At 38.1% G+C, this 72089-nt stretch overlaps 3 protein-coding genes across 3 annotated transcripts in view; all 3 read left to right on the top strand.

The window, feature by feature from the left end:
* LOC139714971 (alpha-N-acetylgalactosaminide alpha-2,6-sialyltransferase 1-like) overlaps nucleotides 1-3190 on the top strand; it is a 13686-nt gene extending 10496 nt beyond the window's left edge. Inside the window, exons 4-7 of the mRNA XM_071626617.1 lie at nucleotides 138-246; nucleotides 1971-2077; nucleotides 2370-2482; nucleotides 2848-3190. Coding sequence (XP_071482718.1) covers nucleotides 138-246; nucleotides 1971-2077; nucleotides 2370-2482; nucleotides 2848-3059 — 541 coding nt within the window. The 3' untranslated portion in view covers nucleotides 3060-3190. The remainder of the gene's footprint in view (nucleotides 1-137; nucleotides 247-1970; nucleotides 2078-2369; nucleotides 2483-2847) is intronic.
* A 9032-nt stretch (nucleotides 3191-12222) lies between these two features.
* LOC139714968 (protein Skeletor, isoforms B/C-like) lies at nucleotides 12223-43539 on the top strand. Its single transcript, XM_071626615.1, has 16 exons — nucleotides 12223-12315; nucleotides 19553-19699; nucleotides 20806-20878; nucleotides 21479-21587; nucleotides 22143-22314; nucleotides 26469-26544; nucleotides 27510-27705; nucleotides 28073-28390; nucleotides 28960-29104; nucleotides 30175-30288; nucleotides 30961-31146; nucleotides 31622-31815; nucleotides 32817-32847; nucleotides 33566-33732; nucleotides 34444-34556; nucleotides 43374-43539. The coding sequence occupies exons 1-16, from the start codon at nucleotides 12255-12257 to the stop codon at nucleotides 43537-43539; spliced, it is 2268 nt and encodes a 755-aa protein (XP_071482716.1). The 5' UTR covers nucleotides 12223-12254.
* LOC139714970 (N-acetyl-D-glucosamine kinase-like) lies at nucleotides 43167-68984 on the top strand. The gene is made up of 10 exons (XM_071626616.1): nucleotides 43167-43906; nucleotides 50077-50161; nucleotides 53549-53647; nucleotides 55931-56072; nucleotides 58350-58460; nucleotides 60766-60878; nucleotides 61536-61623; nucleotides 66714-66814; nucleotides 67867-67949; nucleotides 68782-68984. Exons 1-10 carry the CDS (start codon nucleotides 43866-43868, stop codon nucleotides 68960-68962), a joined length of 1044 nt encoding a protein of 347 aa, XP_071482717.1. The 5' UTR covers nucleotides 43167-43865; the 3' UTR covers nucleotides 68963-68984.
* The last annotated feature ends 3105 nt before the right edge of the window (nucleotides 68985-72089 follow it).

The following is a 72089-nucleotide window of genomic DNA, read 5'->3' as shown; positions in this document are numbered from 1 at the left end:
TCTTGTAAGCTTATGTAATCATTGGCTTAAGAAATTATATTTCTTGAAATTTTTTTTTGTTCATCTCTGCCAGTAAAAAAGATATTATACTCAGTTTCTCTCCTTTTTTACCCCCATTCCCTCTCTCTTCTCTCAAGATTGAACCGAGGCTTAGCCGGCAAGCGTTTTGCAAAAGATGTTGGTGAAAAGACGAGCGTCTACGTATTTTTTCCAGAGTCTTTGTATCCAAGTGCGGTGAAGGACAAGGTTTGCCTTTCTACTCATTGTTCTTGTTGAGGAAATGAAAAATTATAAAAACTACGCATTGATTTATTGACACATCAACAAATGGAACTGATCGTTTAATTCCATTAATTATATATATATATGTATGTATAAAGAGTTTGTTCGCAAAATCCGATAAGTCCATTTTTGTAGATCTTGAAGTATGGTCTCTGTCATAAAGTACAAAATAATACCTTTTAAATGATATATTGGTCACTACATACAAAGGTACATTTTTGAAGTTTTGTTCAAAAGAAGCAAAAATTTTCTTATTATTCTCTTTATCTTTCTCGACCTTTAATCACAAATATCTCCATTTGGCAACTATGGACTTATCGGTTTTTGCGAACAAACTCTTCATCGATATATATATATATATATATATATATATATATATATATATATATCTTGGAACTTTCCACGTGTTGGACTTCGAATGTTGTAATTATAAGAAGAACGAGTCTCAAATACGCCATGGATCCAACAAGAAGGTTTTTTTTATTACAAAATTTTCAGCCTGCCTCAGGCCTTCGTCAGTGTAGTGCACATGCTGAGGCAGGCTGAAAATTTTGTGATAAAAAAAAACAAACCTTCTTGTTGGATCCATGGCGTATTTGAGACTCGTTCTTCTTGTATATTCATATACATATATATATATATATATATATATATATATATATATATATATATATATATATACATATTATTGTAGTTGCTCCGCGTATTGGCAGTACTAGAAATAGCAATAATAATGTCACAACAGTGGAATGCATTAAATGTCAATCTTGATTTTAATGAACAATCCGAATTTTCGATGATCCTTCCTCTTCAGTCATCCCTGATGAAGAGGAAGGATCCTCGAAAATTCGGATTATTTATTAAAATCAAGATTATGTCATATATTATTTTATATATATATATATATATATATATATATATATATCACAGACCAACGAAAAAACAATTTCTTAAAGGGGAATGAAACCCAAATATGTGTACATTAAGTCACAAGTGAATGCAGAAATATCGAGTTATAGATGATATCAAGGAATATGTAGTTTGAGAAAAATCGGACAATTCGTTCAAAAGTTATAAATTACTATATAGGGTCAGTAGCGCCATGGCTGGATAAAAGACTATAATAATTCTTGCTGTCACAAGTGGACAAAGACAAATAGAAATAAAAGGAGAATTCAATATATTTTCATTTTTCTGTAGCATAATGAAAGATCGCCGGGTATTACATGCGCCTCTTTCCGAAGGCAGGGGGAATAATATTACTGTGAACGTCATCAACAAGTGAAGGGAATGCATGAAAAGTGAAAAGTGAAATTTTGTGGAACTTTTGCAGAGGAAAAAATATCTTCGAACGCGTTTCATACTGCACAACTTTTTCTGATAGGTGAACAGTAACGCAGATGATAACTACCAAACTTTGATAGCAAGCAAACACACAGAACAGATACTTATGCTCAGTATTTATACGTCATTATTAGTACTCAAGTCGTTATATCATTTTTATGATACAGGTGTATCTTTCTTTGCAGTAAAGTATATAATAGAATTATTATTGTCTGCCCGGTTAATAACGTGATAAGGAAGAAAGCAAATTTAACAAAAATTCATGATTCGATTGAGTCCATCGAATTTCATCGTCATTATAGCAATGTTTCGTTAAAGTTTTCTTTCTTTTTCGTTTGTTTCAGGACACACTCGCCGTGTTCGCCATGTTTAAGCAATACGATGTGGATTATGCTGAGCACATGGTTAGAGAGATTCCCCCTCCTCTGTTCAAAACATCTTCACGCAATTAGTAAGTTTTGAAAAACATGATGTATTCAAGTTTCCTTTTTTAAAGATTTTATTATCATTTTATGGCACACTGCATACTACTAAGTACTCCTATCAAAAATAAAAGATAAAACCAAAAAAAAAAACCCAACCATTGCTTCTTTTTGTTGTAAATACGAAAAAGAGCTTTTCGTAAGTATGTCACCCAAATATCATGAATGTAATATCATATTCATCCATAACGACTTATCGAGTGCGTATAGAACTACATTACATAGGTTTAAAAAGTCTTTTCATGCTAATTTGCTGCCTAGTACCCTACCCAAACCACCGGTTTCTGCCTCCAGACTCAAGCTCCTCCATCCTGACTTCGCGCGCTACGTCTTCACACGGTTTCTGAACGGTAAATCCTTCAGACCCACAACAGGTGAGGTACATACCCGGGGTATACATTGGTCAGTTGTTTGTTAATCAATAGTGGTTAGTGATCAAGGTTATCTCGGTCAATTGGCATGATACACGTATGCAATATGAGATAAAATGATATGATATGATATGATATGATATGATATGATATGATATGATATGATATGATATATGATATATGATTTGATATGATATATGATATGATATGATATGATATGATGTATTATATGATAATGATATGATTTTATGATATGATATGATATGATATAATATGATATGATATTGATATAGTAAAGGTGTGTACATGACTATAACATCGAAAAAAGTTACATTTCTATAAATCTGCTTTTCATACTCTTTTAATAGGTGCCTTAGTGACATTGTTAGCCATTCATATTTGTGACGAAGTCACTCTCTACGGCTTTGGCTACGACCCTCGTTTCACGCTACATTTCTACGACCATGCATTCGTCAAGCACACGAAGGCTTCGACAGGCGCGCATGATGTCGACAACGAGCGCGAATTGTGGAAGAAAATGCACGAAGAGGGCATCATCAGACTCTACAGGAGAGACTGATGACGTCATCTAACGCGTGACATCACAATGCGATGCTTACTGAGGCGTTGCCCGTGATTGTTCATCGCGGGGGAGGGATGAATTGAGTCCATTTAATTAATTATACGTTGTGGTGATCGTTTTCGTCACCGCTGCCCCTCTCATATCTCTAAATATTATTCTCTCTCCCTCATAGTCTTTTTATCTAAACTTCTCACTTCTAGTCCAGGCTAGAAGGCACCCAACCTTGTTTTTTGATATATACAATGTTTTTTGATGGTTTCTTGTCAATTCGAGGGTGCTGATTCCAAATCCGATTGATGCCACTCGCGTAACCTTGAGCATTTTCGACAAAATGCAAAAATCCAAAATGGCCGCCAGATATGCTAATTCGGCCGTGATAAACACAATAATGTGCATTATATGACCAATTATTCCACCAAACTTTGTACATTTCTGTTCCTAGAGTTACTCCATCTGCATTTGCAAGCGAATTTTCATTTCATATAGGTTCATTTAGCATTTAAAGCTCATTTTGTTATTCAAAATGGCCGCCATTCCTATGCTTATGTACTATATGAATGGCAAAACATATGCATGGAAATATAGAACAAATTTACTGTATTTCCAGTCCCGTACCTACGCTATCATAAAGTGTTGCATGTGCAAAATGTTGGGTGTCACTTACAATATATAGGGGGCCTACATATATGAGCATTTAATATTCATAAACCTTACGATGTTGAACACATTTTCTTATACATTTCATTTTGTCTCAACAAAAGTCTCAACAATATAAGTTCACTAAACGTCTCGCAAGGAATCAATGTACCATCATATTCTACATGCCGGTTGAATATAAAAATGTAATACTAACACAATATATTAAGGAGCCTAGATACATGATATTTATCAAATAATGTTAAAAATGGAGAGGAAGCTAGAAAGCAAAGCTTGTAATATGCATTCCCCTAAAACCATATTAACAAAGTACAAAAAAAAAATCCTATACAGTAAGTGCAGAGATACATGGTTGCGGACAAAAACACATCGGACATTAATGACACAACTAAAAACCCTTTACACTGTAGATTTTTTTTTTCCAGCAAGGAGTTGGGGGGGGGGGGGGGGAGGGAGCAGTCCTGAGGCGAGTTCGAAATGGATCATAACCTCCATCACTTTGATATGACTTAATTTAGGAGTGCCGCCTTGATATTATCGAGCAAACCTGATTTTCTTCTTGAATTAAAACAACAACAAAAACTGTTGAAGGCATAAACGAAACTGTCCTAATGCAATACCGTACAAACTGTTCATTAAACATCACCCAAGGAGCAATGTGAGATACCTCTTTCAGTTCTCTCACAGTTCCTAGGTGTTGATAATATACACTTTGACATCATGATCTCATTCAGTCTTGTCTTAAAACTAAAACTGTCATTTTTATTGTCTTTAAAGAACCCTTTAATTGTATGTTTAGCAGCAGGCGACATCAGCCCCAAATGTGCAGAATTCTCAGGCTAAAGATGCATATTAGTCCTGCAATTGTTTTCATTGCAACCACATCTGGTGATGTTCAGCACTTCCTCAGGGGTTAGAGGGCGATTACTTGCCATAGAAATAGGATGAAGACATGAAGACTTGCTTGATCACCACCCGTTGAAGCCCTGTGGCTTTGTTGCAAGGCCAGAGACAGTGTTGTAGGTAATTTGGGTGGTATCAGAGATGACATCAGACCAGCATCTGCACCAACTTGTTTTGGGGTCAATGTTTTCTAGTTACAGTAGGGAAATCTAGGCTTGTGGGATTTCAGGCGCATTGATGGCAGGTTGTTCAAGGGGGCATTTCATGAAGTGTTTTGTCAGATCTTTTCTTTTTGACAAACTGTTATAAGCTATTAAATCCTTGCATCTGATTGGCTGAGAGCAAATTTGTCAGACAAATTTGTCAGACAAAACGCTTCATGAAATGCCCCCCCCCCCCCATGCTATCGTGTTTGGAATGTCAGGGTATGCGTTGACGGCACTGGTGACACTGGCCATCCTTTCCTTCCAGTGTGAGGGAGAGTGATCGAGTGTCAGTGAAGGAGGGTGGACTTCCTTAGCCTATGCTTGGAAGGCTTGCCACAGAGAGCTACCTTGAACATAGCGTTGGCAAGATGGTTACTAAGATGGAAGGCATGGGTCTGATGATAATCTAACAAAGGTTGGGGCAAAGTCTCCAGAAGATGATGTACTCCACTATTGTCTTGAGATGGGTCAGTACTCGGCTCATGTCATCCAAGGACTTTCTATGAGACGTAAAGGCAAGATCATCTGCAAACTTCCTACGTGAAGTGAATGTAATGTCACCACATAGCCTATGTTCAAAAGACCTCTAGTGGAGTTAGTTTACAGCCACAAGTAAGGAGGCCATCTTTCCGAGTCCCAACACAGCTGGTCTGGTTACCGAGAGCAATCCTGAATCTGCAAATGCTGAAGATTAAAGACAAGCAATGTGAAGTTGTTATAACACTGCTTTCAGAATGAGGCAGCACTGTACAGATCTCAGAGTCTCCCTCGACATCATAGGCCTATACTCAAACACATTCACTCCGAAAAAACGGTGGTAAAATTCATCTACCATATATAATTCATCTGGGTTAACATTAAAAACTTTGGGGCATTGTTTTCATTTCAGAGATTTGACAACAGGAAGTGAGGTGGTCCCTTTTTCCAATTTCCCCTGCCTCATGTTCTTTCTCGGATGAGGGGACTGAAAAGTTTGTATAATATCGCTTTTAGATAATGTAGAACAGGACAGTTAATTGGAAATTTCATTTGTGTCATCATCTAGGATTCAGCCTTTTAATTCAGTAAATCAGAATGAATGATTTAATGTTGAACATCTCAAGGCAAGTACTCTCTAAAAAAATCGAGTGAAAATATTCACTCTTAAAGGAGTGAATAAAAAAAGAGTGGATTTAGAGTGAATTGGAGTGCATTTTGAGTGAAAATGTTCATTTTCACTCGTTTTAGAGTGACCTCAGGGATCACTCCAAAATCTTCGAGTGATCCCTGAGGTCACTCCAAAATGAGTGAAAATGAACATTTTCACTCAAAATTCACTCCAATTTCACTCTAAATTCACTCTTCTTTGTATTCACTCCTTTAAGAGTGAATATTTTCACTCGATTTTTTTTTTTTTAGAGAGTAAGTATCAAATGTTCATATCTAATAATTCCTGATAAACGATCTTGATGTTGGCGTCAATTCAAGTTTTGGTGGATTTTTCCAAATACCTAGGGAAAAATTCAGATTGAGGTAGCAAATTTGGATGTTTGCATCAAAAAAAAAAAATAGCCTTTATTAGTAACAACCTTCTGATTTATAATCAGCACACAAATTGAAAAACAGTGTACCTGAGTGACAGAAAAAAAAAAGATTATTTTTTTTTTCATTTCACACGCTCTGCCGTTCATATTGTGCAGGGGTATATGAGTGGCATCCATTTTGAAGTTTTGTATTAAGAAGAATATAATAAGCCTAAAAACAATAAACTTTCTGTTTTTTTGCTTGTTTGTTTGCTTGTTTTGCTAGTGGCACTCATCAGATTTGCATTGCACAAGCAAAACTTGATAAAAGCGTAGGTATGTGACTGAAAATCTATTTCTATGCATATTTTTTGCCATTCATATAGTACATGAGTATAGGAGTGGCGGCCATTTTGAATTGAAAATAAGCTTAAAATACTAAATGTACCTCTTCAAATGAAAAATTTCTTGCATGTGCAAGTAGAATTACTCAAGGAACAAAAATTTAAAAAACTTTGATGGAATAATTTGTCATAAAATTGACATAAATAGGATTATCATGGCCAAATTAGCATATCTGGCGGCCATTTTGGATTTTTGCGTTTTGCCGAAAATGCTCAAGGTTACGCGAGTGGCATCAATCGGATTTGGAATCAGCACCCTCGAATTGACAAGAAACCATCAAAAAACATTGTATATATCAAAAAACAAGGTTAGGTGCACTTTCTATGGAGCCTAGCCTGGACTATTCTGCCTGTGTGCCAAGTGTTTTTATCGAGTGTCTTTTTTTTTGTAAATATGAATATAAATATATGTGAAAAAATATGACAAGATTAAATTAGTTGGCATTCTACTGTATAATGATATGTATATATAAAAAAGAAAACCGCCAACAACAAGAGTACTTTGGTATCGTGTATGAGTGTAAGCAAAATATCTGTTGCTGACTTCCATCAAAAACACATGGCTTCGGCGCCACGTTTTGGCATTTGATGGCAATAATTCATTTCAGTTTTAAAGATCAAGCCCATATCAGTCGCACAAAACTAAATTTTTACACCTTAAGGAGTATATTGAAAAGTTCCTTTTCAATCGAATTGAACTTTTTGACAGAAACATGCTCATTTTAAGCAGTCCCATACAGTAAACTCTTCGTGTTGAAAGTATTTTGAGAAAATGGAGAAATCAGGTGAGGAAAAATGAGTTCTGTTCCAAAAGTTGCTAAATCCGGCGGGATCCAATTGGAGACCAGTGTGCATGCTTTAATGTACTTTGACCTCTCAGTAATGCTAGGCTGGTTAGTTTTCTAAGTTATGTATAGCTTCCCAGATTACCCATATATAAAATATAACATGATTGTTAGCTGAGAATCTTCTATGCCTATGAATTCTTCGGAAAGATGAAGAAATCAGGAGGAGAATTGTAGAGATATTACATCATCCAAGAAAAATACATGAAGTCACAGAAACTCGAGACACAGAAACTAAAACACCAATTACATGCTGTACATCACCGTGCTAAAAGTTTTGTTCAAAGCTGCTCAGTCCCCAAATTCCCCAAAATATAAATTCTTCAAAATTCAATGTATATGCATGGAGATTTTTTTGGCACATCTTCTTTATCCCATTATGTGATACTCCCCTTGTACGTAAAGTCTTTTGCATGAAAGCACCTCGATGATTGCAAAATAAAAATCCAGGTTTTTCTCCTTTAAGATGTATTTGAGGCTGCGTTTATCTAACTTGAGAGAGAGAATCACGTTTCAAAACGCGTTTGGAACGGTGTTTGCAAACGTGGTTTGAAATGCGATTCTCGGGGAGCCGCGTTTATCTAACCATCATACAATCGCGATTCGAGTGGTGCCACTGCACAGCTGCTTTGCGCCGTTTGACCCGGGAAGTAAAGGTCAACTGCATACCACCAAACATGCCTCCTCAGTCACACACAAATAATGGGTAGAGAGCACAACCGGAAACAGCTGGGATTTGACCATGAGATATAAACGCGTTTCAAAACGGCATTGCATTTATCTACTCACAGAACGGCGATCGTGATCTCACACGCGTTTGAAAACGCCCTTTGAAAGGCGTTTCAAAACGGCGTTTCTAAACGCGTTTGAAAACAGGGTTGCGTTTCATGCCTCAAACGCGTTTAGGATCGTGATTCTGCCTCAGATTTTTTTTTAGATAAACGCAGCCTTAGCCTATTTTGGAAATGAACTCTTCATGTTATAGGAGAGACAATTCTAATCCCACTCGATCACATGGATTGTTGGTAGTTCACGAAGTATCTATGAACATATAATCATTAATCATAATTGTCAAGGATTATATCATATAAGTTGCAAGGTTCTATTTAATCAAATTTACTGACATGTTCTGTTTTCATTCACATGGTCAATAATTGCCTGTGAGTCAAATGTTGTCTGGAGACGCCAATTCAAAAGTAACTGTAAAATTGGTTCTGAATAAATAGCACTGTTGGACTGTCAGAATGCATTACCACTCTACTTCTTCATTTCTTGTATATATATATATATATATATATATATATATACTGTATGTTACCTTGTATTACTTTTCATGGAAATAAAAATCATTCGAATTGAATCAGATTAAATCATGTTCTGTTTAAATGATTACTAATTATATATATATATATATATATATATATATATATATATATATATACATACATATATATATATCTTCAGACTCACAGTAGAACACCCGTAGCAGAAAACTCGGCCATGTGTCAGTGCAGATGGAGGGTTGTTCACATCTGCACTGACACACTTGTAACACTGAACCTAATTCTGTATACTACCCCACTCCGGCCTGACATGCACCACCGCACACAAACCTTCCCCCCCCCCCCAGTATCACATGATCACTCGCATCCCGCCACAAGACAGCCACAAGACACCCAAGTAACTCACACGTCTGCTTAGCAGGTAATTATATTGCTTAGTTTATTTGTGATGTATGTTTTGTATTTATTTTATGATATGTTTGTATGCCACATATACTCACTATATATTCATTTACAGTTATACATTGTTGAACGTGTTGCAAATTGCCAAAAATGTTGCCAAGTATGCTATGAAGCTATTAACTCATGCTGAACTTGTATTTAATATATTGTGTTCATGACTCCAGATTTGCTATGCTCAAAAACATAATATTTCGTTTCATAAACAGATAATAAAGCTGAGGAAGACCAAGGTCGAAAGCTTCGTAACAGCCGGCTTCATGTGACATCTTTTGTCAACTACATTGTCTCGACTACATAAACATTTATATATATATATATATATATATATATATATATATATATATATATACATACATATATAATCGACGTATTATTAGTATATAGGTATACGCAATGTAGCTTGGAAGTAGAAAACACACACACACACACACACACACACACACACACACACACAATCTCTACTGGAAGCTCAATCTTTGTCGTAGTGTAGTTTGTATTGTGCTTATGAAGTGCCAAAATAGTATAATCCAGAAAAAAAGAAAACGATGATTGTATGTATTAAATGTTGGTGATAATGGTTATCGTAATTGCATGTCAGTGACAATAACATCTATTGTCCGTAATCATAACAATTACAATAACTTTGGAGAAAGCGACACTTTCTTCTAATAGTTCGAAGGAAGTGGCATTGCCTCGTATACCCGCACATCAAAAAAAAAACGCTGCCAAAAATAATTTTCCCATTAGTCGTATTATGCATATCTACCTGCCCTTTTTGGCGCTGTTGCCCAGACTTCCTGATGTTGGGTGCCAAAGGCTGGTCTCCCGTAAAATGCAGACTCCCGTCTCAACAAAATGTCTTCGCTGGGAATCCCCAAGACCAGAATTTCTTATGTAGGACCCAGAACACATTCAGAGCTCTTATGTCTTACGATGGGTTTATAACGCTTGTGACAGCTGTATGAGGTAACTCAATACATTTAGTAAAATAAAACTTTGTTGATATGATTTTGTTTATTTTTTTTGGTACGATTTTGTTATTATCTTTTTATTGATATATTGAAGACTGATTATATTATAATGCTGGCCCCAACACAAACACACGTACCTACTGCACACGCATAACACTCACTCACATTTTCTTTTTCCCCCTCTAAAACATACTATTGCAATAAAAAAATAATACTTTTCGTAAGAGGCAAACCTTAGCTACATTCCAAATGAGGCAATCAGCCCAGTCAAGCCATGCTTATGCTGATGGTCTCTTGCTTCCTTGAGCTTGTTGAATCAAATGTACTACCTTTTCTGTATTATATGCAACCATAAATGTTTTACAATTATTTTGTTATGAATGTAGTATAAACTGCACTTATCGATATATTTTGCTCCTTTGTCAATTGGTGATGTTTTGATTGAATTTGTAACATCCATGTAATTCATTTTGATTTGATTTGAGAAGCATAATAAATACGAACGGACGAACGAATGAACGAACTGGAGAATTGCAACGAAAAGGAGATACAGCAATAACGTAATGATATTATAGTGTTATATATACTATAGTATTATATATACTATAGTATAGTATAGTAGTAATTGGCTGAGAGCAAATTTGACATAGAAATGTGGCAGTTGTTACTGATAACAAGTTTTATGAAACGGGACCCCTCGTTCGATCTGGATTTCCAGTGAGAAAAGAATCAATATATGGCATTCCTGTGCCCAAGCTCTCGCAGTGACACGTGATGAGAAAGCTCTTTGCAAGGTCCAACATATTCTTGACAATGACTGCAACTGAACTCAGAATATAAAACAGTTGCGGATGCTTCTCATCTTAGCCATGGAAGGAGTCTCAACTCTTCTTCTTCTTCTTCTTCTTCAAGGTACTCCTCAACGTTCCGTCTGGAATCAAACGAGGAGGAAAGGGGGAGTGCGCGATATTGCTCTGTTAATCCTTGTAGCTTGAGTCTCGGTTACGGAAAAAAAAATGGTTGTTTGAAGTTTAAAAGTGTCGTTGTTGACTGTGCTCTGAATGTCCGGTGGTAATGAGTTCCAGTCCTTGATGGTACGTGGAATATAGTGTTTGAAACAGTTGGTGCAGGTGGAGTATTGGATGAAAGAATTTCCTGCAGTGCGTCTGGCGGCTCGTGTAGCTGGACGATGGTAGTTCGGCACCGGCAGGGCCAAGTGCCCCCGCCCCCAAGGTCTTGTGCAAAACACTGACCCTCGAAGCTGTCCGTCGAATCGAAAGCAATTGTCCCAGCCGAACCCTGCATATGTAACTCTTAAAAGTTGTTATTTGAATACTAAAGAGAGCAGTAGATAAACGTTAGAAATAGAAAGCACATCAATGTCTTAATCACCACTCATGGAAATAATCGCCAGAACACAGTGTACCTCAAAAAATATTAGGTTTTTTTTTAATCTTCATTAATGAGGGACAGAGCTTACATTAAAGCGAAGCTCGCACCCCATATAACATGCACAATTATGATAAAGAGGTCTAAACCTATGCTATATCTACAATTATTCTTTGACCGATGACGAATTTTGAAGAAAAAAATGGCCTGACAAGATATCGACAATATAATGTCAAAGCACTGGCAGAGAATAACATCCTATGAACGGAAAGAACCGACAGTGATCTAGATAAGTTTCCCCTTCTGACGTCATTGTGTCCAAGCGTTAATCTCTCCAAAGAGACGAGTCCAAGCTCTGCGTAATAGGCCTACTATTATAGTGCCTTGGGCGCAGAAATGCCTGCCGTCACCCGGATTTTATTATAAGAGTAGGGAATGTTGAAACGGCTCAATGCACATGATAATCTGCACATAGACGAAGCTTCACAACAATTAGGTTTTACCAACTGCATACACGTACACGTAGTGGCATCCTTGCTTCACTATCGAAAGCGCAGATCACCAAGTAAGATGGCGTGGCTTCAGCGTGTCCCTGTTTGGCTACACTTGTTCCTCTATCTTTATCTACAAGGTGAGTTCCAAAATGGCACTGGCGTGACTGGGGTCATTTCTTAGTAAGGTTTTTTTTTTTTTTTTTCAGTGTAACCATGATCTTGTTCCCTGAGAAATCTGAAGCGTCGTCATGATCGTTGTCGGGATGCTGCAGCTTTCAGTTATCATCGTTGAGTATTTTTCGACTCCAGTAAAACCACTCCGTTTGGAAATTCGTTACTGCACATACGTGAAACAAAATACTGCAATCTATGTGCCGATATTTTCTTGATATAAGAGACATACAAACTTAAACTAGACTGATCTACTCATCAATCACGCATGCTCACATGACATAATATGAGCATGACAGCCTAGAACGTAATCAAAATATGAACTGCCTCTAGTTGTTGTTGTCATATACTGAGCAACGACTGCAGTGACGGTTGGTTCATTATGCCAAGCTGCGTTCTACACGTGTAATCATGCTAATTAGTACTATAATCATTTTAGGATTTCTTGTGTGTATGCATGCATGTGTGTTTGTGGGTGTGTGTGTGTGTGTTAGTTTGTACAGATTTAGATAATACGTGTGCTTAAACGCGCATATTGTAGCCTTTCTACTGTATATAGCAAGCTCTTGGTGCATACAAAGTACTGTCCAACACAACAGTTTCACCAACGTAACATAGAAAAGCAACGGATTAGGTGGCTTTAATCATGTAATTAGGACAGATTTCCAGTGCCACACACTTTGTAGACTTTTTCTGTTGTTTGTTTGATTGTTTTGGTAAACGTGCAATGCAAACGGACCGATCTTTCCGTCAACGCCTGAACAACGCTTTCGGAAAATTGGATGCATGACGTTGTTGTTGTTGTTGGTGCTTAAATGGCGCGTCATTCAATATTGAATATTTACGCCTTTTATCTCATATATAAAAGAAATTCACACTCATTTTTCGACAACGGAAAGAATAATAATTCCATTGTAATATAAGTAAAATAATAATCATGATTATAATTAAGCGCGGGGAGCAATCTGTACGCATAAAGGTTGAGATAGAGAAAAGCACCTCGTAAAAGGCTCGCAAAATCTGGTCAGCCCGGCTCGGTAATGTTGAGCAGGCTTCTCGGCCGATCGCGCATGACCTAGACCACTCATTTGCAACGAGGGCGCTCCACCCAACACATTATTTTGCGATACAGTTTCCCGATTTGTATACACCATGCAATACAAAACATATTACCTAGCTATAATTCTAAACACAAAATACAAACAGACAAGCCCAATAGCGGGTAAGTGCAGTGCTGTGCTGTGCATCAATGATGTTACGTTATATACTATTCCTCCTGATTATCTTCTCATTAGGTAGAAATAAGAAAATAAGAGAAAAGAACACAGAGGAGATGAAATGAGACTTGACACATCAGTCCCCGATAAATATGTTTCTTGAAAGAAAAAAAAAATCATATTCTGGCATATATGCCCGTGGATTTCAAAAATAATAAAACACATTCTTGGCGGAGTTCGTCATTTTGGAGCAAATGTTGTAATGTGAGAGCATCAGATGATATCTTTAGACGTTTGCATAAAAACTTTCGTTCTCTGGAGTATTCTTTACAATACATCAGAACATGAGAGATAGTCTCTTGTTCTTTACAAGTATCACATTGTCCATTATCATGTTTTCCTATTTTACACAAATAATAATTAAGCCTACATTTTCCAAGTCTTAATCGGTGTAATACACATTCATCTTTTCTATTTTTACAGAATGATTTAAATTTCGCATATGGTGTAGGCTGAGTGGTATAAAGATGCCTTCCATGTTGTGAATTTTCCCATCTCGTACACCAGATCCCGGTGTAAAAATTCAGCATATAACCACGTAATTCTGTCACCGTATATGCAAACATGCATTCATAAAGTTAAAACGGAAAACCGCAAGGCAAGGTTTCCCTGTCAAACAATATAATCATCACCCTACAGGTGTAGAACAAAATCTTACCAAAATTGTTTCTTTTGATATGAGACCGGATACCAATACTCAGTAATTGACAGACCAGATGCTAAAAGGATTTACAGTAGGGGTCCTTCCATTCAAACGAATGCCAATATGAAATTTGTCTTCAAATGTACACGCGGATTGACAATATAAATGAAATTTAAAGCAAGAGGACAACCTGTTAAAAGTTATGAACTTTTAAGACATCGCTTGATGAGACAACTGTACTTAAGCTCGTGACGTCAGGTATATAGGCCTACACCGATACAAGGAAAATATACAGAGAGAATTTCACAAAATGTCACTTCTTCTTGTGAAAAGTATGCTTTATATCTATACTTACTACTGACATATTAATGTGTTAAGGTAATTTCTCTGTTTTCTGTAAGAGGTAAGTCAAGTACTCTTTCATTATGCGATAATAGAAAAATGAAAATATTTCCTTTATTGTTGTCCGTATGTGTTGTAGTCTTCTTATCCTGTGATAGCTGCATTATTTGAACTATAAAAAGTCATAACTTTTGAAAATGTTGGTCAGATTTTCCTCGAACTTTGCTAAAGTGTTCTACTAGTATTGCTGTATTTCTTCAATTCACATTTCATGTATAACGGTATCATTCTCCTTTATAAGGGAAGCACTGTATATGAGCATTATAATGGACAATATAGCAGACCTACATGTATGTACACAGTCGTGTTTATTTCCCTCGTTGTATGCATGTTAAGAATGGCTATCTGCACCCTTCGGAGATAATGTCAGTAATACATGTATATAGTTATGTATACATGCTTTCGTCTATGCTCATATTCAGTATCTAAAAATTCTTATTTCTCCTCCTCTCACTTCGTTTCCTTTTAGTATTGAGTTTCAAGTATCACTCACATGCTCTCTCTCTCTCTCTCTCTCACATACAAACACACACACGCACACACACACACACGCACACACACACATAGGCACACACACACACACACATATATATATATATATATATATATATATATATATACACTCAGCAAAAAAAGTAAGTTCCCCCTAACATTTTTTTATATATCCCAAAAAGTATTTTACTGATTTTCATAATTCAAACGGAAATGGATAAGGAATTTTATTACTCATAACATGAGTGGCAAATCATTGCCACCAGATATTATTATTGGTGTGAAAAAATGCATTTTATGTCCATGCATGGAAACAAAAGTTGCACTTTAGTGATTTGCAGTGACTTTTACACAAATAATCAAACAATCAATCATGATTCTGAACATTTAAGCATGGTTTATTGCATATTTTTCTATCTCTTTCTTTTCATGAGCATACAGTCAAGTATTTGATAATTGATATGTCCACCATCCGCTTCAATGACCAGCCGGCATCTCGTCTTCATACTGTTAACTAAAGTTTGTACTTGGCGCTGCTCAATGTTGGCCCATGCTCTCTGCAAGATGCGCTGAAATTATTGCAGTGAAGTGTCATTTTTCACCTTCTTGCTCGCTTTCCGCTTAATGATATCCAAAAGATTCTCTACTGGATTACAGTCAGGGGATCTTGCAGGCCACTCCATACGTTCGATGCCATTTCCTTCAACAAACTGATCTACAACTTGAGCGCATGATGCAAAATGGCCATAGGCACATTAATGTGATCAACCCAAATTGGAATTACAAATCACATGGCTCCTCCAAGCATTTTCATATTGAAAAGGCTATTGTTTAAAAGTATGCATAACATCTGTTTAATAGGAAAGCACATTGTACCTGAAGAAATTCCTGAGAATTACACAATTTAAAAAGGTCATTTGCTAACTTACATAGCAAATGTATACAATATGCTTCATATAGCCTAAAGTGCAACTTTTTTCCCCATGCATTTTGACATAAAATGCCTTTTTTTACACCAATAATGATATCTGGTGGCAATTATATGCCATTCATGTTATGAGTAATGAAATTTTCTATCCATTCCCGTTTGAATTATGAAAATCCGTAAAATGCTTTTTGTGATATATCCAAAAATGTTAGGGGGGAACTTACTTTTTTTTTTGCTGAGTGTATATATATATATATATATATATATATATCACTGTGTTTTAATGCAGCGGAGAGAGACCGCGAGTCCTTTATGCTCATGTTATACATCACCACAATCAAACATTTCTTTGCCATACAGTGATTTGCTTGTCAGGATGTCAAAAGATTTCAGATATATCCATTATTAAACAAAGACATTAAAAAATAGTGCATTGTCAATAGGTCCCTACTTACCAAAGACATATAATATTACTGCCCAAAGCCACATAAAGTCAAAAGTTTATTATACTCTAGCTTGGGTATTTAAAAGAGACCCCCAGATTCATTAATAGTGATCGGGATGATCGAGTAATAGAAATGTTTTCAAATTTCATAACGAATTGCAATGAACAAAGATGATGACATACAGCCTCACCATAAGAATGCCTGAGTTAGGGCTCAAGGAAACAGAACAATTGGAGAAGGCATGCATGATTCTATACAGGCGGTATTGTAATGGAATTACACTACTACATTTCTGAAATATGGGAGCCTCCTATGACATCAAAATTGTTCAGTGTAATTTGTTTAGGCTTATTTCAGAGTATTGGTTTCTCTGCTCAAGGTCAACAATAAATTCTACAAATCTAATACGTGGGTTTGTCGATTCATATGCTATGCCATGTGTCATTATGGAAATCGTCTGGAATGCCAATTTAAGCAATAAGTATACTGAGAGACACTCTCAATTCAACATCTTATTATTATTATTATTATTTAGAGAGAGAGAGAGAGAGTATAGAGCTAACAGCTTGAAAGGATATCCCGGGTGATGTCCGGTACAAGTTTCGTCCTTCAGTTTCGAGAGTGTGATGACGTCGCAGACGCGTTGTTATCATCAAAGAGCCTGACCATGTAGTACTTAGTACCACTGTAAGAGGGTAATCAGATCGCATTATCTGCAATACCAGACTATATTCCTAGTTTGAAAATGTTCACATCACATCGGAAAAAGATATTCCTGTGGCAGTTAATTAATTATCTGACATACAGTCATAATAACTGTCGTCGGTAACCTTCTGCTTTGGATGCACTTTATCTTTGAAACAGTGTTTTGGCCACTTAAAGGGATCGTATAGTTTTGGTTGAGACCTAATTTCAGGTTTCTAACATTTTTTTGGTGAGATAATGAGAAACCTCTTATGAAATATGAAAGAGCATATGATTCCATGAGGAATTCAAAGTTTATATGATGAAAATTGTTTTTGAAATGGCTGAGATATCCAAAACAGGGTGATTCTAATAAGTGTGGGACCCACACTTTATTACGATTGCTTTGTTTTACTTTGTTTTTGGATGTTTCAGTCATTCCAAACCCGATTTTCATCAAATAAACTTTGAATTCCTCTTAAGATGGTATGCTATGTACTATTTCATAAGTGTTTTCTTGGTATCTTGCAAAAAGTTAAAAACCCAATTTTCATCTCCACCAATACTGTACTATCCCTTTAATAAATATCTTCCAAGGTGATATTAATGAAACAAAAAAGCTATTTCTGGGTACAGTATACGAATGTCATTCAAATTCAAGCTACATTGGTACAACCTTTGAAATCTTTATCAAGTTCATGCAGCTGATGATGAAATATAGTCAGCACACAGTTTAATAATGTTTTGGGGGAATTTTGAACTCAGTGTATTAAAAAAAAGCTGACTCACACTTTTTGTGTGTTTCTGTTTTGCTTTTTTGTTTTTGTTTTTGTTTTGTTTTGAGTTTATAGCTGAAATTATATACGCCTACATGTAGTGTATCAAATTCCTATCCACCCACTCAAACCTCGGAGTCATTTGTGTACTGCCGGAAGCTACACATGCTCCTTTTGTTTGAAATGAGAATGTCCTTTGTGTATGGCAGCAACTGAGAATGCAATCTCATCATCTATTCACGTGATCATTCGAGGCGCTTTCATAGTTAGCATTTGAACGTCCAGATTGAAAACGAGCAGGAAATTGAATGCGGCATCATTATTCTTATGGGGGTTTTTCCCACATACACCTGTTTTTTTTTTCCATCATGGCGGACTACCCGAACAATTGAATTGAATTGAACAATACGTGTATGCATGCTTGTGGGTATCTTGATCTTGATCTTGATGGTGTACGTTGATCAGCCCTGGTAGAGCAACACTCAACTTTGGTTCATAGGTCATGGTAGAAGGGACATTACTCAAAATGTTTGAATAATGTATCTTTAAATGAACGTGGATCAGCTGTATTGGTTATTGCTTGTGGTAAGGAATTCCAGTACTCTCTGGTGGTTCTTGGGAAGAATGAGTGTAGATGGAGATCAGTTCTGGAAGTAGGGAGCTTGATTTGAAGAGGCTTCCAACTCCTGGTCCTTCTAAGTGGTTCAGGGTTGAATTCACCATGTCTTTCGAAGGGCAAATCAACCAGGCCATAGATTATTTTATGCATGGATATGATACTGTTCATGTGACGCCTATGTTCCAGGGTAGGTAGTTTGATATTCTGGAGCATGGTTGTTACAGAGCTTCCATAATTGTAATCGTTGGTTATGAAACGGGCAGCTTTCCTTTGTATAGCCTCTACTTTTTGGATAAGCCTCAAAGTGTGCGGGTCCCAAACAGGGCTACAGTACTCCAGGTGAGGGCGGACTAAACTCTTATATGCTTGTACTTTGACATTAAGAGCGGCTCTATGGAGGTTACGCCGTAGAAATCCGAGCATACTGCTTGCTTTGTTGGTGATGTTGTCAATATGTGTATTCCATTTTAGATCCGATGACAGGGTTATTCCCAAGTACTTGTGTTGTGACACCTCTGCAAGGCGATGGCCGTAGAGTGTATATGAAGTTGGGATAATGGTACGCCTTTTTGTGAAGTGGATCATCTGGCATTTTGGCAATTTAAATGACATTAGCCACGTTTTCGCCCACTTTTCTAGGCGCTGGAGGTCATTTTGGAGAACAACACTACCTGACGGTGAGCGGATTTCATGGTATAGAATACAGTCATCGGCATAAAGACATACTTTGGACTCAATTCCAGATGGAAGATCATTGATGTCTATTAGGAATATACATCAATGATCTTCCATCTGGAATTGAGTCCAAGGTATGTGTGTGCAATACACGCACAATCATGTCAACACTTCGTGATGCATTTTCACTCCAAATATCTGATTAACGAAAATGGTTTTCCTCATAAACAATCTCCTCCTTACTTTCTCTGATCGACACAGCTGCTGGACTGGCCAGGGGGCAGTATAATGGGAAGTTGGTCGCGTCATTCGGAACGTCAAACGCGCACGCCGTGACTGGTACCGTCTACGCTATCGACAACAATAGACTGCGCATCATCGGGTTTTCCTATGACGGTACTGCTCCGGGTGAGCGCTCTTCCATCACCAATTACAATCATCATTTATCATTATCATTTTGTAATGTAGTATAGTGTACATGGCAAAGGCAGCGGAGTGTGCTCTTTATCATACATCACGTTTCACTGGTATTGTAGACTGCTCGCGTAGCACACAACTGCTCAGAATGCATGATGAGTTCTCTGAAGGCCGCCGCGGTAAAGTGATACACCACTTGAGATGATGGGGGTAGTCATGTATGAATAATGCTGTATATACAATATACATTAAGGTGTTACTGAGTCAATATGTACAGTATGTATTATAATATATATATCAATCGACAGATGAACAGTACACGTAATTCATCATAAGTGATAAGTGGGTGCATATCATATGGTAAATTTGAATTCCATCTATCTACTCCATTTAGAAGTTGTGTTTCTATATACAGTACGTGTATTTAGAGAGAAGATCATTAATTTCATTTCGCGTAGATTGGCATTATAAAAATGATTTAAATACATGTCATACCCTAATGCTCCGGAAACTGAACATCCAGTAACTCAAGAGTTAGGTTATTTCTTGTAACAAGCCAGTTCGGGGTTAGCTCATGCACAAATTTGTACAAATGACCTTTCTTCTTTCTCAGTTAATTAGGCACTCCACTAGTCTTCAAGCGACAAAATGCATTAGCTTGCCAAACATAACAATATATGGAATTCATCAGTCATGTGCAAACAAAGAATGAATTCGCCGAGACCACGTGACCAGAATGATCCATCAATAGTATTATTAACACTTTGGAAAGCATCCACTTTATTATTTTGGAACGAATGTAATGACAATAATTTTCCTTTGATATTGCCAAATACCACTTTTGCTGTCAGGTGGATGTGATGGCAAGCACCACTTACAAGGATTACTTGAAATAATCATTACATCACAGATGCTTATCTCATTGAATTCAAACACCAACATGCTCTCTGGTACAAATTGCCTTTTTCTTCTCATGCTCAAAGTGGTTCTGATAAAGTTAAGTCGTAACTATTTTCAGGTAGCAAGACGCCATATAGAAGGATACAAAGTCAAACGTCTCTACCTTTGCTTTTGATATCACCTATGTGTCTGTATAGATGCTTTTCTGTGGGGAGGAAGGACCGGGACCCCGTCCGACCAAGGATTCATCATCCCGGACGAAACAGGAAGGTTTGTTTGTTTGTTTGTTTGTTTGTTTGTTTGTTTGTTTGTTTGTTTGTTTGTTTGTTTGTTCATTTCCATCTAAGAAGATTGCTGGATATCCCATGTTCAGCTATGCTAAGCTGGTCTTCCATGGGGTCCAGTTGGATGTGAGGCTTGACCACTTCACCGGGTTGAAATAATTTACATGTCATAATTTGAGAACCTTTTGAACACGAATTAACATTTTTTTTTTCATGCTTGCGAGCCAGAGTTAGAAGGCATTTTTTCGGCAGCATCACCGAAGTAACCTTGTTTGTGTGGTGGAGATGAATACTACTGCTTCTTAATTGGAGGCATAACTTTTTCCAATGCCTTCTAATTCTACGATCGATTTGATGCCACTTTCTAACGGATTCCTTTGATTGATTGTTTTTTTTTTTCTTCACGGATTTTATTTCAGGCCAACTTGATTAACGAAGTGCAGTTTCTTCCATTCTGCTGTGACAATGAGTCAAATGTGTACAAATTTTATATACAAACCTATGTGGACAATTGCTGAATGTTGCACGCAGAGGGATAGGAACGCTTAATTATAATTCATGTTTTTCATGTGTCCATTCAATACAGCCTGGTCAAACTTGGTCGCTATGACAACAGAGATATAGACGTGCAGATGCCGACGGGTCAGACGGTGTCAGACTTGGCGTGGCTTTCGGTTTGGTGTAGGAGATTTGCGGTGGGTAAAATGTGTTGTGGTCAATAGGATCAGGAGGCGCTGTAGTTTTTAGTAAAATAATGTTCTCAGTTGTACACATTGTCATGGAAATGATGATACGCATATACCAAAGAGGAGAAACATCAGAGCACCAAGGTCCATGCACAGATAACGTTCAAGTTTGTGGGGCATCAATAGCGCCATATCGCAGAGACGGAAATCATAGGAACTTATTGTTTTATCGGCCTCATACTGAATATTTCGTCTTTACAAATATTGTACTACTGAAACAAGCAAACACACACACAAACGCCCACATTGCTGTACACACATATAAAATGTAAGATGAAGACCCGGAACTAAGAGAGGCAGAAGTGAGGATCTCGTCAACGGAAGGCCTGAAAATGAGAGCTTGTTAATTTGATCGTGTTGTATACAATGTTCCCATACATTTCGTTTGTGTCATGTTGAAGCACGGACAGTAGCATGTGATTATTCCAGGGGATGTAATCTCGCATTTGTATGTTTTGTTTTGTTTTTATTCTAACTCATGCGTTTCGCATCATTTCGTTACAGGTGGACTTCGCTCACGTGTCCTTCCCAGCCAATTTCGTTCCTCCTTCGGAGTACAACCTAGGCCCCCTTGGATTCTCGCCTCGAGTCCACAATGTGTATGCCTCTAGTGTCACCATTCTCAATCCAAAACAGATCAGATTCCAAAACCTGGACTACGACGGATATGGACCACGTAAGCCGAAAGTGAATGTGTATTTGAAGGAAATGTTATTATGTATCCCTTTCCCGAGTGTGTTGGATTGTGCAGGCGCATATAACTTGTGCCTGATGAGATTGCGTGCATGCGTGTTGACCTTCAGTTTATGTGTGGTGATTGTCATAACAGGAAATGTCATGTTTTACTACAAGTTAAACTATATAATGAAAATGTTTCAGATGTCTGGTTTTCTGAAAACTGCATGGGTCCTATCATTCCTTCTTGCTGCTGTCAAAAGACGGGTATAATTACACTTGCCACTTATCCCACATCGAGGGTTTGTAAAGTGGTGTATCAATCGAGGTTTCGAATCATCGAGGTTGAGAATTATAAAATTCATGCGATATTGATTCCACAGTTAGTTCAAGTAAATTATATCAAAGTCAAATAAATGGGGATTGAAGGGATTCACCATTATGTATTTAGAGATTATAAAGGTTATTTTTACTCATTTCACAAAAATAGTAACACTAGTACGTAGGGACCATATGCCTGCAAATTAGCTGGAATGATGACGTCATGCCGACGCAAGTTTTCCATTTACTTGCCAGTAAATATTCACTAAATGTCTTCATGTTTTGTCTTTTGGGACAAGAAGTAAGAAAAGCAGAGGAAACAAAGTTGCACCTGTTGCAGCATGATCTTGCTGTTTAAACATAATCTATCAATGGAAAAAAAAGACACTTGAGTGAAAATGGATGTGGTTGAAACCATATAATCTATTGTCCGTCAAAAACATAACTTGCATATTTTACGCAGAACTTTTGTCACAAACAATGTGATGACATCGACATCAATGATTACTGTTACGTTATACGGGGAAAGGGATGAAGCGTCACAATGTGGATCATAACACAGTCATCGCAATAATGCCCCCTAAAAAGGAATAAATAACTTGTCTTTCTTACGGGGTATTTTTAGGACCTAAGCAGGCCCGTAGCCAGGATTTTTCAAGGGGGGGGGGGGGGTGCGGTCACTAAAAAAACGGACCTTCGGTACCAATACCAATGATGACACACACACACACACACACACACACACACACACACACACACACACAATTATATATATATATATATATATATATATATATATATATATATATATTCTTTGGACGACCAAACTACAAAAGTTGTAGAAGAATTTGCGCAAATTGTAAATTTTGACTGTTTTAATGACGTTTTAAAGTCTCGAGGAAATTTGTATTTTTGTCTGTTGCATGCAATCGCGTTACGGTATTTCATCTAGGAAATAGTAAAAACTCATTTTGCCAGGAAGTTGCAAAGTTTAATTGTGTTCGAGACTCTGCGCGCGTAGCGCGCCGCAAAATTGAGAATAGTGATTTTCCTGGTGTTGTTTTAACTTTTATTTTTTCTATTGTATACCCGCGTTAGCAGGCCTGAAGCCAGGATTTTTAAAGGAAGGGGGGATTGCGTTAATTAACAAAACGGTCCTTTGATACTGTCCCGGGAGGGGTAGCGACAATTAAAAGGTGGGCACCATGCTCATACATGGACTTTCAAAATGGCCCCTAAACGAGTAATGATCATTTGATTTTTCGGGCCTTAAAAACAAGTATTCCTTAAATGTTTCCTGCACCCTAAAGAAGTACTTCATGATGTTCATCATGATTGAACAATATACCATTTTCCCAAATTTCGGCCTTTTTGATACCCTTTGATTATAGACGCTTGTACATCACACTTTCCATCTAATCCGTGAGAAAAAACGACCCCTATTACGCGTTTTCTTTAGCGAGTATGGTCACGGTGTCCACCTTTCAGTTGGAGTTTTCCATCCCATTGGATGCTGTTTGGAAGATGAAACAGTCACTTTACTATACAGTATATCAGCCGTTGGTATGCGAGTTTGTCAAAAACGAAAATAAATAAGAAAATTTTTAAAACAAAATGAATTGTAAATGTGAACCATTTATATTTTGCCTCCTTGTGGTAGGATATTTCCAGCATTTCCGAACTTTCAAATAATCATTTTAGATTTAATAATATTAAAGGTAGTAGATCCGATTCGCAAACATCTCCAATATCAGTCAAATGTCATATTAACCATCATGCTAAGAAGGTTTTCTTTGTGAAATTTGGAGGTCAGTGAAATTCAAAAATTAAACATCCGTTAGCCATTGGAAGAAGTTGAGTGCAAATTCAGACCTCAGGCTTAGTGCTCAGATGTTTTCCTATTTGATTTGATCTGTCTTACTGTGCACACTAAGATACATACTGGAATGGTTATTTCTTATTTATTAAATTATAGTAGCATATTTGGTTACTAGCTGTCTCTAGGCATTTTCGAATTTGGGCTGCAAAGAGATCCACTACCTTTAAGTTAGAAGAGAGATAAGTAAATAATGATAAAATAAACAAACAAAAAAGAAAGAGTTTCTTTTGTAATACTATCTGACAAACTTTTTACTTTACCATTTTACTTCATAGCTCAGCACTTTCCATTCTCTCTCATACCCTCTTACCCATTACATTTAAATGAAATATAACTAAAATGAGTTTGCGTGCCTGCATAATACTCTTTGGAAATTATAAGTGAAAATGTTCTTAGGTTTTGGCTCACTTTAAAATGAGAACCAATAGAACTGTCACAACATGAGAAAAATGTATAAGTAATAATCAACTCTACATTTCCGAATTTGGCCTGCAAAGAAATCCGCTACCTGTAAGTTAGAAAAGAGAATAGTAAATATGATAAAATAAACAACAAAAAAGAATGAGTTTCTACCGCCGTATCCAGAACAGAGCCTGAAACGGTGCAGGCTCAAGAAATCGTTTGTACTATAAAAAGCATTAGATTATGCACGGAGATCGTACAGTTACTTGATAGATGATCTTTTCTCGAATGTTGGTACTAGCAAAAGGGCTAGAAAAAGCAGCTATTATAATAATTCGTTAGGCATGCATAATGGCCCAATGAGTGTTACAAGAGAACTGGAGTAAGATAGGCCTTTCATTTTGTTTTGTCTCTCCTGATCGTTCGTAAGAAATGCTAATTCATGACCACCTTTTCACAATTTGATTGGAGCATGCATTCATAATGGAAAATAGTTGACATAATAATCTATCCCCAGGGATCATGCCAACATGTACTTATATATACATGTACTATATCTTTGTGAGACGTAGATATAAAATGTCTCAGGTTTTCGATTATAGTAATTTCGAGGAAATTTCTTTAATTTTTATCATATATGTAAACTTGAGGCTATTAGATTTTCATCAACTTACCTCTGTTCCTGTGAAAAAATGCAAGTGTCAACCTCAATGTCATCCACGAATCGCACGTACTCGGTCGGCCAGTGGAAAAAAAAAAAAAAAAAAACCATCGGTCACACGCGCCAAGGGCCATGGCATGCAGTGCCAATATAATAATAGCTCGCACAAATTGATACATAACATTTGTGTTTGTGTGCATGGGGACGATCCGATGGTTCATACAACAAAAGGGTTTCGTACAATTATTTTTAACATTGTTAAACGTACTCTTCCACATTTACGTAGCATATAATGTGTCTTAATATTTATTTGGATTGTTATCTTGAGAATTGCTAAAAACCGTTATTATGAAAAAGTGGACCTTTTAGAATTTTGGGGGGGGGGGGTGCGTACGCACCCGACGCACCCCCCTGGCTACGGGCCTGCTAAGGAAAGGGAGATACTGGACCAGTGATTAGAAACAAAGAAACAAAGCCAACAGTATATGCACTGCTAAATGCACTCTTTGTTATAAATACAATCTTTTTAGGATGAGTCAAATGTGTGTTAAAATTGGCATCCATGCGTTTTTCATAGATTTCATATGAAACATCGAAATCAATCAGTCAAACAAGCTAACAAACAAACAAACAAACAAACAAACAAACAAACAAACAAGCTAGTAATTCCCTATTTTGGTGATACCATCTCAGCACTTGTTTTTGTGATCTCCAAAATAACGATCTCGAGATTTGTGATGTAGTGACTGCGGAGTAATTTGTTTAAAACTTTTTCGGAAAGTTTGGACCTGCGGTATGGGTGCCCGATGAAGATAGAACCTCGGCGACCTAATATTGGCACTACTAAGGATTAATGGTACATTATTTCTTGCGCTTTTTTTTCCCCTTTCAGGTGCGTACTTCTGGGCGGGCCCGGGAGGAACGCCAAGCAACACCAATGGTATCATTGTTCCAGATGAAACAGGAAGGTAATAATTGTTATAGCCGCATTTTGTCATGTCATGTATTTTTCAATCTGCTGTAGAGCTATGAGAATAAACCAGTTGTGACCTACTTGTAACAGACGGTATATCCCCACGACTGGGAAATAGCCGCAGTATAGTTAGAACTTATGTTAAGAATACTTGAAAGAATACACTTGGTAAATAGAATATCTAGAGACCCAGCACAGAGCGACAAAAGTCACAAATTGGCGAAAGCTTTATCAATATTACTTGCGGAGACAGCATAGCGCAAAATTCATCCCAGCAAGAAAACATCACTTTGCTTGTCTTTGTAGTGCTTATACTGCTTATATTGTCATTGCCATTAAAGACTGGTGAAAAGCTCTCAAGTATTCTTGTGATTACAATTAACAACAACGACGACAGCAACAAAATACCCCATAGTCGACATAATTATGATTACAATTGGTTTCAGTTTTGTTTCCTGTTCTTGGCAGAGACATATAAATGAAATCACTACACTGAGAACCTCCTTATAACCAAACATTATTATGTTGTTGCATGTAGGCCTATACGTACATGTAGATAATAAATTATGTTTGCATACATAATAATTAATTGATATGTATGCAAACACCGATGGAGAGAGATATCTATATATTATATAGATCTCTCTCTCCATCGGTATATATATATATATATATATATATATATATATATATATATATACACACACAGAGAGAGAGAGAGAGAGAGAGAGAGAGAGAGTGTGTGTGTGTGTGTGTGTGTGTGTGTGAAGATAGATAAACATTGAACAACATCATCATACCAATACGTTGTTTCATGGATGTACAGTAAGATTATGGGACTACCGTCAGAGTCGAACTTAATGGCGTTCGCCTCCATTGGGTGGATAGGGAGGTCTGTTGATAGGGCCTACATCATAATGATATCCTAAATGTCGATGTTTTCCTCGTCCGATTTCGTAGCAAAGCAGTGCTGGGACGGTACTCCGATGCCACGTTGACCATAACTCTGCCAGACGGGGTGACAGTGTTCGACATCGGTCACATTGGCCTGTGGTGTGTCCTGGCAAACCAAGACTTCGGTCATCTCGACATCCCAGCCCAAAACCAGCTGAATATTCCTCCAGAACCGCTGGCGCAACCCATGCCGAGACCAACGGTATTTCAAACGAAAAAAAAAGATGATCAATAGTTCTTACCAGTTCATTCGCAGTATATCGTATGTCCTTAACGTAGAAGTAGCACAAACCTTTATACAGCTTTTAATAGATAGCTTGTAAATCTTAATGAAAAATGAGGATGAGAAAAAAAATGGAATACTAGTGAATTCCAATAAGAGAGAGCGCACCTTTCTTGTTTTCATCTTCTTTCTTATTTATTTATGTATTAATATTCTATTTCTATCGATTCATTTTATTCATAGACTTATTGAATTATAAATTCATTCTGCATACTTGATGACACTAGTTAGTTGACGAATCAGCAACTTTGGTCATTTCAATTTTTGTCTTTTGTTTTCTTCTCAGACTCCGAGTGTTTCTTCTCAGACTCGGAGTGTTTCTTCTCAGACTCGGAGTGTTTCTCCTCAAACCCAACCCATGGATGAATTCCCCAACTGTGAGACACTTTCTCCGGGTAACTTGCAAGTTAGATGGAAGATCAACGGGACCGACATCACCATCAGACTCAGCAGCCGGAACTCTCCAGGCGAGTACGCTGCGTTCGGCGTCAGCGGTTCGGCCACGGGTACGAGGATGGTTGGCGGAGACGTGGCTGTAGCGTACGTCGAGGGAGCGACGGGACAAGCCCGTGTGGTGGATTACTATCTCTCGGCATACGCACAGGTGACAAGTTTGATTATAATGCACGTTCGCGCACAAATTCGAGGGTGCCCTTCCCTTGTAAAGATATTTTACTCAAAGATCAGGAGTTTCATGCAAAAATACAACGAAACTAAATAGACACACACACGATCATACGTCTGTCTTTCTGCGTGATTTAGTAGTATTGTGTTTGCTTAGCTTTGCTGTATCGAGGAAAGGCCAAGGAACTTTCAAGATTATTTTTATCTATTCATTCAAATAAGAACATTCGGGTACAAATACACGAGATGACTTACAGCGACAAGCATTCTGAATAACATGAATGAGATTCCAACGGATGTGGGGTACAAAACATTCAGCTTTTGTTGGCTTGAAATCATCGATTTTTGTTTTGTTTTTTTGTTGCTTGCATGCTTGTTTTGATAGCAACTCCGAAGAAACTTGACGTATAATATATTTGTAAATATTGACTTCAGGCTTCTTCATGCACTGAATAAATGGGAAATGTGCTAGTCAAATGATGGAATTGTATCAGCATTCTTTTTAAATGCCTTAATCATGATCATTTTACTCCTTGACTCTTTAAACAGTGCACTCCTCAAAATGGCGCCGGAGCGTGCCCCGACGTGATAGCCGCGGGTGCCGGGTCGGCTACTGATGACGTCACGTTATTATCGTCAGTGACCGTTGACGGAATCACGCATATCACGTACACGAGGCCGCTGGCAGCTCAGGGTAAATGGGGTTTTCACGAAAAGTTTTCAGCAGCCATTACGGATTTCGCCCAGTCATTCCACTAATTTCTACAGTAGATAATATCTATTTTTCATAGGCCAATTGCTTGAAACTACCGTGAAGCCATCTTACCACTCACATCGCCCATACATTTGTGTACGGAGCTTACGATATCACAACCCATGCACGGCCCTATTTCATTAAAAAAGTTCATTACGATAACAACTCTTGCTGGAATGGCAATAATTGTCATGCTAACGACAGGAATCCAGCTTCCTGTTTGGCTGTCGCCATGAGAAGTTGCCATTCCTGCAAGAGTTGCTATCATAACATCTTTTGTGAAATGGGACCTTGATCTTGGATTTGGTGGCAGTCTGTCCTGGGAAATGCATGTATCCTCAAAGAGTGTGTCTAGTTTTAGCAAGATGGTGGCACCCCGGCTTCATTTACTTGTACAGCATGAATGGGCCTATGAGGTATCCAGATGTCTTTTTTAAAGATCAGTGGTCAGTTCTCATTGCTCGATTCTCTCAATTCTGAGGTGATATATGATTGGAAAGAAAATAAAATCATTCATCTGTGAAGCTTCATAAGAAAAAGGAAAGTTCTGTATATCAATTGCAAAGGTCCATGAGCTGGGAAATTTGTAAGTCGACTTTATGATTTTACCTTCTTTGTATGAGTTACCAAAAGAGCTACCAAAATTTCTGTATTAACTTCTTTGAAAACACAAGGACTTATATAAATGATTCGACGACTCTTTTTCTTGCCCGATTATAATTTACAGCGTTTTTATTTATTTTTTTTCTTCAAATTAAGGTAGATAGAGACGGAGGTTTCTCTTCGCTGTCTCATATTAGCATGCAGAATTAGTCTGAGGTCATTTTGGTTCGACGTGGAAACTTATCATCTTTCCATACTTTTTACATAATTGAGTGAACTTTCTGCCGATATATGTCAAAGCTATTTTGGGTTGGATTGTTTTGATGTTTGATAAGTTTGCAACTTATCAAACAGTCATATAGTTTTATGATATTCACGATTTTGCTGTCTTTTATTCCTGCCGTCAGACTCTACTTACGACAAGCCCATCTTGACTAATGGTCCAACGTTCGTCATATGGGCCCTGGGACCCATCAACGCAGATGGACGAGTGGCATACCATAATCAAAAACGATCTCCACGTAAGTCTCCTCTATCATTCATTTCATTCCATTTTGTTATAAAAGTGGTCGCTCATGAGGCGCTTCAACATGATCGTTTCCAGGGCGTTAGCTCATAAAACACAGGTTTCGTTTGGTTTCGGTTTCATGTCTCGAAACTACTAAGGTGTAAACCGACGTTTTGACTGGGGCGTGTCCCGATTCTTCCAAAGCAAAGGCGAACGTGATGTGTCAGAATATTGCTCATCATGTAATGCCTTATCACATTCAAATTCTCGCGCCAACTGTTCCCGATTGTAATGATATCGCCTGTTAGATCTGTGCTTCAATTTTCTGCTAAATACGCACCTGTATTACGTCAATTACCGTTTCAGTGCTTGTTTTTTTTTAACTCCAAAGACGCCAAAGACAGGATCTTGAAAGGCAAAACATCTGTCACACCATGCATTTATACCAGATGTTGATCAAAACTCAAGTAGTAAATACGTCTATAGCTGGTAAACCTGATACATTAATTAAACATTTCTTGCTCTGAAGTTTGACAGAATTTCATGATCCCAGACCATCAAACTAAACCATGTATAGACCTACCTGATATTTCAAGTCGTGTGGAGTACGATGGTGAATAGAGCAATAATTCTAGATTGGATTGCATGTGTTTAGTGTGTGTGTCCGTTTCATTTTCTTATTCAGGTGAATCGAATCTCCAAATCGAGTTTGGTCGTGCCAGCTCCACCTGTGAGGACTTGAACGCGGGGAGGACCACACCTCCAATGTCCGGTGGATGGGAAATTGAGAGTCTTGTTGCTCTTGAAGATACCACTTTTACCGTCGACATGGGTCTTTCTGGAGGAGAAAAGGGTTACGAAGCTATTACAGGTATTCTTGTGGTTTATCGAGTCTTTGTCTTGTTTAACAAATAACCTTTGGGATGACTTTTATTCTATCCTATTCATCTCAACCTCTGCTTGTTTCATTATTCTTTCAGGCTTAGAGTGAAGAATAATTTCTTGGGTGGTGCAAATCGCGCCACTGTTTCAGCACATCGTACATGCATAAATGATCCTTTTCTGCCCCGCAATGAATTTCAGAGGCAAGGTTGACACCCTAGAGATGCCTCTTTTTTGAAAAAAGTTTACATACAAACTGAAATAATTATCTGGGCAACCAATCAAATCAATTCACATAGCTACTTGTTTGCTTGTTTATAGTTTGTTTGGGGTTCTTTTTGTCATGGTAACTGCAATTAGTAACTGACATTTATTATCAAACAGGTTTTTAGAACGTTATAAGACTTTTAATTATTCAGGAACAGGATTTTACGTTCCCATATTTGAAAACTGAAAACCCACAGGTCAAGTCGGCTGGGGCATCGCCTGGTTCATCAATGACCTCCTCATCCCGGAACTGACGGTAAAGAGGGGTAGCACCTACACCTTCCTCGTGCGTGGTGGCGATGACCCCTCCGTCAATGCTAACTACCATCCTTTCTACATCACCGACGACCCCAACGGCGGTTTCGAACAGCTCATCAACGATAATACGGGGGTATATAGCCAGGTTTCGTCATTATACATTTTAATGATATTGTGTACAACTACATGCCATTCCTCCTCCCCTCCTCTTGCTACTACTACACAACAACAACAGCAACAACGGAAACAACTATACTACTGCTACCACCACAACTACTACTTCTACTACTACTACTACTACTGCTACTACAACAACAACAACTACTACTACTACTACTACTACTATTACTACTACTACTACTACTACTACTACTACTACTATACTACTACTACTATACTACTACTACTACTACTACTACTACTACTATACTATTACTACAAGGGTTGTACTGCAATATACTGCTTTAACTATACTACTGCTGCTATTACTACTACTACTACTCCCGCTACTACTACTACTGCTCCTACTACACTATACTACTACTATTACGATGACGACTACTTCTACTACTACTACTATACACTACTACTACTACTACTACCATACACTACTGCTACTACTATTACTACTACTACTACTCTTGCTAGTTACTGCTGCTACTAGTGATAATGACGAAGTTTATAGTGGCGATCATGACAATGATGAAAATAAAATTTACCTTGACAGCACCTCCTGTTTAAGCACTATTCTCTCACGACGTCCCAATATTCAACAGCCATGAGTTTAGAGGGACATTACAAAGAGAAAGAGGAGGAGGAGGAAGAAGAAGAAGGAAATGAAGAAGATGAAAATGAAGACAAAGAAGAAGATAAAAATGAAGACGAAGAACAAGAAGGATCGAGAAAGAAAAAACGAGACAATTTGCATTAATCAGCCATGATACAATACGAAGATGAAAAGGAATATAAGGAAGATGAAGATGAAGACGAGAAACTAGAAGAAGAAACGCAAGAAGAGCATTTGCAGTATATTTAGCAAATATCCTTGTGTCAATCTTGCTCCTCATCATACCAAAACATTTGTAGTGACATTTTGTCTTTTTTTGTCTTTGTTTTTTCTTTGTTTACATGCAGGTTGTTTCGACAATCTTTGCAGGTCCAGAAGGTGAGATGTTTATATCACTGTGAATTTGCAATTGTGTTGTCTTTAAACAGACCCTATGTTTAGATGGACCTTGTTAGTGACAGATGTCAGTAAAGATTTTATTGAAATCACAACCACGAAAAATGATAATAACAACAACAACAACAACAACAGCAACAACAACAATAACACATAAACATATTGTTGGGCAAACACTTAAAAATACATGTATTGAGAGAGAACACATACATTATGAGGTATGTGTACATAATGAAGCAGCTGTCGATTTACGTATTTGGTGCATGGTTCACTCACAGAATTATCAAGCATTTTTTTCGTTTTCACGCTTTTCCAGAACACGTGTCTTCTAAGTTTACAAGTTTAATATTATTTTTTCTTTGTCGTGTATGTTGTGTACATATATCTAAGTGTAGAGGCAGGGCGCTCTCTGCAAACCAGACTCTTTTTCCTTGAGTAATGTGCTCACCCGGCTCTCACCTTTACCTGTTTGTTTGTTTGTTTTTAATAGAAGAAATGAATGAAAATACATACCGTGTGCTCAGTAAAACAAGGGAAGATACTCTTTAGATTCTTTGGGAGGGGGGGGGGGGGTTGTTTCGGAGCTATTCGTGCAGTTATCTACTTGACATTTTGATCTTTTCGTGTGTGGACTCATTACCATGTGACAGTAATTAATAAGGCACTTTGTTCTGTTCTTTTTTCATTACACGTACCGTAGAGGGCCCACTCTGCCAGTGGATGAACACACCCAGTACGGGAAACGCCGATGACTACAGTTCATTTGGAGCGTATCGTTCCACGCTCGTGAAGAACTGCCAGCCCGGCGAACCTGGAAAATTGGTTTGGAAAGTGGCCATGGATACGCCGGACCTTGTCTATTACCAAGTAGGTTACATTCTACTGTTGCATCATGATGGTATGAGCAGACTTTTACTGTTTGTACGAAAAATACAATGTTAACATACCCCGCCTTCTTTCCTTCATCACATTGTATAGATGTTTGATAGGATGATGTTTTTTTGATTTTTTTTCTTCATACTGAGTATCTCGGCATTGTATAAACGCATGATGAATAGCAGAATTGAATTACCATAATTCTCCTTTACATTGTGTAAAGGCAATGAAGAAAAGCAGTTGTTAACAACTGATGTTTATGTATGTATATGGCATCAACAATTTATGTGTACATATAGGCCTACATGTATGTGCATGTGTGAACATACAGGAACCAATAAATCAAATCAAACCAAAGTTAAAATCAAGGTATTGAGATTTTGTATTTTCTAACTGAATAGTATGCCTCATTTTCTTGTACAATGAACGGGCTGGAATGAAAGATTTTAAAGCCTAGTCCTGTACGGGGTCCTCTGTAACAAATTTATACTATTGCACATCGTATTCTCTCAGAAATCGATCAGGCTACTTTTGTCAATCCACAACACCTTCAGAACTATCGTCTCCCACTAAAGGACGGTCACTGATAAAATTTCTCTGGAAACGCGATTGATGAAGATGAAAGAAATCGAAGTTTGAACACTGATGAGTCAAAAATTCACTTTTGTCATTTGGTCTTTGTACACTCTTTCTTGATTTCAGTGTTATACCCACCGTTTTCTGGGCTGGAAAATTCACGTGACCGGTAGAGCTTCTCCGGTTTCCGCTTCCATATGCAGCATCGTCATTCTCTCCATCCTGTCTCTAATCAACATGTAAATGGCCTCGTCCAACATACATTTTATATCATTCCACTTACATCTTGGACCATGTGCCTTTTTATGTCTTATTATAATTCATCTGATGTACACCCTTTAACCTGACATTTTCAGGTCCCCGCCTTACTCTTATATGTAAGAATTGTTATATATCTAGTTACTGTTGTTACCTTGTGGAAAATCTTATCTTTCGTAAATTGAAATAAATATTTTTGGACGTTACTTATGGAATTTTCAATGTCTTAAAATTCAATGATTTCGTCCCAATGGAGGTCTGAGGTATTTCATTTTCCGGTTGTCCGTCCTTCCGTCATTCCTAATCTCTTCTCGATTTTAGAAAGCCGTTCTATGGATTATAATTTGTTACCACCGGACCACTGCATATACATGTAATTATGTTGCATATCTAATGTAAAAGTAAACAGTGTATATACCGAGAACATTTTGTGCAAAAATGCATTGATTTTTTTTGTTTTGTTTTTGGATGGAAATGCCATGTTTTATGAGTGCTTTGACTCTATATTCCAAAACATACATCTTGCTTAGATTAAAAAAAAAGTAATAGTACATAACAATGATTGCTGTCGTGAAGGGTTTAAGTAATTGCCGTAAAAGCCTCATGATATTGCCGAAGTAGCTGCTTTGTTTTGTTTTGTTTTTATCTCTATAGTCATTACTTGAGATAGGAATATCATTATGGCAATGTCATTTTTGTGAGAAGAATAGAAAATGAATTGACAATTATTTGAACCTAATAGTGGTGATAAAGATCAATGGTCATGGTCAGACTCACTTTGTTTTTATCAAGTACATAACTTATTTTTCCAGCCCATAACCACAACTTCGAATATTTAATTTAGATGATATTCTTAAATGGTATAAAAACTAGATAATTAGTAGCCCGAAATGACAGATGTGAATGGTCAAGATATTGAAAGTCTAAAACCAATAATTTTTAGCAAATATTTCGAATTCCAAGCATAACTTCCTGTGATAGATAGGAAAGTCTAGTGATCATGCTTATTTAATGAAATGGACTGAAATAAGGGATAATAATTTTGAGGGTGGGTTTTAAGTCAGTACTTGACGTCCATACGATGAAGATCAAAGATCCCTCAGTTAAATATGTGGTGAAGAGTGCTTGCGGTAAAATGTGGTGATTGCGTGGGAAGGCGTATAGGTACCCCAGTTTATACTGTGAGCTGTTAACTCCGTCGTTTTCACACGGAACGATTGAATTTTGTATTTTCTTCGTTTTTAATGAATGGTCATGGGAACTACGTGACCACGATATACAAGTAATAGTTTTAAATCCTCCTAGATGCATTTAGATTTAAAATATGATGACGATACTTTACATATTTGTTAATTTTTAAATGTTAAATGTACATTCAACTCGGAGAGGTTTGGTGTTATCTATAATTCTGAAGTATCGAAATGGTGCAATACTGGTTGATGTCATCAGTGATTTAAAGTTTGCTATAAAATCTCGACTCTATACTTTACAGTTAACTTTGTTATCGCACCTGTGTTTTAATATCAGCAATTCAAATAAATGAGACAAATTTTAATAACCACTGACATCTCGCTGTAATATAGTTGTTCCTAGTGTTTGTGCGTGTATGTTGTTTTACTCTTCTTGCATATATCGATGTTACACAACAATTTGATATCGCAAACCGAATTTGATTTGATTTTTACATTCCTTTTTGATACAAGAATATGACACACAGTCAATTGAACGAAGTTCTGTAGTGATATTCGAACAGAGGAAATACATGGAAACAGGTAGATAGTTGGCTTAAATGTATACAGCATTGTTTTGTTTTGGTTTTGATGATACAAAATGAAGATAAGCAGGTGTCGCATTACGCATAAAAAAACCCAAACAAGAATCCATGGATACCTGCTGTTCAAGAGAAACCTGTTGAGTAAAAATGCAGGAGACCGTTATCATAAGCAGATGATTGACGAGGATTATGGGTTGAGAAACACTTATTATACAATACGATCATAGATTATCCAGTCACCACTCGCCGAGCCCTTTTTGCGAATGGGGGAAACAAAATGTGAAATGGTTCATTGTAGTGGAAAATTGTTAAGAATTTGTGCAATTAAGTTTTGCGTGTACACATGCAAGAGAATATGTCTTGATGGTCATGTTTGCAAAGTTGATGTGTGATTACATGAAAAGCAAGCGAATCATAAACGCCATGCTTAAATCATTAACTACACAACGTTAAATAATATATCTCTAAACTGTTTTTTCAATACATGAATAGATTATCATCGTACAAGACGGTCGGGTAAGGGGTTCCAGCCCTAAGTTGTGCTATTTATAGGAAAATTATTGGCTTTGTTTCACAACCAAGGCATTATTTTAATGATTCGATGGTGACCTTGTCGATGGTGCTTTTACTAACGATGTGTATGTGCTTATCAACTGACCAAACGTATGCCGATGATTCTGTCGATACCATGGCCGGCGGAACGGGGGGGGGGGGGGGGGGCACTTTCTTTGCACCATACAAAGGAATACATAAGAGGTCACCACTTTGGCCCCCTCCCCCCACTTGTTTTACCCCGGAAGTGCGTAAGTGGCACTAATAAGAAATAGATAGAGACCGTGAAGTGTGAGTGCGGTAAGGTTATGTTTTTGCGCTGAAGACTTTGTTGTTGTTTTTTTTTGCTTGTCAGCTGAAGAAGCCCGGAAGTGGAAGGAAGGAGGAAGATGAGCTGAAGACCTTTTTTTTTTCTTTTTTGCTTGTCAGCTCATAAAACCCGGAAGTGGGCCCCCACTTTTGAAAACGCTCCGCCGGCCCTGGATACGTGTGTATATATCAGTAATAATGACAGCCTTTCTGTTGACGATCGTAAAGAGGATGCTGCTGATGCAAATGAAATTAATTCTAATGACTGACAAGATGACAACTATTTTTTTTTATTATGATATCACTCAAATGATGCCCGTTCTAAATAAAGATTATATTCTTATTCATATTGATTTGTTCGGGAAGGGGTCAAGCAGGGGTTGTTCTTCTTGTGGAAGCAGTAATTACAGTAATGATGCCACAATTGAATACTTGACCCAAATCCAAATTTAAATATCGTCTTTGGAGACCCTTTATGACGTCATGCAAAGATAGATAATCAGTGTTGTGCGCCAGATCGCTGAACTTCAATTATGAATTGTAAAAGCTCACTTGTGGGGGGAGGGACGCGCCCCTTCCCTTTGGTGCACCTCCATAAACTCATAGTAGGCCTATGTATAGCCTATGTAGATCGGGGAAAAATGCAAACATTCCACCAAAGTGTGCACCAGATCGCTCATTTTGAGATATTATACAGAAGCTACCTCGTTTGTGCAGGGACATCCCTACCCCCTCTCCCTTTGGTCCAGTATCTCGATAAACTATAATAGTGAAGACGCACACTCGGGTCAAAAGGTGACAGATATCACGATTTAGCCATTCACACTGTCACTGAATAGTATATTGTGCATATTTTGTTTGCTTGAATTTAAAAAAAAATCATTCCACCTAAAGTGTAGGTTACCATTCATCCTTGACCTCCCCTAGCTCCCCCCCCCCAAAAAAAAAAAAAAAAAAAATCGGGCCGCAGTGATCAAAGTTCCAATTTCTTGACCTTTATCTGCACCTCCTCCCTTTGAAAAATCTTGGCTACGGCGGTCTGCGTGATCATAATATTTGATGTTGATACTATCATCGTTATCATTTTCTAGCTATTATCATGATTTTTTATTGCCATTACCTCTAGCACAATCTTTCCTTCTCATTTTGCACCTACGGAGTATTACAGATTTCAGATTTCGATGCATTCAACACTTTCAGTAAAAACAGAAGAAAAATACAGAAAATTGACAACACCATACTATAACAAAGAAAAGAATGATCACAATAACCATCAGTATAACATTACGAATATACAATACATTTGAAAGTGTTCGGAGACAGTCAGAAAGGCTATGCCTTACATAAAAGTCCTCTCCCCACACTATTTCATTCATAAAATACCGAAATATTGATTGAATACATTTCTTTATGAATTAATACACACATACGCACACACACACACACACACACACACACTGACGTATTTCATAAGAGAACAATTTATCGCACAATTTCGGCATACTGATTTAAAACATGCAATCTTAATTTTCCTTTGAAGACATTCAGCGATGAACTCTGTCTTATTTCAACCTGAATAGCATTCCAAATTTTGGGTCCATTAAAAAATATAGAATTATATGATTATATGATTATATATACAAAAGTATATATTGTTATGTTCGCGCATCTTGTTTCATATGCGCTTATTGTTTCATACGTGCGGTTCTACTCCGACGAGTGCTCGTCGAAAACGTTCAGTAGTATGTATTTGTTTCACGCAATGCGTACTGCCATTCAATGTGCCTCAAGCCAGCAGATGACATTGCCAAGATTTCCCTACCTTTGCCAAGTGAAATGGGATTTTCAAAGCTCCACGTGCAAAAAAAAACTGCACGATATAGTTAGCAGCTCAGGACTGTTCGTGAATTTAGTGAATTTTATTGACTCTTTCGACCCCCTCTCGGGGTATGAGAGTACAAACAAAGAATATGAATAACAATATGACAAACCAGTGAATACAATTCTTGTAGATTACACATAATGACACAAAAGATATACAAGATAATATAGTGTATATGAGAATAAAAACATGAGTAAAATGATAAGATACACAGACAATCTACATGTAAATGGCAGAATATTACAAATTTAACAAAGAAGGTTGCTTCACTAACCTATACTAGCCGCTAAGTGTCCGTGTAGGACCAACTCTTTTTGTACTATCTATGGCACTGGCGTAGCCAGGGGGGGGGGGGGGGGGGGGGGGGGGAGGGCGATGGGGGCGGTCGCCCCCCCCCCCCCCCCCCTAAGATTTGGACCGGGGATTTGGGAGGCGGAAAAAAAAATGCGTGTATATTGTATGCATGCACATGAAGCGGGTCTCCTTTTGAACCTTTCATCAAATTTTTTTGAATATTTCACTCAAAGTGTGCACCAGATCGTTGAATTTCAATTCAAAATATGTAAAATTTCTCGTGCTTGGGAGGGGGTATCCCCCTCCCAAACCCTCGACCTCTGTGCCTCTTTCCCTAGCTTAGTACACTTTTTAGATTAAAAAAAAAAAAAATGAATAATTCTGAGTGCACAAGACTTATCACTTATATTCCGAAAAACTCAAGGTTCCCTCATGTATAAGGGGAATTTCCCCTTTTAATCGACCCTTTCCTCCCTCAGTCCCCCCGCCCCATCAGTTTTTTTTTTTTTTGATTTCCCAAATGTTGGTTCCATCAAATATGCGTATACGAGATATCTCAATTTCAACCTTAAAAAGGCAAAAGCTCCATCGGAAGAGAAGGGTGGAGATAACACTCGCCCACGCCTTCTCCCTGCTCGCCCGCCCCTCCCCCCCCCCCCCTCTTCCGCCATGCATAGAAAAAGACTGTGGCTATACCCAGATCGCTTTATTTCAATTCTAAAAACGCAAAAACTCCGCGAGCGGGAGGGGGAATCCCCCTTCCCCTAAGCTCTACCTCACTAGACTTTATACATACAGATGGTGTACATTCGGAATAAGAGCTAAATTCCGTGATTTCACTTCGATGAAAAAGTATTGCACCAAAAATTTACACATGATCGCTGAATTTCAGGTCTGAAAACGCAAAATCACCTTCGTGTGGGAGGGGATATGCCCCTATCTACACCCTGTGCTTTTTCTGTTTGATTGCTGAACAGACAGCGTTCATGATATTCTGTGTAAGAATTGTTTAATACAAGAAGATTATTTAAATGATACCATTTTATAGGCAAATTGTTCAATAATAATCTACACTAAAATATACTGCAACCTTAAACAAGTGGGACTGTTTCACGTCGATAAAACGCGCAAAAACATGCATCAAATTGCACCATTTGCAACATCAAAATGCAAAAAGTTCTCACCATGGGAGGGGGGAAACCCCCCTCCCACACCCTCCCCTCCCCCTTCGCTCGCTCCGCTCGCTCGGGTTCAGTCGCGTTCATGATATTCAGTGAAAAGAATTAATACAAGAAGATTATTTAAATGATACCATTTTATAGGCAAATTGTTCAATGATAACCTACATCAAAATATACTGCTACCTTAAACAAGTGTTACTGTTTCACGTCGATAAAACGCGCAAAAACATGCATCAAATTGCACCATTTGCAACGTCAAAATGCAAAAAGTTCTCACCGTGGGAGGGGGGTCACCCCCTCCCACGCCCTCCCCCCCCCCCTCGCTCGCTCCGCTCGCTCGGGTTCAGTCGCGTTCATGATATTCAGTGAAAAGAATTAATACAAGAAAGGGCTTTTTACACTTGTAAAATTTTGCTTAGCCCCGGACCAACGGTGGGGCTAAGGGGGGGCCTTAGCCCCACCGTTGGTACGGGACTATCCTTAGCCCACTTTCTGTTTACACTCGTTTTTGCCAAAGTGGGCTAGCCCCACCGATAGTACGGTACTATCTGGCCCTGCAAAATAGCAGGGGTTAGCACCGCAATTGCGGTGCCAAGCAAGTGAGTGTAAACAGAACGAAAAAATAATCCTGGGCTAAGCGACGGAGACGAAGTCCGACCCTCACTGACCAATCAGAAACGAGGCAATCAAGTGCTGCCGGTGCGTGCGTGTACGTGTACAGTACACAGCGTAATTATGAATATTCATGTGGTTTGGAAAGTCCGGGGCTAAGAAATACGAGTGTAAAAAGGTCAGTTTTCTCCTTAGCCCCGGACAAGAGATAGTACGGGACTAATTGGCGAGTGTAAAAAGCTGAAAAATTGGTACGGGACTAACGATAGTCCTGGGTCAGAGAAAGTCCGGGGTTAAGAAACACAAGTGTAAAAAGCCCTGAAGTGTATTTAAATCATACCATATTATAGGCAAATTGTTCAATGATAACCTACATCAAAATATACTGCAACCTTAAACAAGTGGGACTGTTTCAACTCGTTAAAACACGCAAAAACATGCATCAAATTGCACCATTTGCAACATCAAAATGCAAAAAGTTCTAACCGTGGGAGGGGGGACACCCCCTCCCACACCCTCCCCTCCCCCCTCTCTCGCTCCGCTCACTCGGGTTCAGTCGCGTTCATGATATTCAGTGAGGAGAATTAATACAAGAAGTTTATTTTAATTATACCATTTTATAGGCAAATTGTTCAATAATAATCTACATCAAAATAAACTGCTACCTTAAACGAGTGGGACTTTCACGTCGATAAAACGCGCAAAAACATGCATCAAATTGCACCATTTACAACATCAAAATGCAAAAAGTTCTTACCGTGGGAGGGGGGACACCCCCCTCCCACACCCTCCCCTCCCCCCCTCGCTCGCTCCGCTCGCTCGGGTTCAGTCGCGTTCATGATATTCAGTGAAGAGAATTAATACAAGAAGTTTATTTAAATTATACCATTTTATAGGCAAATTGTTCAATGATAATCTACATCAAAATAACCTGCTACCTTAAACGAGTGGGACTTTCACGTCGATAAAACGCGCAAAAAAAATGCATCAAATTGCACCATTTGCAACATCAAAATGCAAAAAGTTCTTACCGTGGGAGGGGGGACACCCCCCTCCCACACCCTCCCCTCCCCCTAGCTCGCTCCGCTCGCTCGGGTTCAGTCGCGTTCATGATATTCAGTGAAAAGATTTAATACAAGAAGTGTATTTAAATTACCCCCGGTATACCATTTTATAGGCAAATTGCTCAATGATAATCTACATCAAAATAAACTGCTACCTTAAACAAGTGGAACTGTTTCACGTCGATAAAACGCGCAAAAACATGCATCAAATTGCACCATTTACAACATCAAAATGCAAAAATTTCTCACCGTGGGAGGGGGGACACCCCCCTCCCACACCCTCCCCTCCCCCTCGCTCGCTTCGCTCGCTCGGGCTCGGTCGCTTCGCTCCCTCGCACACTAACCGCCCCCCCCCCCCTAAGATGAAATCCTGGCTACGCCGTTGATCTATGGTGCTTATTTAATAAGTGATTATCTTTTTCAGAGTTTTTAGAAAATTGGGAAATGATAAGACGAGTAAATCTTACTAGGTTTTTCAACAGAAAGGTACTTTTGGTATCAAAAAACTCTGTCACGTGCAAAGCACTTGGAAACCTAATTTTGGTTAACTTTTTGGGCAGGTACAAACGTCTCTCCCTTTGGAAATAAGGACAAACAAATATATAATGAAACTCGTCACCTATTTGAGACGACAAGCAGAGTGTACACTGAATATTACAATGTGATGTGTTTGGATTACTGTATATCGACCATTGTTTACAGGTAATTTATGCGATCTACACCGAAACTTACATTATTCAAAAGCATCATAATAAATTTTACATTTTTTCTTCTTTTTTTATTTTGAGAGATACCATACATTAATCGGCTGAGCATGCACGCACCTGTCCGCAGCTCCCTAGCTACATCCTCCCTTACTTTGCCTGTAGCTGTATGCATTATATGCATGCACTGTTCGTTCTCCCTGCCGATCGGATAGGCCGCGCCGCCGAGTGCTAGTGGTCAAGTGTCATCAACGCAGCAAGGCTGGACGACGGACGCTGGACGTGTACAAAATGTACATGTACCCTGGACCGCAGTAGAACTGGGGTCGATTACCTATCTCTGATCACCGTTACAAGTTTCTGTAACGCTTTATAGATCTATATCTCAAATGATAACAACGATCATATCCTGCGTCACCGTGACAGGGTGCGTGTGAACAAGAAACAACACGACGAAGAAAGGGACAACCATCGTTGCTGCGCTGCGCTGACCGTGCGTGGACAGCTTTTCTGCACTGGTGAGGTCGACTGTGTGCACGCCTACCACTGCACTGGTATTTGGTTCCGCCTGGTCTTTCCGACGACATCGTGATCGTGATTCATAACAGACTTTTGTAATTAATTACTAGGTCTATAGACTATGTACTTAAATTGTCACCTGTGAACATACCCTGGAACACACGTATCGCCCGCGAATCAACAATTAACCCTCGCCCTCGGTTCCTGCTCTGGTCAAGGTCGTGCGACTAGATTGCAGAGATTACATTGTCACTGAAACAGTAAGTTGGTGATTTACTGTCCGAGTGGATAGGATCAACAGGTTGCCTCTGCTATCGCACACCACACCACAATTTCACATCCTTGGCCTTGCGCTCGCCCGACCAGTGCAGGGGCAGGGCTCATTTCCATCATATCAGAATGGGAGATGCAGAGAGAGACTACTATGGAGGAATCGAGGGGTAAGCATTTGGAAAGGAACTCTTGCCCAACGTCCAGTTATCTCAACCAATGTCATGACAATGAATATTGACATAGAATTTACTTGTGTATGATAATGTGCAAGATATAAAATCTAGAAGAAGATAGAACTCTAATTAACTAATGGGTTATACATCAGTCCGGGAAACCCGCTCATGAGGACCGCTCCCGCGTACGAGGACTGCCCCGCCTCATGATCGAGGACCGCCCCCACGCCTCATGAGGCCCGGGGGGGAACGCCTCATGAGGCCCCCTATTCACTTCTTATTCATCTCACATCTGACGTATAAATTGTCGCAACTTTGCACGGTGATTTTTTGTTACACACACATGTCCACTATCCATGATGAAAAGAAGAAAAAATCCTGTCTGTTTTTTTTTCTTCAAAAATCGAGTTTTAATCAACCGATGCAGAGAGCCCATCAAAATACGGCCACCAGCGTGTTCACACAATGCAAGACTGCCGCACCTGTAGCGGCCTGATCCGACTAGTCGGATCATGTAAAATAGATTACTAGCCGGTAAAATAGATTACTAGAAGAGCTTACCCGGTATTTCCAATCACTCACAGGAATTTGATGAATTTGTCAATCAGTTGCACTAAAAACAACTTGACAAAATGATTTCATGAATTTGAAAAACTGTTTGCATCTATAATAATTAATGTACACTTAATTTATTATCTGTTCAATTGGACTTGTGAAACTGAAAGTCACAGAGAGAACAGTTTTTGACTCGTATGAGTCACATGTAATTCAGCTCTGTCTGGCTAGGGAACATTCACCTGTGATGGATGAATGGCCAACGTCACTACTTCAGGGGCTGCATCCGCCCTTCTTATTGGCTTAAAAAAAAAGGGGGATCTCATCACCCCTTAATTTCCACAGGTTCCAATCCTACTGTGTCCTTGACCAGCCCCCCCACACTGAAAATATTCCACAGACCCTGTATTTCTCGTTCAGATTGGTGTTATTATCACTAAACAATGTTTGCATCCATATTTATACTGACATACAAGATGTCTACCCTGGCCCTGTGGAGAGGCTAAATATAATTCAACACACCTGATCAACAGATTGGAGTCACTGATGACTTGTTGTGTCCACGCACAAGTCTGGAATGCAATTGATCATTATAAACTGGTTTGAGGTCGTAGTCTCAGTGTATATGATTTGTGAGATAGGATACATTATTTGTCCGGCCATGCATTTATGTGCAGTACATGGTACCTGAATGTTTAAGAACTACGCATGCTTGAAATCAGGTTAGTGCGTGGTATTTTAAACTGAAACGGAAGTGTGAAATAACAGCTTTAAGCTAAACTGATCAATACCATAAACTTTACAATCTATCAAATCTTTGTTTTTTTCATATGTTTCAGCCCTTTAGTCAGGGCATGGACCTAATATAACATGGACTATTCACGGCAGTCTTTCTTTGATGTACCGGTAATGATCGTCACCAACACCTGATTCTTAATGAGTACATTCAGGTTTCTTGACAATAACGATTGTGTAATCACGTATCGTCACTAACAAGAGAATTGTTTCCCTCGTTTCAGTCTTGTTTCGCTGATGTGCCTTTTTTCAGACGGAAATGTCTTTGAATTTATTATACAGATGATGAGGAGCAGCAAACCTGAGATCATTACAAATTTTGTGTCAAAAGATGGGTAATTGCTGATTCACACATTTTGGCACACGCATTTAAGACCTTGCCTAATGGCAAGATATATCTGTTCTCTACCACTACCGTCCCTTTTTGCTCTGGAATAAGCTGGAGAAAAGTGAAATATTGAGATCACAAATGACAATCATTCTGCCAAAATGCTAGCTTTCTTTTAAAAACTGCCTGCTTCTCCCAACTGAAATTGTTTGAGGTATGATTTCCTAACATACACCACAACTGCACATTTACTTTACTTGATTTTTGTGAGTTATTTTCTTCTGCGCATATAGTTTTAGATTTCTTGAATCTCCGTCTTGTTCTTCTCCCGGCTTGCTGGCGATGACGATCATGGGATCAAAGCAGTGAAGCATGCTAAAAATGTCGTTGTGGCGCTTTTGAGATGTACGGGTGCATGAATTAATTAACGATACGATGAATGTCCGTGTGTATTAGGTCCATGGTCAGTGAAACACCAGAAACTGCCAGATTCTTATTAATCCCCCAAAACCCCAAAACTGCCCATCCATTCCCTTTTTTTTTGTTAGTTTTATGCTTTACAATTTTTTTGTTTTCATATAAAATTTATGACAACAATGTATTGTATGTAATTTGAAAGAGGTCAATTAAAGGTCAACAATAGTATGTCAGAATTACTTCTACAACAATAACTGTACCTGAAACAAAATATTTCAGAAAAAATCATGAAACTGTTTTCTCTCAAGGTCAATTATAGAAAGATAGGTATAGTAACGCGTGGAACAAGTAATGCGTGGGACATTTTTGTGCTATGAATATTGTGATGTGAATTGCACATAAATTTACTCAGAGAAACTTTAATACGTATATAGTAGCAATTACCTTTGAAATAGATGTATTTCTAATCAATTCTTGCAAATTTCAATGATTTAGACCCACCAGAACAATAGATACAATGTATGATAAATATGAAATGCCTGTATTATCCTTTATTTTTTGACATTTGACTTTGAATGTGACCTTGAAAATAACATCCGAATGATCTTTTGTGAATTATTTATCCAAAGTGGAACTTTTCACCAAATTTCAAGTCAGAATTCAGAAAATTACAAAAAAAATCCCTCAATAATGTACACATTTCCCATAGAAGACTAAGATTTAGTACACTTCCACTGACTTGTACACAAATCGTCCCACGCGTTACTGAAATGTCCCACACGTTACTAAATTCAATTAAAAATTGCAAGTACAGTGTATGAGATTTATCAGACTAACTTTTTATCTCTTGGATAAGATTAGGTCCATTGTGAATTTGGTCTTTTGAAAGTTTCAAATCAATTAAATCATTAACTTTTATGCAAATGAGAAATGATGACCTAAAGAAGTAACGGGTGGGACATGCTAATTTTGGCCCATCCCTCATTTGCATATTTAATCAGTTGAGAAAGTGAAAATCACAGTCATGATAACTTGGTCAGACTTAAGGTCACCATACTTATTTTCATAAAAACTTGTAGAAATTAAAAGATAATATTTTAAAATGCAGAATTTTTGAATGTCCCACGCATTACCGGTACTCTAAATTTTAATTTATGCAGATTAATTGATTTATTGCTGGTTATGCGGAAGGATTTTTACTTTTTCTTTTTGAAATTCATGTATTTTAACTTCTTAGCTTTAAAATGATACCTAGTTTATGTAGATTGACCCATTTTGAATTTTCAGTCTTGTGTGATCAAATACAGAGCTTGGACTTGCCCATTGATGTACCTGTTTGTTCTTCAAACCTGTGGCCATATTGTGCTTTAATGACAATGTGCATCTTGTACAAGGTACTTGTAGGTGCCATATGTACGATCTCGCCAACCAAAATTGGCTACTTCTTAAAAACAAGGAGCACATACTTTTTACATGTACAGTACTGCTAACTGCACTGGTGACCCCGACACATTTCGCTTGGCGTACAGTACTGTAGTATGTTACCACATAACAACAATCCTTATGAAGTGCTATTTGTTACACCAAAACTGAGTGTTTTTTTTTACACATCAATGATGATATCATTGATGCAGATCATACAGTACTACAGGGCAAGTCCAAGATAAGGTCCCCTCAGAAGGCAAAATTTCATCTTTGCTCAATATTGACATATTTGGTATCATTTTGAAGCTTATGAGTTGAAGTTTTGATTTCCATGGAGGAAAAAATTATATTACGTAAATTTATGCAAATTTCAAGGGCTTCATTTGCATAAATGTAAAACACAGCGTTACGTATGGGACATTTATAAAAATTCATATTTATCCAAAGGAAAGCAAATGATATTTGATTAATATGTGGACATAAGAAGTTCATCAAATAGTTTAACTTGGTATGAAAATTTAGGGATTATGCAAATGATTATGCAAATTAGCTCGTGTCCTATCATGAGATGTCCCATACGTAACAAAATGAGGTCATTTTTTTAGGTTTTTTCTGAAATTGCTAAAGGTTATTTGAATGCCCTTTTGGAAAGTTCTAATTTATTGTTTAGAGAAATTAAATACCATAGAAAAAAGAAAAAACAGTAAAAGAAATTTTTTTTATAAGGCATTGAAATAATGTTATGTATGGGACAAATGGGTTACGTATGGGACATCCTCATATATATTGCATGTGAATGCATGTAGCTAGCTGGGAAGGTCTCTCTGTACACAAATGGTCAATCATCCTGAAGAAAGCATCCCAACTTTGTAGCTACTTTTTGAGTTATAGACACTTGAAACAATACATGAACTTGACTGAACAATTTTCAGAAAGGGGGAGGGGAAGATGGCAAAATACACAATGAAAATCAGCATTAAAGGGATGGTATAGTTTTTGTAGAAATGGGGATTCAGTTTTCAACATTTTATGAGATGACTGGAAACCAATAATATGAATTACTAAAGAGCATACAATTGTAAGACTATAGGAATTCAAAGTTAATTTGATGGAGATCCAAATTGAAACGGTTGTGATATCAAAAAAAAAATAAAGTAAAATGATTTTTTTTAAATTGCAAGTGATACACAAATTGTCCTTATTCAGTTTTCAATAGCAGCCACAACAAAATTAATGGGTACATACATACTGAGGTGTGAATCAAATCAATGACCTGACTGCTAGACAGACATCATACATCTACTCGATTACTGGAATTCCACGCAGCAGGTATTGCTTATCTATTGAAATTAATATTTCTTGTGTCAAGTTGTTTTTTATTGAAACTAAATGGCAAACTGCCCTTCTTCAATGGAAGTAAACACTTTAAACTATTCAATTTTTTAGTAGTAACTATCCTGATAAAAAAATAGGGCATACATACTCAGGTTAGTCATGAAAAATATAGAATATGATTGAATATGATTATGATGGTAGATATTTGGGGGATATTGTTCCCTTGACAATCTGGATCAGTATTTGAGTAATTTCAACTGATTCCACCTCAATAATTATGCAAAAATTTGTTTATGGGTATTTTGCAGAATTATTTTGCAAAATACCCATAAACATGGTTCTCCACACACTAAACGAATGGGGGACAAAGGGCATGCATACTCAGATTGGTCATAAAAATATGAAAATATGATTGAATATGACTATGATGGTGAATATTTGGGGAATATTGTTTCCTTGACAATCTGGATCAGTATTTGAGTAGTTTCAACTGATTTTACTTCAATAATTATGCAAAATACCCATAAACATGGTTCTCCACACACTAAATGAATGGGGGACAAAGTGTCCCATACGTAACTGTCCCATACGTAACACGTCATGTCTGTCTTTAATTAGAACCTGTAATTAGAGCTTTTTGCCTAATGACATGAAAATTACCTGTGATAATCTTGAGTGTTGTGACTTTCATCACAGTGAGTTACAAGTTGTAGAATGAAATACTTTCAGAGAGTTTTGAGGTTGAAAAAAATGTTCAAAAAAACAAAATTTTTCTGGTCCCATACGTAACGGCACATATTTTCTCTTCTAGAATATAATTGTCAAGGTCATTTTTCTCAATTTTTTACATGATTATACTTCTCCTAGATACATACGTAACGCGCATGTTATCTTGGACTTGCCCTACACCAGAATGACAGAATAAAGCATTGTTGTGGTGCTGGCTGTTTCAGTAGGTACATTTAAAATGCCTGTCATTCTGAAAGGAGGAAAGTCTACTCTACAGTGATCAGAGATGTTTTGTAAATTCTCACATTTGAATCAGTGGATCACATGTGTGACATGCTCAAGAAGAAAAATGGCAGCTGGGCATATTAACAAGGATGTCAACAACAAAAAATCCCTACAAATGCAAGGAAAATATTGGCTTGCTTGACATGTAAGTTACTAAAGGGACAAGAGAGGGTTAGCTAAGTGTTCGCTATGGTAGCTCCTTGATTGAAGTCATTCTGAATAGATTTTACATGTTAACTCTTAACTTGTACTTGATATGTTGCTTTGTACTCCTTGTTTTCAAATTGTCTGGCAGAGGGGCAACTCATTCGAAGATGGTTATCATGGATGACCGAGGGACGATTCTTGCTTGGAGTGAGGCTGAAAGCACCAACCACTGGGTGAGATGAGGTCATCACCGTCATCATCATCATCATCATCATCATTATCATCGTCACAATCATCATCATCATCACAATCGTCCTCATGCCTGCAGGTCCAGTTTGTTTCCTCTGGTTAGGAAGAAATACGAGAAACTATATTCATTATCATCATCACAATCATCATTATCATCATCATCATCATCACAATCATTATCACAATCGTCATCATTATCATCATCATCATCACAATCGTCATCACCATTATCATCATCATAGTGATCATAATCATCACAATCGTCATCATCATTACCATCATCATCATTATAATTATCATCACAATCGTCATCATTATCATCATCATCATCATCACTATCATCATCACAATCGTCATCACCATTATCATCATCATCATCATGATCATAATCATCACAATCGTCATCATCACTATCATCATCGTCATCATCATTATCACAATGGTCATCATTATTATCATCATCACAATCGCCATCATCATTGAATTGAATTGAATTGAGTTGAATTTATTTTCCATTTCGATGACAACATGAACAAAAGGCATGATACTTAACATTGACGCACAAGTAAAAATGCAAATTACATAAACGGTTGCAAAAAAAAAAATAAGACAATATGAATGGCAAATTCATGGATGGATCTCCAGAAAGTAATGAAATAACTTATAACTTGAAGATCCAACAATAGTCATAAAGTATAAGTTTTTTTTGTTTTTTTTAAAGGGTGCAACATACATTGACATGCACATCAAGATCATTGAGACATTTGTACATGTACATACACACACACAAAATAACTTAGCCTGATTTAAGAAATTTTATCTAATTATCTGATATAAACTTTTGTAATAGATATCTTTTCAACTTTACTTTAAAACTTTTAACAGCACTGCATTGTTTGATATTATCATCATCGTCATCATTATCATCATCACAATCGTCATCATCATTATCATCATCATCATCATAATCATCATCATCATCAATAAACAGTTTCTCTAAAGTGTGAAAAATGTTGAATGTGGCTAATAATGCTAGGTACACAGACCTCCAAACCATTCTGAAAATGGTGAAAAGAATCTGAATTTTGAAAATTCCCAGCTCTTGTTTCAATAGGATTTTCCTATTTTTCTTGATGATTTTACTACACACTCCTATGGGAACTGCCCTATCTTTTCTACTTTTGAGCTGAATCATCCCTCTTTTTCAGACAGAAAGGTGGGAGGTATGGGTACATGTCAAAAAAAATGAAGTAGAAAGAATGAAAGTTGATTATAACCCTGTGCTTCCCATGAACACTTATTGTGGAAGTAACAAGACATGAGCATGGTTTCCATGGCAACACAAATCTGTGAAGCTGTTTAGTGTGTATAGGTAGTTCTAATGCTTGAAAGATGGTGGGGTAGTATTGCTTTGAGGCAGTAACAAACAGATATGGGGAGTAAATATTGGGTGACAAATTTCTCTTTTACCCATAGATACACATTCCAAAGAATAAAGTGGTGACAAGGAACAATTACACTAATTGTAGAAATAATTGAAGATATAAATGGTAAATTCTGTTAATTTTCCTTCCCCTATACTGAAAGGCCGATCTCTCACATTAGCCACAGGAATGAATTAACACTGCTTTTTGTCCCCGCCGAACGAGTTCGAGCAGGGGACTATGAAACGGGCTCCGTACGTGTGTGTGTCCGTGTGTCCGTCCGTCCGTCCGTCCGTCCGTCCGTGTGTCCGTGTGTCCGTGTGTGCGTCCGTGTGTGATCAAAATCTTCAATTTGCTACTTCTCTGTCATTTATGAGCCAATTTTGATTCTGTTTGCTTTATATGATAGCACTACATGGGAGCTTTGAAACTTCTACACAGAATTTCAGTCGTGACCTTTGACCTTGACCTTTGACCTATATTGTACATTTTGCTACAAAATGCTACTCCTTCGCCATTTCTGACCCGATTTCGATTCCGTTTGCTTTATGTGATGGCACTAGGTGAGGGCTTCAAAACTTCTACACAGAATTTTGACCTTTGACTTCTTTGACCTTTGACCTTGATTTTTTGACCTATATTGTACATTTTGCTACAAAATGCTACTCCTTCGCCATTTCTAACCCGATTTCGATTCCGTTTGCTTTATGTGATGGCACTAGGTGAGGGCTTCAAAACTTCTACACAGAATTTTGACCTTTGACTTCTTTGACCTTTGACCTTGATTTTTGACCTATATTGTACATTTTGCTACGAAATGCTACTCCTTCGCCATTTTTAACCCGATTTCGATTCCGTTTGCTTTATATGATGGCACTAGTTGAGGGCTTCAAAACTTGTACACAGAATTTTGACCTTTGACTTCTTTGACCTTTGACCTTGATTTTTGACCTATATTGTGCATTTTGCTACAGAATGCTACTCCTTCGCCATTTCTAACCCGATTTCGATTCCGTTTGCTTTATGTGATAGCACTAGGTGAGGGCTTCAAAACTTCTACACAGAATTTTGACCTTTGTCTTCTTTGACCTTTGACCTTGATTTTTGACCTATATTGTACATTGGCTACAAAATGCTACTCCTTCGCCATTTCTAACCCAATTTCGATTCCATTTGCTTTATGTGATGGCACTAGGTGAGGGCTTCAAAACTTCTACACAGAATTTTGACCTTTGACTTCTTTGACCTTTGACCTTGATTTTTTACCTACTGTATATTGCACATTTTGTTACAAAATGCTACTTCCGGCGGGGACATATGTTACGCACCGCGTAATTTCTACTTTTCCTTGTCTTTTTAATGCACACATTGCACACATGGTCATAAACAGCTTAGCTTGTAGCCTGTAGTGGGCATTTCATTGTATTGGACTATGAACATGTATCCAAATTCAAAATGACCTCCTCAACTCTGTACAGACATGAGAGGTCATCCCACGTTGGGGACCATGATTATATTTTCTCTGGAAGAGTGTTCCTGTCTAGATGCCTAGAAAGTTGTTTACAGGAAATATCCAGTCAATTACCGTATCTAAGCATAGCATCAGTGTCACCCATGCAAATAGATTTAAAATACACTATGATGTGGCATATGATAGCTGATACATGTAGGTCATATGTTTCACTCCAAAGATGTGATGCCATTTTTGAAATCCACTTCATTCTCCTCATGGACTTCTATTTCTTTTTCTCCAAATATTTCTTTACTTATGTATTTCATCTAAGATTAACTTCTTGCATATCTTGATTTTCCATGTGTTATGAATGTATGCTGGTAGTGGTACTTGACATTCTGTCCTGTGCGACATTCTGTCCTGTCTGCACTGAATTCAGTCCATTACTGTGGAATGACCGCAATATGCTTTTCCTTAAATGTCTCACTACCCAGCTCATTGGAATCAACATGTGCTTAGCAAGGATCAACAGCATGGCAGAGATGGCCAAGCAGGAAGCAGGGATTGATATTAACAAGCCACTCAAAGCACTGGTTAGTTTAATATTTAGTACCCTTTTCATGATAGCCTACCCTCAAAGGAAGTGCAAATTGCACTATTACATGTATGTTCATAGCTTTTAACCCAAATTAGGCCAGTGTATGCATGTGTGCACATAAAACGCCTAAAGAGGCCAGCCACTTTTCCACATTCATGAGTGCAGTTTAACTTGTAGCTCCCAGAACAACTGCTGGTACTCTTTATTGGCAAACAGCAAATAAAACATGGATAAGTTATATGTACATACTGTTTTAAGGAGGAAAAATGGTCTTCATTTACATGTACAATGTATCAATCACTGGAATTCAGGTTATTCAGTGACAACAGCATTCAGCAAAGTTCTAATGAATGGCTGCATCTCTCCTTTTTTTTTTTTCAGCTGAGGGATGTTGCTTATGAATCTGGTCCAGTATGGGTTAATCAAACAGTAATATCACATAAACAAAAGGGTGTAGTTTCATAAAAGCAAGCGAATATAAAATGAGAAGATTATCAAATTTTGTTTAAATTCACATGTTTTCATGAACAGTGATATGGGCTGCATCCGACTGGGCCATGTAGCTGTCATGATGATGTCATGGACTCTTCCCTTGGTTTGTGAACAAAATTATCATAAACATTATGTTTTTGGCTATAAAGAATTTTTACAACTACAATCCTTTCTCCCCCAAAGTCATGCCTGAATCGCCTACGGACAGGAACAGGACGATGCAAAGTCCTCATGCAGAAATGGGGCTACAATAGGGATGGAGAAACTGCTTGCGACTGCGGGCAGGATCAGACAATGCAACATCTTTTGGTCTGCCCCCTCCTACCAGAGCCATGCACTGTCAATGACCTGGAGACTTTCAACACCAAAGCCAGATCCTGCGCTCTGCACTGGACAGGACTTGTGTAGTGACTCGAGAAGAAGAAGAAGTAGCATTACTGAATCATTGCATTGCAACAAAAATTACATCTAAAATATGAAACATTTTTTTTTTTAATATCAAGAAAATAAATACATACAACGTGTAGGTAAAGATTTGTGTGTATATGAATAGGAGACTTGTGAGATCGTGATGACGTCACCTCATGTAATTTTATGAAAATTTAGTGAAAAAATGATATGAGAAAACATTTTTTTTTTAAATCCACAAAATTCCATTTACTATGAAAAGTATGCATTCCCTCAACTTGTTATTGACATACATTGTACTGTATGTTAGGGGTAATGTCATTCCCCCCTGCTTTCTGACAGAGGTTAGTCAAGCGCTCTGTTATTATGCTAGAAAAGTGAAAATATGTTGAATTTTCTTTATAGTTTCTTTATGTCGTTCTTATATGTAATTCCACAAATTGTAGTGTCCTTCTCATCCAGCAATGGCTGCACCAAAACTTGAAAAATTCATAACTTTTGAACAGATTGACTGATTTTTCTGAAACTTTCACAGATGTGTTCTGCAAAAATTGATGCTTTCACTCAATCCACATGTAATTGAGTTTCATTCCCCCTTAACCTATCATTGTCATGAGTGGAGTAAATTTGGAATCAACATTCATGAAAGAAGTTCAAGCATTCAATTAATATTGACTATTTCATGACGAGACACCTTTCTGCCAAGATGTACATGGCTGCTTGATGCATCTTGAGATTATTACAACACAGACTTTCAAGTGTGAGCTCTCTCCTGAGCTGCAGTGATAGTGCCCGTATGCAAGGAAATACATCTTTTCTGTCTGGTGCATTGAAAGGACTTGCATCCATTAGTGTCTAATACTGTACTTCCGTAGTGGTCACATGAAATGAATAATGGTGATACTGCTTTTTGATTCCATATAAATGTCAAGCACTGTATGCAATTTGTTTGACTTATTAAACATTGCATTTTTATAAGTACGCTAGGCTATTGAAAATGAAATACCATCAAATTACATACTTTGCATGTACATTACAACATGACTGCACTCAAGATCAGAAATTTAGTGAGACTGTGAATTTAAACTCAAACTGAAGCACAAATCTTTAGTATCACAGAATATATACACCGTAGGTTCGAAATACCATTACAAGAGAATGGTAGTCCTTCAGGGGCATTTCACATAACTCTGTTTCGTGATGCTGTATATCTAGGCTGATTTATGAGTTGTACAAATGTGTACATCGATTGGTATAATGATGTATGAGCTGGAAATTCCACTGTGAGGACTGGATCAGATATCCTCTGAAGGGGAAATGTTATGGTGTGGCGGAACTGAGTTGTTTTTTGTTTGTTTGTTTGTCTTTTTGTTTATAGGGATTGTCATTGAGTGGTGGTGAACAAAAGGAAGGTCAACGAAAGGTCATTGAAGGAATGAAATCTAAATATCCCAATGTCAGTGAACACTACCACATGTGTACGGACACCTATGGGGCTATTGCTACGGCGTGCAAAGCAGGTATACGTTTTTATGTTGAAGCCTGAACCATGTACATTGATTTGTAAAGTGAAAGAACACAGCAGCATGTCAGGGGTCTTGTTACCACGCAATGTTGATCTATTTCTTTAGAGTAAATTGCATTCAGTTACTTTGATTCCAAATGATTGCCCATGCATGCTATTTTGTGATATCTGAGCTGCCAAGCCTCTCTGGTTCTACTATGTGTATACACCTTTTGAATATTACCTTGTTTTGTATGCACTGACTGCTGAGTTTAAACATAATGACTATGTGACCGTGCACCTCAAAACGAACATAAAGTCGCACACACTGATTTTGCGTGAGGACTGAAAATAAGTGAAATGGGTCAACCTAGCCGAACTGGACTTTTTCATATTTTCTGAAAAAGCGGGTCTTCTTTTACATTATGCTAAAATTTGGTATCATAAAACGGGCAGGAAAGTGTGTTTTTTGAGCAGTTTATCGCGAACATTTTTGGTAGAATAGTGTGATTAGGTGTGTCTTTAGAATCCCTTTTTCATTTCTGAAAAGCCATGTCCACACTCTTCACTTTCAACTCTAATAACTTTTGAAAGGATAATGCTACTGCTTTGAAAGTTGGCATTAATTATGGAGAGAATGTGTTAATGAGGCATGCTTAATTTCAGTTTAATCTGACAATCCCTTCATTGTTGTTACTCTGGTGGTTTACTTCCTGTTTTTTGTCCCATTCATCGCACAGCCAGCACGGTTTGGTAAAGATTAAGCGCTTGAATAGACACTGTACTTCAGAGCCTCTTTTCTCAGTTCACACTTTTCCTGAGTTTGTGCTTTCTTTCCAATATTTAGATAGGTTAGGAGAGTCCATTTTATTTGAGTTATACATCATTTTAAAGCTTAAAGTCTGCTCTTTCAGAATATGGTCTTAACTAAAAATTAATGTGTGGCGACTTTTTGTTTGTTTTGAGGTGCAGGGTCACATATAGTATTCTTTTGTCAAACATCACGAAACGTAACAGACTGGTGGAAGCAACATGTGGTCTATTAGTTCATTCTTTGATATTGATTTTAGTATTCATAACTGGAATAATTTTAGTTGGTCAAGATGCACATATCTGTTCTACGTCAAGATACATACATCTGTTCTGCGTAATAATTATACGCCTATGAAATTTGGGACCAACAATTTTACGAGCTAGCTTTTATGTAGGCCCCATCATATTTCTGTTTTAATATTTCCTTGCAACACCATTGTATCATGATATAACCATTAGCATTTGTGGTAAGTATGCAGGCCTCGAATTACCCGGGAGGCAAAAGGCAATTTGCAGCAATGCCCTATCTACTTGCCGCAATGCCTCTCTCAAAATTACCATGCTTACTGCAACTTTTCCGTGCTGCCCTTGAAAAATTTTGAGAGAGAGTGCCCCTAAAACCAAAAATTGCCTGTCCCTAAAACTGGCGAAATTCGAGGCCTGAGTATGACTATGTTCCGTTTTTTTTTTTTTTTTTGGATATGTGGTTGTATATTTTTATCTTGTATTCTTACTTGTATTACTGTCAATGATTTTGTAATTTCTTTGAGAGGGTAATTGGAAATATGAAAAAAAAATTGAACTGAACTGAACAGAACTGATTCTGCAGAAGGCTTCCTACAAACAATCATCTCCTTGTGTCCAGACCAGTAAATATCCAAACCTTCCTGATATGGAAATCGTTATCACCTTTTGGGCTGCGTGCAATGCACAAATATCTCTCTGATTGCTCTATGTAACCTTCGTGATTTTTCAGATGTTAATGTTTGCAGAACTGTAGTATTGAATTTTCCTTGCAAAAACTTTAATGTTTGGTTTTCATTATTGTTTTTTCTTCAATTTCAAAATTTAGTTTTATATTTGTTATTCTCTTGTCATGATGTCACATGAAGAAGAATGATAGATTTTAATGATTCAGCACTGTCATGTTTGTGTGGCCCAGAAGATCTCTGCTCTTTTTCACAATGTCCTGTAAAAGAAAAGGAAGAAACAACAACAAGAGCAATGTTTTTTTCTACCCTGTCATTAACATGTACTGTACACTTCCAACCTAGCTACAAATGTTGCAAGAGAATAGCATTTTTTTTTTTCAGTATTGCCCTTTCAAGTTCAGGTTTCAATTACAGTAGCATCCTGGTTTCCCTTTGCCAAAATGCCTGCTCTCAAGATGTTGAGGGCTTGGTTGCCGGGGCAACCACACTTCTCCAGCTCAGCCAATGACAGATGCTGCTGCTCTCTCGTTCCTTTCACCATCATCCAGGTGGCATTGTGCTCATCTCTGGCACCGGCTCCAACTGCCAACTGATCAACCCCGATGGCTCGGTGCACACCTGCGGTGGATGGGGCCACATGCTCGGAGACGAGAGTTCAGGTAGGATTGCTTCGTCCCTTCTATCTGCACCTCCACCCCCAATTCCTGTTCATTGCTACAATCAGTCTGCCATGAGCACTTCATCCATCTTCTTTGTGCGCATTTTAGATGTTCTCACTGTTTGGGAAGAGTTAGAACATCTAAAATTAAGATAATTAAGATTATGTTTGGTTTTAAGTAAGATTTGTATAATTAACATTGTGTTTGATTCTCCCTGATAAGGGAGCATCTGATTACAGTGGTGGAAAGATAATCTCATTAGCCTGGAGGCTAGGTGGTGACCTGGTAGGGACTCGAGTCTCCATTTCTTGTGGAGATGTCTATCAGTCATGGCAGTCACTGTGACATCTCCTCCAGTGAGATAGGCCCTTCACCCATTGATTTAGTGATTGGGTGTCACAACCTGTCTTTTGTTTTAGGTGCCAATCACCTAGAAAAGTCGTCACTTAATGCTGTTACATATACTGTTGCTATTCCACACAGATTCCTTACAGTGGTGGTTACACACCCAGCAGAAAAATGCTCTTTCAGCACAAAATGCTTAACATGGGTTTTGAGTCATTATTGTCAAAATGCAAGGACACAAAATGTTTTCCTCTGGTCATGCCAACTGATTAAACTCAAACTCCTCGTTGCCAATCGTGTGTGTGTGTGTGTGTGTGTGTGGGGGGGGGGGGGGGTGATGGGAGACATATTTTTTGTTTTCTTGTCATCCTTGGGATCGCACAGTTATGGTCAAGACCTATCTTAAGGTTTCTAACACTTTTTTGTGGGATATTGAGAAATGTCTTATGAAATATGAAAGAGCAAGTAATTCCAAAAGGGGGTCAACGTTTATTTGACGAAAATTGGAATTGAAATGGCTGAGATATCCAAAACAGAGCAATCCTAATGAAAGTGGGACTCACCTTTTATTAGGATCGCATTGTTTTCCTTTGTTTTTTGATGTCTCGGCCATTCCAAAACCGATTTTCATCTATGCAAACTTTGAATTCCTCCTAGAATGGTATGCTCTTTATTATTTTGTGAGTAGTTCCTTGGTATCTCATAGAAAGTTAAAAGCCCAATACTCATCTCCACCAATACTATACCATCCCTTTAAGTATTGTTGGTCTTTCTGTAAGAGATGATTTTTTTTAATTGTTTTTTATGCCTCCGCAACGAAGTGGCCGGAGGCATTATGTTTTCGGGTCGTCCGTCCGTCCGTCCGTCCGTCCGTCCGTCCGTCCGTCCGTCCGTCCGTCCGTCCGTCTGTCCGTCCGTCCGTCCGTCCGTCCGTCCGTCCGTCCGTACGTCCGTACGTCCGTCCGTCCCGTTTTGTTTTTGTCAATATCTCAAGAACCGTGTGGTGGTTTTACATCAAACTTGGTATGAGGGTATATCCTTGGGGGATAATACTTTGTGTGGATTTTAGGGTCACAGGGTCAAAGGTCAAAGGTCACAGGTTATTTTGTGAAAAAAAATTGAAATTTCATGTTTTTCTCCATATCTCGCAAATGGTGCAAGGTATCTTCATGGAACTTAGTATATATGCTTGTACCGATGGGCAGTGATTATCTAGGGAAGTTGGGGGTCATGGGTCATAGGTCAGGGAGGTCAAAGGTCAAGGTCAACCCCTCAAAATATCACTACTTTCCTTATATTTATGCAATGAATGAAGGTTTTTTTTTAACTTGATGTACACATGTATTACCCAATATATATTCTGTGGGAAGTTTCTTGCCAAAAGGTCAAAGGTCAAAAGGTCAAAGGTCAAGTGAAAGTGCTGAATTGCACTTTTTCCTCCATATCTCAAAAGTAACTCAAGGTATCATCATGAGACTTACATATTTATGCATGTTCAACCTAACAGTGATTCTCTTTGGAACTGTGAGGTCAAAGGTCAAAGGCCAGATTTAGATAATGCTATTTTCCCATTTGATACTGAAATTATACTTTTTCTCAATACCTTGAAAAATTACTCAATGCACAAACTTATAAAAGGGTCAAAAGTCAAGTAAAAATCATCAGTTCCCCAAATACCTGCACTCTGACATTTTAATCATTCATCCAATTGAACCTAGTTCTAGGAAAGTGAACATTCACCACATTTGTGTCAACCTGTCATTTCAATATTTTGCCAATTGTTTGAAACTGTCATCACACATTGTCAAGACATTGTACTATAGACCTATTAGGAGAACCATGCATTATGGCGGAGGCATATCAGTCGCCGTAGCGATATATCTAGTTTTAGATACTTTGATATCATTTCATCTGTGTGAATTTTACTTCTATTTCTTTTTTTTCTCACTCCTCATCCCAGCCTACTGGATATCACACAAGGCTGTCAAGATTGTGTTTGATGCCATTGATAATCTTGCCAGTCCACCGCATGACATTCAATATGTGAAGGGTGCCATGGAAAAGTTTTATGGGGTAAAGTTCCTTTATTTTCATTTGCTGCACATCACTTTTAAGATTGTTTAGTGCTTAAACTTTGTGCTGGAAATGTAGGAAATTGATGTATTACTTCCAAATCAAATTAAAAAGAATAATTTACATGCTCTTGATGTTTTATATGTGTTTTAATGAATCAAATAATTGATTTTGTGCGTCTCTCCGTATAAATATTTGAAAAAAGAATATGACGGAATTCTTATGTACATGGTGTGGACATATGCATTTGGCAATATTCTATGTTAACTTAAAAGGACAAAGAAATTATAGATATTCACAGTATAATAGTGACCTTTACAAAGAGAAGAAAATAGAAACATTCATCTTCATATATTATATAAATCATATATTCAAGGTGAAAGTTGGTATGTGTGGTCTATCATTCATCCACATTTTCCAGCTTGATTATTCGTATGTATTTCTCAGGAAAATTTTCAATTTCTTGTGAACGCTGGAATTCCAAGACCTCTATTAACATACAGCTCCATGAATTTCTTGTATCTAGATTTGTACCATATAAATACGTAAATCACCAGTAATTATTTTGCTGTTCAAGTTCTTCATGTAGGTCAAACTGCTTACAGTACATGCATTAAGGTCTCTACAAACGCCTTGTGTTGTTGTTGTTTTTTCCAGATAACAGAGCGATTTGGCTTACTAGATCATGTTTACACCAGCTTTGACAAGTCAAAGTTTGCTGGTTTCTGTAAAAGATTGTCTGAAGGTGAGTACATCACACTTTTGTTCTTTCCCTGTGTAGTTTTCTTGTCCTTTTTTTTCCCACCTGTGTGTGTGTGTGTGTGTCCAAAGAAAAAATATGCAGGTTCAGTTTAAAGGTGTAGTACAGTTTTTGTCGAGCCCACCGGAGGTGAGGGGAGACTAAGGGATCGCCTGCAGCGTCTGTCCGTCTGTCGTCCGTCGTCTGTCCGAAACGCTATAAAAACTTGAATAACTCTGTACACTGGGCTTCAATTTGAATCAAACTTGGAGGGAAGAGTAGCCATACAAAGTTTTACCTTTTACCAAGTATGAAGGTCACCTCAAGGTTAAAGGTCACAGGCAGGGGTCAATGAACTTTTAAAGGGACTGTACAGTACTGGTTGAGGTAGGGATTCATGTTTTGAACATTCCTAAGTGAGATAATGAAAAGCCTCTGATGAAATATGAAAGAGCATGTAGTTTTAAGAAGGATTCAACGTTTATTTGATGAAAATTGGTTTTCAAATGGCTGAGATATCCAAAAAAGTGCTAATAGTAAAAGGCGACATGCCCCAACTTTATTAGTATCTCTTTGTTTCACCTTGTTTTTGGATATCTCAGCCATTTCAAAACCGATTTTCATCGAATAAACTTTTGATACCCCCTAGAATTGCATGCTCTTTGACATCTCATAGAGTGGTTTCTGAATATCTCACAAAACGTTAAAAGCTAAATCTTCACCTCGACCAGAACTCTACACACCCTTTAAGGCCCAATGTTAAGTTTTTAGGGCGCGTTTCAATTATGGGTCATAACTTTTGATTCGTAAGTCCGTCTGTGCACAAACTTGGGTAGTAGATGTCCCTTGGGGAGTTGATGGTCACCACAAGGTCAAAGGTCGCAGGCAGGGGTCAATGAATTTTTGGGCCCAATGTTAAGTTTTTATGGCGTATTTCGATTATGGACTATAACTTTTGATCCGTAAGTCTATTTGTGACCAAACTTGGATGGTAGATGTAACTTGGGGAGTTAATGGTCACCACAGGGTCAAAGGTCACAGACAGGGGTCAATGAACTTTTAGGGCCCAATGTTAAGTTTTTAGGGCACGTTTTGATTATGGGTCATAACTTTTGATCCATAAGTCCGTCTGTGACTAAACTTGGGTGGTAGATGTTCCTCGGGGAGTTGATGGTCACCACAAGGTCAAAGGTCACATGCAGGGGTCAATGAACTTTTAGGGCCCAATGTAAAGTTTTTAGGGCGTGTTTCGATTATGGACCATAACTTTTGATCCGTAAGTCTATTTGTGACCAAACTTAGATGGAAGATGTACCTTGGGGAGTTGATGGTCACCACAAGGTCAAAAATCACAGACAGGGGTCAATGAACTTTTAGGGCCCAATGTTAAGTTTGTAGGGCGCGTTTTGATTATGGGTCATAACTTTTGATCTGTAAGTCTATTTGTGACCAAACTTGGATCGTAGATGTACCTTGGAGAGTTGATAGTCACCACAAGGTCAAAGGTCACAGGCAGGGGTCAATGAACTTTTAGGGCCCAGTGTACTGTGGATTTGATTATGACTCCTAACTTTTGATCCATACGTCCATTTGTGAACAAACTGAAAAAAAGGTGTACATTTGTGGGCGAGACACATTACGGCACTTGCCCTGTTGTTGAGATGGGCTTCTGGGTGTGTTTTTTTTTTTGTAATGAGAAACATCTTATGAAATATGAAAGAGTACACAACATAGGAATTCAACATTTATTTGATGAAATTTGGTCTTGAAATAGCTAATATCCAAAACAAGGTGATCCTAATAAAAAGTTAGACCCATATTTAATTAGGATCACTTTGTTTTAATTTGTTTTTGGATATCTCAACTATTTCAAAACAAAACTGATTTTCATAGAATAAACTTTAAATTCCTTCTAGAATTGTATGCTCTTTTAGATTTTATAAAGTGGTTTCTATGTATCTTGCAAAAAGTTAAAATCTGAATCAGCACCTCAACCAATACTATACCATCCCTTTAACCCTTTTCCCTTTATGCACCCACTTGTGTGTGTTTGGATTCATTCAAAGTTTATGAGCAAGCTGCCACATTTCTTATGGGTTTACCAGTAATTCCCTGCCAAAGGACTAGGCAGTGAGGATTAGATGTCTTGCCTAAGGGCAGAACTGCTGCTGTAGTGGGACTTGAACCATGGAAGTCAGGCTTAAGAGACAATGGTTATGTCCACTAAGCCACAATTATAGCTCCCCATGCATTCTTGTGTAAATCACAGGTATAGTTTCAGTTGTTTATGTATGCATCAGGTTGTCTCTTCTCTTACGTGTTGTTTCACAATTATTTTAAAACTGTTTTGTGAATGAGCAAGCTACCACACAACTACAAGCCACAGTAATGTATGTATGCATAGGCACTGCAGTTTCATTTTTACACAAGAGGGCAAGGCATTCCATCTGAGTTTAAAATTATGAACTATTGAAAATACCCTTGCTTTGTCAAAAGAAAAACTTGTCAATGACTGTCAAGATGCTGAGTGGCCCAGTCCTAGGAAACAAACGAAAAATCAGCTTTAATTTGTATGCTACTAGCTCATTGCACTCATGTAGCAAGCAAATGTATGAAATGCTGCTTCTCTTAGGGTGGGATTTCACGGAGGACGCGAACGATTTGCGAAGGACGCGAATGACAAAATCCAACATTCGGAAAAGTTTTTCTCCAAATGTTTTCCGACAATGACGCCGTAAACTATTCTTGCGAAATTTGTGCGAAGTTTCCACGACGTATGTGCGAATGTCGTGTGTATCATTGGTAAAGTACAGCATGTTACGTACACGAAGAACACGCGACGGAAATGCGAACAATGAAAAATTTTCAATAATCATGGGAGAAAATGTACCCAAGGAGAGGTGGAAGCTGTCTTGAGTTGAATTTTTTTCTTTCCTCTATTTCTCCTTTCTTTTTCTCTCATTTCTCTATCGTGTGCTTGCCTACATTTTTTTCCTAGGACATATCTCCACTAGTAAAGCATTTGATCTTTTTTTGCAGTTCCTCCAACACATAATCTTTATAGTTCAAATGAAATTTTACATATTTTAAATTAATTTTAAGTGTATTCTGCGATTTTTTTTTTTGTATATCAAACATTTATTTCTCTTTGCTGGTCTTTAATTTCTTTTGTTACTATAGTTGTTAATAATTGTTTGATGTTTAGATGTATGTTACGATTTTTATTTGTAGAAAACGTATAGGTCATACATCCCCCAAACGTGCGCTAAACGTTCTCGAGAATGTCTCAAAAGGTACGCGAACAGTTTGCGATTAAGTCGTAAAATGATCGGAAAAACTTCGCAGATTTCGCGTAAGATACGCAAGACATTCTCCAAAGTTTCGGAGTCTGTTTGGGGTTTCACGAACATTTTGCGAACATCGCGCGTGTCTTGCGAAGGTCTTGTGCATATGACGAGGCTTTAAAGACACTTTCGAGAACAATTCACAAGCAAATCACGACCAAGTGTGCGGAAAAGGTTCGCAAAAAATTTCAAACTTTTTTGAAATTCTCGCCGAAGTAAAAACGACATTCGCGAACAATTGACGACGCTTCCGAACCCTCACGTTCGTTTGGCGATCTTTTGCAGACTAAAATACGAATGCTGGATTTTGCTATTCGCGTCCTTCGCAAATCGTTCGCGTGCTCCGTGAAATCCCACCCTTATTAGTAGTGTCACATGAAGATTCTGCTTCAATTCCGGTGTGAGGAAATGATATAATATGCAAAGAGGAAGTTGGCTGTGCAAAATAAGCCCATAGCTCTTACAATGGATTGTGAGGCTGGAGACAGGCTTAGATCCAGCTCTGTACTGTTGTCATTATTGTATGTGACCTTGCATCACAAAACCAACAAAGAGTCACATGACTGAATTTTACATGAGGACTCAAAATAGGTGAAATGCACATTTGTAGGTCAACCTTGACAATCTTTGAATTTTTCTCATTTTCTGAGAGAAAATTCTTCCTTCTACATAATTCTAAAGTTTGCAGTCATGAAACCAATGGGAAGTTGGTGTTTTGCAGCTTTTCCTCCTGAGAACACTATTTTCTGTGGAATAGTGTGATTAGGTGTATCGTAGAGGCCCCTTTTCATTTTTTGAAAACCTTTAACATATTCTTCACTTTCAATTCTAATAAACTTTTTAAAGGACGATGCTCCTGCTTGAGAGTTAGTATTAGTCTCGAATAGAATGTGCTAATAGGTAATGCAAAATTTCAACTTAATCTACTGTAATAATGCCTTCATTGTGGTTGCTGTGGAGTTTTACATTCTGTGTTTTATCCTCTTCATTGCACAAAGCACAGCTTGGTGTACTTGAATAGACCCTAAACTTTAAAGCCTCTTTTCTCAGTAAACACTTTTTCAGAGTGTGTACTTTCTTTCCATTATTTATTAAAATAGATCAGGAAAGTCAATTTGTATTGAGATATACAAAGCTTAGTGTCTGCTCTTTTCAGAATCTGCCCTTGATTAAAATGTTATCCCCCTCCTCCTCCCCCCTCCCCCCCCCCCCCTCCTCCCCACTACCACCACTGAACATGATCCTTGTACCGATGATCGGATGTTACTGCTGGAAATCATCTAATAGGTTGTTTTTGTGGATGTAGCTGTTCAGGCACTGCTGAAACTGACACTACAGTATATTTCCTTCTGGGCAGTGAGTGATGAGAACCAGTTGACCACATAGATAAAGTGTACTAAGAGTTTGCACCAGGCCTCATATGTTCACCATTCATGGGACTATGAGACAAGCAGTGACTCCTTATTTGGCATTTGAAGCAGTTAGATACAAACATATATTGAAGTATTTTAAGAGTTGTTTTCTTTTAAGGAAAAAAAATTGCACTCATTGCACAGGCAATTTGTAATTTAAAAAAATCTCTGCATCATTCTGTGAATTTTTCCCTCAAGCTGGGCAGTTTGATGTAAGTGTTGTGGTATTGGTTGCTTTTGGGCGATAGTAATGAGAATTAATTTTTATGAGATTAAAAAAGGTCACACAAAGGAGTGATTCTACCTGTAATATTGTGCTGTGTGTGCTTGTGTGTGTCAGGTGCCAGGGATGACAAGGACCCCCTCTGTATATGGATTTTCCGCGAAGCTGGAAGACTGCTAGGCAAACATATAGTCGCTGTCTCTCCACACATAGATCAGGTGAGTGTACGTGTAATGCTTCGGCACGTTTGATCGGAGATGTTTTAAACTGCTCAATTGTGAATGATGTAATCACATGTTTTGTATCACGCTCAGCTGTAATATCTCTGTAGTAACATAACAAACTCCTTGGGACTAGCAGTTTTCTTTTGTTATATTAAAATTGCATTATAGCCAAATGGTAAAGCATACAGAGATACTGTAAGAGTTGATATTTTTTCGCACTTGGCCGGGTAAGAAGAATTTCACGTGTTTTTAATTCCACAGAATCAAGACATCAACCACTGGAACATATAGACGAGGAAAAATATTTGTGTGCTTTTATTTTTGCACTAATTTCTCTTTGCGCGAAATGCGCACAAATTTCAACACCATGAAACTTTCCACTTTTACAGTATATAGATGATGATTTGGAGACCTGACGTCATACTTCTGTGTAACAAGAATTTCATTATCAACCGTACTCTTTTTGACAGGAGTGTACGACATCATATTACTGATGTCACTGCACAGTCCTCAAGTACAGTGGGATATCTTATACTATAATGATGTAGGTATTAAACAACTTCGTATGAGGCAGCGGCAGCTAAGTAACATTTTTCAGTTGCTCTAGCCAAGGTACAGTCTCAGGGGTAGGGTGTGTTAGGTCCATGTTGTCAGGTGTTCAGAGATCAGGGCACTCACTCATGATGTGTTGAGCAGTCTGTTCTGGTGCACCACACGGGCAGGCTGCTGACGGGCGTAGCCCCCACCAATGCATGGCTGCGTTGAAAAGCCCAACTCCCATTTGAATCCGATTTAATGACACCCACTCCCTCCTTGGGAGGTTCGCACCCGGGGGGACAGATGTATTGTGTGTGATAACGAGTTGGGCAGGTCGCGGGGTGTCGTGCCAGCTTTGCTCTCCATGTGTGGCAGATGTTATTAAACAACAAAACAAATCATTACAGTCCCACATTCTACCATCAATGTATGCGAGGACACATTTCCACTTTAATGAAAGGAAACATGTTCAATGATCTGGATCTTGTTGTGCACCATGCTCTCTACAGAGTCTCTTGGAAGGGGAGAATGGACTGAGGATTGTTTGTGTTGGCTCAGTGTGGAAGAGTTGGGATCTTCTGAAGGAAGGTAAGTTCATGGTTTTTATACCTTCGTCACGAAGTGTCGCAGAGGCATAATTATGTTTTTGGGTTGTCCGTCCGTAATCAATTTTGTGGACAGTATAACTTAAAAACCATTTTCTGAAATGGCTCAAGATATCTTCATGGAACTTGGCATATATATGTATGAGCAAACAAAATTGTGCCCATGAACTTTTGTTGCACATGTTCAAGGTCAAAGGTCAAGGCCAAATTCTTAGAATTTCACTGTTTCACCTATATCTATGCAATGCCTCACATTTTTTTTTCTGCCCAATCTTTAGGTGACAATGTAATTAGACACATATGCTTCTTTTGCATGTTTTTTTTTTCTTTCTTTCAGTGAGTTCAGTATGATTTTGGCTGGCTGACTCATATATTCAGTTACCCTGTTGAACCTGTAAAACCAAATACATTTCAGATTTTGGAATCTAGTTTGCATGCTCAAGTTGTTGCCCCATCATGCTAACCTCACTGGTTTTTAGTACTTAGGAACAATCATTTGGCTTGGAGGTGTTCTTTAAATTTGAATATGATCTTGACCCAACCTTACAGAGTAGCTTGCAAACAGGGCCAGTACAATGCAGTGAAACAAACTGATATAACAAAAACTTGTCAATGAGCCTATTTACTGGACTCAATGTTTGATTTTTTTTTCTTTTAGTTGTTGTTTTTGCCACACTGATGCAGTAACAGAGTATGATATACAAGTGTAAAAACCAAAGTCCTTTGTTCCAAAGAGTTTGTCATAACAGGAGTCTAATATGTACACTATTACAAGAACCTTGTCTGATGACCAAAAAAATGACTGATGTTCTCCTGCAGGTTTCATTGCGGGCTGACGTCAGGAGATTCTTCCTGCCCAGACATCAAGAGCTTCACTTTACTGAAGCTGAAAGAATCGTCCGCTATCGGTGCTGCCAGACTGGGTGCCCAGGAGGTGGATTTTGACTTGCCGGTCGACTACAAATCGACAGTGGATATCTTGTATCAACATGAGGTGTGAATGTGTCCAACCCGTCTCAAAACTATCCATTCCAGTAGTGTTGCATAATTATGTATTACCTTGTATGTAGATAACAAGAGGAATATATTGATATACAGCTTTATAGTCTATAATAAAAGTCTCTCATATTATATTGTGCAAAAAGAAACACGTATGATACTGACTTGAGTATATTTAATCGAGCTTCAACTGTGACTCTGAATAGAAAATAGATTGTAGGTTGTACATGAGAAGTTAAAGTGTTGTCATCATGCATACTTGTAATGTAAAGAAGGGCTCTGAGATTGACAAAATGTGAATATGTCACTGAGTATTATGAATGTGTCTGCCTACAATGATTCTTGCTTCAACTGGACAACACTGAACCTGTGTCAATATTGATATTGTTCTTGTGAGACAAGATGTTTTTGTTTCACCTCCTTTGCGGACACAGATTACTTAATTATAATCTGTATGCTACACTGTGAGTATCATATATATATATACAATTGCATATAAGTGTGTGTGTGTGTGTGTGTGTGTGTGTATGTGTGTGTGTGTGTGTGTGTATGTGTGTGTGTGTGTGTGTGTGTGTATGTGTGTGTGTTAATTCATGTTTGTGTGTCATGTGCATTGGTGTGCGGCACAAGATTGTTGCAGCAAAGCAACTCGAAGGAATTGTAACTGGGTTTGACCGACTGACGGTGTTACGCATTCCCAGCAGATCGTTAGCGTCGGTCCTGAGAATCATCACGCTGAAATCTGGCTACTGAGCGCTACATATTAGGCTTGAGTCATTCTGAGTCACGGAGAAATGGATGTTGGCGTGGAAACACGGAGGAGCAGAAAGGAGACATCATCATTTGAAGAGGTCCTCTCATCCACAGCTCCACATTTGATTCCGTAGGATGATGAATGCCCCGTGTCTTTGAGTTGCTAATGAAGAACCCTTTAAGTGGAGGGTGTTTGTGGTGGCTAGGGGGTATGAATTACAATTGTTGGGGTCATGGTGAGGTACTGTTTGGACGCAGTGCAGTGGATTTTCTTGCCTTGTTATTGTTTTCCAAAAAGTAATATCTATGCTTTGTTATTAAACTGAAGATAAAGAATATGGAGATCAAGTTTCTTCTTTCTTCCATGCTCTGAATATCTTGTTCATAGGTGCATGTCTTTCTATTTTTAGCATTACTATTAAACCTGCATGCTTCCATGATCACGGCAACCCAAATTATCTTTCGGGCAAGTGAGAGGTGGATACTTGCCCAGCATGGTAATCATAAGCAATGCAGGCAGAAAATCACGCTGACCTAGAAAGATAGTTAACAGCAATGCGAGGAAAATGACCTGAAATTGATATGAGGTAAACCCGATTGAGATGTTTATCTTTGTAGCTTTATTGGACAGAAATTTTCTTGCAAGGGAAAGGAAAAAAGATGACGAGGTTGTGAGTAATTTTCTTGCGTACGATTGTGGTCTGCAATCAACAGCGCGGCAGCGTGTGAGACTTTCGGCAGCGCAGTTGCTGAGAGCAACACAGCGAACATTGGAATTCAAGATGGTGGGAATTAAAGGAAATGTGCTGCGGGCCAAATTGTACATTTGCAGTCATTTAGACAGAGCTAATTCAATCATGAGGTGGTGGCTGAGAAAGAAATTATGAATTGAGAATAGAAATATCAGCTCGATAGGGAAACTGGGCCATTTCCTCCCCCCCCCCCCCCCCATCCTTCTCTCTGATGCGAGGAGCAGCAATCGTGTGACAATTTGCCCGGTCTCTTTGATACGGGTTCAGTTTTCAGGTTAGTCTCTTTCTTTGTCGTTTAAAGGAATCAGTCTTGTTTCAGTGTCTTCTACTGTAAAGTGGATATTTTCGCGTGACTAATTTTTCGCGCTGGGCGAGCTGAGAAGAGTTTCGCGTGTTTTTAATTCTGCGGAATCAAGACATCGACTACTGGAACATACGGCAAGCAAAAATATTCGCGTGCTTTTATTTTCGCGCTAGTTTCGGGTTGCGCGAAATGCGCGAAAATTTCAACACCGCGAAAATTTCCACTTTTACAGTACCTGTACGAGAGGTTATGGGGGAGGGCACTTTTTGAAAACGATTCTATAATTTCTCTTCTCAGTGCCCTATGAACTACATCACCCCATAAAGTCACTGATCTAATATTTTTTTTTTTCACTGTACCACACTCAACTTTAATTAGGCAGCCATTGACACAGAAAAAAAAAATTAGGAAATGTGCATTCCTCAAATTCAGAAGTAGGTGAAAAGATATTGATAGCTAGAACAAACAGAATGAAGTCCAATATCATAATGACAATATCTGTTGATGTGATGTGTGTGGGTCAAAATGCGTGATGTACATGTATATGTGTGCATCATATATGAATATCTCTGTAGTATATGCCTACAAATACTCACACACACACACACACACACACACACACATATTGTATGTAAGGAAAAGAAGAGAAAGAGAAAGAGTGAGAGAGAGAGAGAGAGAGAGAGAGAGAGACATATATCAATAATTTTTGTAAAGTTTTGATGACGCAGGTGGCTCACATGTCATATTTTTAGACTGATCTTCATCCTTTGACCACAGCGTACCTTTTCTCATCATTATTGGTTGGACGCAATTACTCTCTTACCTCAACGAAACTCGCCGGCCGAGCGAGAATCATGCAGAAGCTGACACAAAAATAAATTTGACGGAGACTGCAAGATGGAGATGATGAGGCAGCGCAAGCAGAAGAAATATTTTTGATGCGGCGTGGGACGAAGCGCAGCTGGCAGTATGCCGCTGACCCTGAGCCTCGGCGTGTACACTAGCCTTGTTATAGAATTAATAATCGTGGATTTGCCATCTACTTTGTTGGGCTGACCATCTTTTCATCGATGCCACTTTAGGAAACTGTTCAAATTTAGATGTATTTTTTTTTTTCAGGATTTCTCTTGTCTCATGGACACTGATCTGTAGTGAAAAGGGCAAATAAACCAGTGTGGTACGCACGTCCAATGTCTTACCATATTTGGAGTTTATCTGTCATAGAGCTACAACTGCAACAATATACTTGTGGACTTGTACATTCTCATCTACTCATGTATAATGCTTGTAATTAATGTGTACTGGCTCTGTGGTATTTC

The sequence above is a fragment of the Diadema antillarum genome, unplaced genomic scaffold (assembly GCF_040938485.1).
Source record: "Diadema antillarum isolate AM-2024a unplaced genomic scaffold, OU_Dant_1.0 seq00002576_RagTag, whole genome shotgun sequence".
NCBI lineage: Eukaryota > Metazoa > Echinodermata > Echinoidea > Diadematoida > Diadematidae > Diadema > Diadema antillarum.
This window is presented reverse-complemented; position numbering and strand designations above follow the sequence as displayed.

What these genes read in the sequence shown, in the direction of transcription:
- LOC139714968 (XM_071626615.1), top strand. Translation starts at nt 12,255, where the DNA reads ATGGCGTGGCTTCAGCGTGTCCCTGTTTGGCTACACTTGTTCCTCTAT. An exon ending in AACCCATGCCGAGACCAACG is followed by an intron (nt 27,706 to 28,072) that starts GTATTTCAAACG and finishes TTTTCTTCTCAG; the next exon opens with ACTCCGAGTGTTTCTTCTCA. An exon ending in TAATCAAAAACGATCTCCAC is followed by an intron (nt 30,289 to 30,960) that starts GTAAGTCTCCTC and finishes TTTCTTATTCAG; the next exon opens with GTGAATCGAATCTCCAAATC.
- LOC139714970 (XM_071626616.1), top strand. Translation starts at nt 43,866, where the DNA reads ATGGGAGATGCAGAGAGAGACTACTATGGAGGAATCGAGGG. An exon ending in CCATGGAAAAGTTTTATGGG is followed by an intron (nt 60,879 to 61,535) that starts GTAAAGTTCCTT and finishes TGTTTTTTCCAG; the next exon opens with ATAACAGAGCGATTTGGCTT. An exon ending in CTGTAAAAGATTGTCTGAAG is followed by an intron (nt 61,624 to 66,713) that starts GTGAGTACATCA and finishes TGTGTGTGTCAG; the next exon opens with GTGCCAGGGATGACAAGGAC.